General features: G+C 37.1%; 2 protein-coding genes and 1 pseudogene across 3 annotated transcripts in view; 1 reads left to right on the top strand and 2 right to left on the bottom strand.

The window, feature by feature from the left end:
- Positions 1-9,952, top strand: part of KLRG1 (killer cell lectin like receptor G1) — a 20,493-nt gene extending 10,541 nt beyond the window's left edge. For both annotated transcript variants that reach the window (XM_054590956.1, XM_054590957.1), the window contains exons 4-5: positions 9,445-9,548; positions 9,841-9,952. In XM_054590956.1, coding sequence (XP_054446931.1) covers positions 9,445-9,548; positions 9,841-9,952 — 216 coding nt within the window. The remainder of the gene's footprint in view (positions 1-9,444; positions 9,549-9,840) is intronic.
- An 18,813-nt stretch (positions 9,953-28,765) lies between these two features.
- On the bottom strand, positions 28,766-70,562 carry LOC129085027 (alpha-2-macroglobulin-like). The gene is made up of 36 exons (XM_054591441.1): positions 70,388-70,562; positions 68,045-68,228; positions 67,034-67,193; positions 66,816-66,868; positions 64,771-64,791; positions 64,329-64,497; positions 63,801-63,885; positions 62,384-62,504; positions 61,538-61,652; positions 61,275-61,384; positions 59,197-59,358; positions 56,560-56,787; positions 56,266-56,329; positions 54,995-55,137; positions 54,232-54,381; positions 52,325-52,489; positions 51,757-51,865; positions 46,622-46,736; positions 45,711-45,939; positions 44,563-44,689; positions 44,078-44,199; positions 43,623-43,674; positions 41,176-41,259; positions 40,749-40,925; positions 40,333-40,420; positions 39,368-39,524; positions 39,012-39,086; positions 38,203-38,383; positions 35,976-36,199; positions 34,151-34,369; positions 33,625-33,752; positions 31,610-31,700; positions 30,861-30,929; positions 29,875-29,977; positions 29,351-29,392; positions 28,766-29,007 (listed from the first exon to the last, which is right to left on the bottom strand). Exons 1-36 carry the CDS (start codon positions 70,468-70,470, stop codon positions 28,991-28,993), a joined length of 4,422 nt encoding a protein of 1,473 aa, XP_054447416.1. The 5' UTR covers positions 70,471-70,562; the 3' UTR covers positions 28,766-28,990.
- Positions 31,952-32,508, bottom strand: LOC129085029 (40S ribosomal protein S15a-like; annotated as a pseudogene).
- Positions 70,563-72,089: the final 1,527 nt, after the last annotated feature.

Genomic DNA, 72,089 nt, shown 5'->3' with positions numbered 1-72,089 from the left:
CTCCTCTCCTCTATGAGTCTGGTCCCATTTTCCTTGTTAGTTCCATTTGTTCATTAGATTCCACATATGAGTGAAATCACATGGCATTTGCCTTTCTCTGACTGGCTTACTTCACTTACCATACTGTTCTGCATATTTTGATATGATAGTAATCAATGTTTATTTACTAAGGATATCTAAAGTCTAGAAACAGAAAAAACTAATATGTTAGTTACATGTACAAGTAATATGCTTAATGTGTTTTTATTTAACCTCTGGACACATTTTCAGCTGAAACAACTCTAAATTTAAAGCAATAGATTAAATTGATTTTAGATTATATGGGTGCTCTGTATTCTACTATTTTCAAATTCCTAACTACATTCCTTGCTTTAACTACTTTACCTGAAAAGGGTCTGGAGATTGAAGAGAAATATATTAATGCTATTATTTAAAAATATAACAGACATACTGTTTAAAAATATGTTTATCCTATGTTTCTAGGCTTTTTGGACACCCTGTAATTATGTTCTGCTTTTTAAAAAATCATGTAGCATTATTTCATTCTTGTTTTTTTCAAACAATAAATTATTCTAGGTATTTAGTTTTTAAAAAACTCTGTATTAGTTTGGTTTTATCTATTTTCAGATTTTAAGGCAAAATTTTTACTTCCAATTTTTATGCAGCTATAAGCATATTTATATAAATTATTTTTCTTGAGGTCATTTCTTTTAGGTATAGTTCCTGAAATTAAGTTAGCCAGTCAAAGATATGGCCAATTTAGTAGCTTTGACATATTGGTAGTTTACCTCTTCATGGGTTGAAATAAGTTAGATATACTCCATAGATCATATTAATTTTGGATGTTTAAGGAATATATTCTGCACATTAAAATACTTTAATTACAATTAAAAAATATTACCTGTAAAAGTATTAAAAGTATGTGTGTGTGTGTGTGTGTGTGTGTGTAAGGCATAAATATTGACCTAAAAAAAAGAAAGAAAAAGGAAAGAAAAGTGTACCTAATTTTATGTTTGGGTTTTGTCTTCATCTTGCACTTGAGTTTTGCATTTTTTTTTCCTACAATATAACCAAACAAGCCACATAACACCTAAGTTCTTTAGTTCACACATTCTCTACAGGCGAAGAGTTCTGAGGTAATGTCCTTGCTTATATTTTTAGGTCGCTTCTGCACACACACATGCACACACGCACACACATTATCCATGAATACATAGAATGTAAGAATTGCACTCTGGTTTTAAAAGCTTCTTCCAGTGGGAAGGTGTTCAAGTGAAAGTGATACAGTAAAATTATACTGTCTACTCTCAACAGTGAGAAGTAGTGACTTAGAATTTTGTCTAGCACTTAAGAGCACTCATTGTAGGGTTGGAATTTTTAAGCAGCATTACCTAAGCCGAGCTCTTCAGGCCCTAAATGAAGTTTGTGGGTAAGTATTCACTTCTGTGCTTTATTATTACAGTTGTTATTCCTTTTATTGAGAGGAGAAGAAGAAAGAATTGCACTGTTGCTTTTATAATTCTATTGGAGAAATGAGGAAAAACTCATTTCCCCCTAATTTCAATAATCCTTTTTAGCAATCTGGTTAAGAAATGCATAAAAAGTTTCAAGCTATTCTGAAAATTAAGATATTATTTCATCTCTCTTATCCTTCCTTTATTCTTCAGTTTACTCCCACACCCCCAACATATGCAATTAAGTACTCAATGGGGTAAAATAAAAAATGCAGAGAGCTTGCTTTCAAAAGGTTTTAATCTCCTGCAGTGTAAGACTAGACACTATATTTTTGAATTCTCTAAATATTATTGGACATAATTTTACATATTTTTCTAGGTGCCATGGATATAGTAATAAGCAAGAGTTGTTGCTATTGTGATGCTTCATTTTAGTCAGAGGAAAGACAGACCACAAACCAGTAAACAAATAAATATGTTGCTATACGCTTTCAAGAAAATGAAACAGTATGTTATAATACTGAATGTAGGTACTGTTCTAGGTTGGTCAGTTAAGGAAGGCGTTTTTACGGAGGTAACTTTTGAGCTGACACCTAGATCTGAATGGAAAGCCCTATAACAATGTAGGGGAAGGGTATTCCAGGCATAGAGGAAAGCTAGGTAAAGATCCTAAAGTAAAAATGACCTTGACGCGTTAAGAGAACAGGAAGAAGGCTCATGTGATTGGAAACTAGTAAGTGAATAAATTATTGGAAGGGGCTAGGTCAGGTAAGATCTTGTAATACATAGTCAGGATTTTAGGTTTTATTCTGTGTGAAAAAAGAAATTATTGGACAGCATTAATCAGAGGCACAATGTGATTTTATTTATTAGTAGAAAGGGAGAGCCTTATATAATGCAAACATTTAACACTGGGAGAGAAAACTTGATACTTATTTAATAAGGAGCCTTGGGCAGTACGTTATTTCACTCATGAAAACCAGTTTCCTCATCTATAAGGATGAGGATGATACTATTTGTCTACCTTCCACAGAATTTTATAATTGGAAAAAATTTTAGGAAATCTCTAAGCTAAATAAATCCTCATAAGAAAACTGAGGCTCAGCCAGGTTAAGCAATTTGTTCATCTTCAGACAACAGGGACAGAGATAGTGGTAAGCACTAGTATATTGTTTTTGTTTTGTTTTCCTAAATGCCATAGTGCATATCTAGCATGTTAAGTGAAATTGGCAATAGAATGAAAAGGGATTTTGTAAACGTTCATGTACCATACATAATAATATGACATAATTGTTTTCAGGATACTTTACCCTGAGAAAACAAAGCTATCACAAGAGATCGATTATTTGGGAAGGAGGTGCTAGTAAATAAGTTGCGCTGATTTTTCTAATGCTTCAACCATGTGTTTTCAGTGGAAACTAGGATTTAAATCCAGTGAAGAGAAAATAGAAGTTATTGTGAAAATGGCAAATAGCACAAAAAATTTTGTTCTATTTGTGCTATGGACTGCATATTTGTAACCCTCCAAAATTCATATATTGAAAACAGACTTCTGGCCAACATGGAGGTGTAGACAGAGACACTTTTCCAACTCACACAACCAAAAGAAGGTCAACAACAAATTTAAAAACAAAAAGTAACCAAAACTGCCAGAAAATTGAACTATATGGAAGTCTGACAACCAAGGAGCTAAAGGAGAAACATTCATCAAGATCAGTGGAAGGGGCAGAGATGGGCAGCCAGGGCAGAGAGGATGCATGGGAAGGTGGCAGCTGGCAGACAAGACAGTCCCACATTTTCAGGCAGATAAACTGGGAGGAACAGCTGGGGAGTGAGACAAACCACACAATCCAGGGTTCCAGTGTAGGAAAAGAAAGACTCAAAACCTCTGGAGGTAAAAACTTTGTGGGGGTTGCGGCAGCAGGAGAAACTCCCAGCCTCACAGGAGAATCCATTGGAGAGGCCCATGGGGTCTTAGAACATACACAACCCCTCACCCCCACCCAGAAGGGCCCAATCTGCTTGTGGCTTGTGGATAGCAGGGGAAGTGACTAAAAGCCTGGTTCGAGAGCCAAGCAAGTGACACTGTTTCCTCTCAGACCCCTCCCCCTCATACAACATCACAATGCAGTGATCTGGGTTGCCCTGCCCTGGCAAATACCTAAGGCTCTACCACTCCCAATGTAACAGGTGTGCTGAGACAAAGAAAAATGGCCCAAATGAAAGAACAGATCAAAACTCCAAATATAAAACTAAGCGATGAAGAGATATCCAACCTATCAGATGCAGAGTTCAAAACACTGGTAGGATGCTCAAGGAAATGATTGAGTATGGACACAAAATAAAGGAAAAAGTGAAGGCTATAAAAAGTGAAATAAAGAAAAATATACAGGGAACCAATAGTGAAGGGAAGAAAACCGGGTTTCAAATCAATGATTTGGAACAAAAGGAAGAGATAAACATTCAACCAGAACAGATGGAAGAAACAAGAATTCAAAAAAATGAGAAGTTTAGGAACCTCTTGGACAATTTTAAACATTCCAACATCAGAATCACAGGGGTGCCAGAAGAACAAGAGCAAGAAATTGAAAACTTATCTGAAAAAACAATGAAGGAGAATTTCCTCAATCTGGCCAAGGAAATAGAGTTCCAGCGATCCAGGAAGCTCAGAGAGTCCCAAAGAAGTTGGTCCCAAGGAAGCATACACCAAGGCACATCATAATTAAATCACCCAAGATTAAAGGTAAGGAGAGAATCTTAAAAGCAGCAAGAGAAAAGGAGACAGTTACATGCAAAGGAGTTCCCATAAGAATATCAGCTGATTTCTCAAAAGAAACCTTCCAGGCAAGAAGGGGCTGGCAAGAAGTATTCAAAGTCAGGAAAGACAAGGGCCTCCATCCAAGATTACTCTATCCAGCAAAGCTACCATTTACAATGGAAGGGCAGATAAATTGCTTCCCAGATAAGGTCAAGTTAAAAGAGTTCATCATCACCAAGCCCTTGTTATATTAAATGTTAAAGGGACTTATCTAAGAAAAAGAAGATCAAAAACTATGAACAGTAAACTGACAACAAACTCACAACTGTCAACAACTGAACCTAAAAAAACAAAAACAAAACAAACTAAGCAATTAGAACAGGAACAGAATCATAGAAATGGAGATCAGAAGGGAAGGGGAGGGGGAAGAATGGGAGAAAAGGTACAAGGAATAAGCAACATAAATAGTAGGTACAAAATAGGCAAGGGGAGGTGAAGAATAGTATAGGAAATGGAGAAGCCAAAGAACTTACATGTACGACCCATGGACATGAACTAAGAGAGGGGAATGCTGGGGAGAGGGGTGGTGCAGGGTGGAAGGGAATAAGAGGGTGAAAAAAAATGGCACAACTGTAATAGCATAATCAATAAAATATATATTAAAAAATAAAATAAAATAAAAAACCAAAAACACCCCCAAAACCCCCCAAAATTCATATATTGAATCCCTAATTCACAATGTGTTGGTATTTGGAGATGGGCCTTTGGGAGGTAATTAGATCATGAGGGTGGGGCACTCATGATGGAATTAGTGCTCTTATAGGAGGAGAAATTAGAGAGTTTGCCTTTGTCTCTGTTCTCTACCATGTGAGGATACAGTGAGAAGACAGTTATCTGCAAACCAGAAAGCAGGTTCTCATCAGACATCAGATCTACCAGCACCTTGATCTTGGACTTCCCAGTCTCCAGACTGTGAGAAATAAATGTCCATTGTTTCAATCATCCAGTCTATGGTAATTTGTCATAGCAGCCCAAGCTAAGACATTCATTCTTCTTTAGTGTTTTTACTGGGAATGCAAAGAGGCTTTAATGCCTTTCTTGACATTAGAAGAGAAACTCTTTAATCATTTAATTATATTAGCAGAAGTCTCCAAGTAGCTAAAAGAAGCTATAGTCTAGAGATGCTGTTAAGAGCATTGTCCTAGAATTCTTGCTTTTTAGTAACCATCTGCATGGAGTGGAATAAAAATGACATCACAGTGGGACATCTAGTGGTATTGAAATAATCGTAGAGGGCTGAAATCTCATGGCTTTCTTAGTAGCTTCTGGATAAAAAGAAGTTTTTTGTTTTTTGTTTTTTTGCTTTAAGAAATTCTTTTCATAGCTTTAATGGGACAAATTAATTTCATTAAAATATCAATATGGTATTTGGAAAACACAAAAACAATTAAAATATATAAGTACCAAAGTAATTTTTAAAATTCTTTAAGATAGGTCATAATCCTAACAGAAAATAATTCTAAGTTGTTCTGGTCTTTCCTTCTATAAAAAAACCCAAAAAACAAAAAACCCTGACATTTGATTGAACTTCCTGACAAGCAAATTTACAAAACCAACATTCAGTCTAAAAATAGTCAAAATCCTGATTCTCTCCAGTTGAAATTCCTTTTGAGATATTCTATTAGTTCCTAGTCTAACTTCACTGCAAATATCTGAAGAAATCAATTGACACATTGGTATTTTTGGAATTATCTGGATTCAAATATTTTTCAAAACATGTAATGTCACAGTATTAATCAGTTAAGTTTGCGGCTCTTAATGATAAAATGTGTATTTTAAACACTGATGCTTCTGTTATTTTCAGCAAAGTATCATTCAATATAAGCTTTACTGAAAAGTAGTTTTATTGGTGTTTCTCCTCTCATTACATTATTATCCCAACTGTTGCCAACAAAACTTTATAACCTTCAAATCAAAGTCCATTTGAAAACCTGCAACTTGTGACAGCCTAGTCTCTCAAAACCATGATTTTGAATCTAGTTTTTTAGTCTCGGCCTTGTTACTTACCCAGAATTTTTGTCTCCCCACTTCCCTAAGTGATTTGAAACATGGGGATTGGCTGATGATTCTTCTATTATTATTAAGTATTACAAAAGGAAAATTGATGTTGGTACACATATTCCAAGTAAGTTTTTAATGGCACCTGAGTGATATCTCTCTCTTATTATTTTTAATGTTTTATAGTATGAAAAATTTAAATCAACCCTTAAATAAGTACGAAAGCTGGAACACCATAATCTAATACACAATCAACCACATTCAGGACATTCTGAATGCAGGTACTTCTTTCATCCAGTTTTACAGTTTAATGGACATCATTTAATATGATAATCTCTCAGATATGACATTATCTTGTTTTATTTAAATAATTGCCTCACATTTCTATTTTATTTGAAGTTACCCTGTAGCCTACTCATAGCAACATGTATAAAATATTCTACTTTTCCTCTTAATTATTTTACAAACTGATAATTTTCATCATCAGTGGTGGATCTTTTTATTACTCATCCCCTGCTCCAAGGTATAACAACAATATAATGATCATATTAGGAAATTGAGCATCTTTTTAAAAAATGTCCTTTCTTCTCCCCATATAGGTGCCCACTATACAATTTGTGAATAATACCTCTGCTACATATTATAGCACCTATATCCCTGTCCCTGTAAGAACTCACCTTAGTCGTCCATGACCCTGCCTTGAAAAGTTAACAAAGTTAATAGCCAGAGTTTAAAGAAAAGAAGTTCATGCTTTTGAATGAACAGTTAAATGAACAAAAATGCATATATTTGGAGCAAAATGAGGGAGTTTAAAAATACTTTTTCCTGAAACTTCAAGAAGAAAAGAGTTTTCTTTGATTTTTTAAAAGCTTCTAGAGGAGAGCTCTCAGATGGCCTGAGGGAAATCCAGGAATACTCTGCCATCTTGGGTCTCCCTCTTGTAGCATAGGTTTTAGATACCTGACCTCGGGAATAATGAGAAACAAAATGTATTAGCTTTAATAAACATTTTTATTCATTCACCATCCTGTAGCAACATCAAAACCCCAGGGAAGTAACTAATATTGGAATTTAATGTTATAATAAAAGCTTAAATTGTCATCTTGTCTTGTTTTATCAGAGAGAATGTATAGTGTCTTAGCTGGCTGAATGTGTGTGATTCTTGGCACATCCTAGGAGCCTCACAATTTTTTCAGGTCTAGTGAAAGTGCAGTTTAAAGAGAGAGATGAGTTACAGAGAGATGGACTGTATCTGTAGAGGACATGCCGAGGCCTTGGCTTCTAGTCCAAGTCCTACCACTAAATTACTGTGAAACAACATATCTCACTGCCATTTCTGCATGCCTGTTCCTCCAAAGGAGAGAAGGTTACAGAGGGAGGAGAGGAATCAAATCAAGTTCACTGAGTCTGAGAACATGATGTTCTCTGTAATGGCTATGGCTGGATGACATGGCCGATTATCTCAAAGCATTGGTACAGGAAAGAGGCTTGAAGCAAATGATCAGTCAGGAAATGCTCATGGGAACAAGTTATGGTCTTTTTCTTTAACATCCCTCAGATCAAATTAACTCAGTGGAAACTAAACCAACTAAGTAACTAAACAAAAACGCTGAAAAACAAGCTTGCTGGGAAATAGGAGGAACATAGGAAACAATTTAAATGCTTTTGTATTAGTTTTCCATTTTCTTTCACAAGGGATTTGCAGTGACTTTAGGGAATTAGAATAAGAAGTAAAGAGAGGATCTGGACAATTATTAATTATACATACAATATTTGCTAGAACACAGAGACATCAGTTATTGATGTCCATGAATGCTACTGCATACATTTATACTTGCCCACGACATGTAACCAGGTTATTTTTGCTATCTGTTAAGACACATATGAATGCCTTTAAATTTCCATTCATATTCTAAAAACATATACAAACACCAAGTTGCTTATTTTACAAGTCATGGTTTTCCATTAATTTTTTGGTCTTCAGACTTACAGCGTTAGCTTTTTGCTCATGAACAAACACAATACTTGTCACATTAACATCACCTTGAAAATTAAATATCACAACAAAACTCTGTAACAAAGTCCAAGGTGATCATTTCTTGCAAAATAAACTCATTACACTAACACCAAATCCTACAACAAAATTGATCTTCTGGGATTTATCCTTTATCTTATTTCATTTATAGAGGCAATTCCCTTGTGATATAAACTCCATTTCAGTGTCAGACTCTACAGAGGAAAGAATCTTTTCTCTGTTCTAGTGAGCAGTCTCAGCTACATAAAGGTTGTAACCAATTCAACTTTACCTTAAGCTTTTTCCTTAAGATCCGTTTTCTCTTGTCTTATGTAAGTTGGATAAGAACTTAGAAAATGGGAGTTTGGTAGAAAAAGAAAAAAAATTCCCATAAGCTTAATAATAATTTATGTATTAAATGATAATGAAAAAGGTGACTGCATCCCCAGCAGTATTTAGTTGTTTTTTTTTTTTTTTCAAAGTTATCTGAATACCTATCAGGTGCTCCATCCAATCAAGGAGGAAGCTGCAACAGAGGGTAGAAATATAATATTTATCTTATCTGCTATAAGAATGCGATTACAGACAAATAGGTCAAGTCTAGGAAGTGCTCCACTCTGCAAACAAATCTGTAGAATTAGAATTTAGAAGAGAGAATAGTTTATCTGCAGTATGTGGTTGTTTTAGTCAGCTTGGACTATTAAAGTACCATAGACTGGGTTGCTTAAACAACAGACATTTATGTCTTACAGTCCTAGAGGCTGAGAAGTTCAAGATGAAGGTTCCAGAAGATTCAGTTCCTGGTGAGAGAACCTTATTAATGGCTTGTAGACAGCTACCGCCTCATTTTGTCCCCACATGGTAGAGGGAGATTGAGCTCTGGTCATGTTTTATAAAGACACCAATTCCTTCCTTAGCGAGGGCCCCACCCTAAAGACTTCATCTAGACTTAATTATCTCCCAAAGACCTCATCTCCAAATACCATCACATTGGAGTTTGGAGTTTAAACATATAAAATTTGGGAGGAGACACAAACATTCAGTCCATAATAATGATGACAGAGAGGCTGTTAAGGAATAAATGTTTGACAATGACACTGGTCTCTTCTTTGTTTTTTTGCATCTTTCTTACTTTTTTTCATCTTCAATCTCTCTCTTAGGACACGGTCAAAATTTTCTTAGATAACGACACTTTTTACTGGATTGGTTTGAGGAAGAATTCTGTCTGGAGGTGGGAAAATGGATCAGTCCTAAACTCTTTAAGGTAAGGGGCTTCAACAGAAAGAAAGAGAGAATATGTGAACGAGATCAAAAATAGTAGGTGGAGAAGAGAGGAAAGGCTATAGGGAACAGGGAAGGAAATCAACAGCGGATAAGGACACAAAAAAGACATTTTAAACAGAGGCTAATGAGCATTTTTTATTCTGCTGTGTTTTGGTTGCTAAGAGAAATGGGGCTTGAATAGGAAGAAAGAATTTGCTTATTTTTTAATTCTTTTTGCCTTATACTCCTTTACTTTGTATGTCACCTTGATTGATTTTTCTGATTTCTTACAGGGTTGTTTCAAACAGCTTGGCACAGACGTGTGGCGTCATTGGCAAAGGTGGTCTCCAGGCCGCTAGCTGTCAAGCCCATTTAAAATGGGCCTGTAAGAAGGCCAGACTTTGATCGGATTGTCACATGGTTCCCTAAAAAGGGGGAGCCGCCTCTGGGATACTCATGGATAGCCATGAGTATAAATTTAGTGGATGCGGAACCTCCTAGGATACACCAGTAAATGTAAAGTTAATGCAGCTTCCAGGGGTTTATTGCTGTATGCTCTTTGAGAGTATTTAGATATTATCTTAATATACATAGTTTGTTTTTAATATTTCTCATTCAAGTGACTAATGCTGCCTCCTTCATCTCCACCTCCACCATTTTGCCAAATTTATCCTTTTTGTGTTATATTCTGAGCTGATCTGATGAAGTCTGTGCAAATATGTACTATTGCTAATGTTCGAGAGAGTTTTTATGTGTGCTAATGGGTTGATATGTCACTTCTCCCTGGTAATGTATTTTTATGCCAAGAGTGGCCTTTTACAGATAAAGCTTTACTCTAAAGAATAATGCTAAGGAGAACGGCAGCAGGGGTGGTGGTGGGGTGGGGCTTTCTTCACATACACTTAAAGACCTGGCCTTGACTAAATTTAGTTTTGTTGGGTAAGCATAAAACAATGTGTGATGTTATTTTCCATGTTGTAAATGTATGATTTGTTTGGTAATTTACCACAGTGGTCAATCTGATAAATCATTTTTGTAGAAGAAATTTACAGAAGCAGTTTAGGTGGTTGATCCTCAAATTATTTTAGGCACAAATGCCTCAAAATTGAGAAAAAAAGTTTTTATTTTTTTCTTAGTAGGATTTAGACATAGATAAGGAGAGAATGTGCTATTTAAAGACATAGAAGTGAGTCAGGAGGGAGGCCACAACCCTGTACTGCTGTTGGCGCTGTATTGTAATTCGTTCATTTGTCTTTCTCTTTATAGTTCTTTTTAGGACATGGACCCTATCTTATCCGCCATTGTATCCCAAACACCTATGATAGTGCTTGTATCAGTGAATATTAAATAAACAAAGGAATTAATTGTAAAATAAAGAAGAATTTAAAGATTCTTATTCGCTCTGACTGGTGTCTCAGTTGGTTGGAACATTAGCCTGTACACCAAAAGTTGCATGTGCGATCCCTAGTAGGGTACGCATGGGAGGAAACCAATTGTTTATCTGTCTCTCTCTCCCTTCCTCTCTCTAAAATCAATAAAAAACATATCCCTGGTTAAGAATTTAAAACATTAAAAAAAAATTCTAATTCTAGCCCTGGCTTGCATGGCTCAGTGGATTGAGTGCCAGCCTGAGATCCAAAGGCTCACCGGTGTTATTCCAAGTCCGGGTACATGCTTGGGTTGCAGGCCAGGTCCCCAGTAGGGGGCACATGAGAGGCAACCACGCATTAATGTTTTTCTCCCTCTCCCTCTCCCTTTCTCTCTCTCTAAAAATAAATAAATAAAACCACACACAAAAAGATCTTTCCCTTGTTAGTTAGCAACACTCTTCTATCAAAACCTCCAATGATGATAGTCTATATTCCCATATAAATACTGAGATGGTGACGGAAATAAAGGGGGTAAGAAAATAATGTGATGAAAGCTAAGGAAGGAGTAATTTTCAAGGTGAAGGGAGCATTCATCAACATAAAATGCTAAAGAGATGTAAAGTAACATAATGAGAGAAGAATATTCAGTGAGGTTGGTTATATAGAGGTCACTGTTCATCTTTCATTGATCTGCTGGTGACATGTGAAATCAATAGGACGTAAAGAGGTGGAAAAAATGAGTTTAAAAGTCTATTTTAAGATTTTTGTTATAGCAGGACGGAAAGAGATAATATCTAAATGTAAGGTTATCTGCAGGTCAATATATTTTTTACATATATATGAGAAAGTAGCTCATGTTTATAATGAAGTAAAAGATTCAGTTGAAAGGGAGAGATTAAAAATCATGCAAGACCCAGATCCTTGAGGCAGTGGATGAATATGAGACCCAAAACACACATGGAATAAATAACCTGGGGTAGAAAGAGTGTGCTTTTCCCTTGGAGGAAGGGGGGAGGGGTAAAGATTCTGATATATTTGAAAGTAACAGGGAAGAAAATGTAGATTGTTCTTGCCTGGTGAACTTTTTTTTCTCAGTGAAATAAAAGGGCCACATGCTGAGAATGAAGGAGGAACCAATAGGTTTGGGATATATGAAGGTCAGAATTTTGGAATTTTTAGAAAGGAAAAAGAGAGACATTTGCTTAGAGACATAATATATATATTATATTTATTTATATATATTTAATGAGGAAGGCACTTCTTTTTTTAAAAACATATTTTATTTATTTTTAGAGAGAGGGGAAGGGAGGGAGAAAGAGAGGGAGAAAAACATCAATGTGTGGTTGGCTCTCATGTGCCCCCAACAGGGGACCTGGCCCACAACCAAGGCATGTGCCCTGACTGGGAATTGAACCCTTGACCCTTTTGTTTTCAGGCTGGCACTCAACCCACTGAGCACATCAGCCAGGGCAAGGGAGGGTATTTTACAGGGTGGTGTCAAGGGGGAAAAAAGTGACAGGAACTAGAAGTAGCCAGAAGTAGACAAGAAACTCAAAGAGAAGGGTACCCTGAAAGAGGAACATGCTGGATAGAAAAAGATTTGGGAGTAATAGTATAGGAGATGATGTAAATACTACAGTGAACATTTTTGTTTATATAACCTATTTCTCTATAGTAGACTCCTAAAAGTGAGAGTCATGATCTGAAATGTATGCCAAATTAAAAATGCTACCACAAGGGACATAAAGGAAAGAATAAACAAATGGGACTTCATCAGAATAAAAAGCTTCTGCATGGCTAAAGAAAACAGCAAAATGAAAAGGGAACCAACTGTTTGGGAAAATATATTTGCCAATGATACCTCAGACTATGATTTGATCTTCAAGACATACAAAGAACTCACACAACACCACTCCAGAAAGACATACAACCCAGTTAAAAAATGGGCAAAGGACCTGAACAGACACTTCTCCAAGGAGGACATACGCAGGGCCCAGAGACATGAAAGCATGCTCGGCATCACTAGCCATCAGAGAAATGCAAACTAAAACCACAGTGGGATACCCCGTCACATCAATCAGAATGGCCGTCATAAACAAATCAACAAACAACGAGTGCTGGTGAGGTTGTGGAGAAAAGGGAGCCCTAGTTCACTGCTGGTGGGAATGCAGGCTTGGTGCTGCCACTGTGGAAAACAGTATGGAATTTCCTCAAAGAACTAAAAATGCAACTGCCTTTTGATCTGGCAGTTCCACTAATGGGATTATACCCTAGAGATCATGAAACACCAGCTCAAAAGAATTTATGCACCCCAATATTCATATCAGCACATTTTATAATAGCCAAGTGCTAGAAGCAACCTAAATGTCTATCAGTAAATGAATGAATCAAAAAGCTATGGTACATTTACACAATGGCGTACTATGCAGCGGAAAGAAAGAAACTCCTACCCTTCCCAACAGCATGGATGGAACTGGAGAGCATTATGCTAAGTGAATAAGCCAGGTGGTGAAAGACAAATACCGTATGATGTCACGTATAAGTGGAACCTAATCAACAAAACAAACAAGTGAGCAAAATAGAACCAGAGACAATGAAATAAAGAACAAACTGACAGTAACCAGAGGGGAAGGGAGAGGGGGATAAATGGGGGAAAGAAGGGGAAGGTCATCAAGAAATGTGTATGAAGGACCCATGGACAAAGCCAAAGTGGGGAAGGATTGAGGGTGGGACATGGGGGTGGGTGGGGCGGGGGAGAGTGGTGGGGGAAAATGAAGTCAACTGTACTTGAATAAAAACAACCAAAAAAATGTTACCAGATACTACGTGAGTACGTTACAAAAATACTGCAGCAATTTTACCGCCACTCGCAATGGATGAGAATATCGGTCCTCCTCTGCTCCTCTTCTCAGTTCCACATGTTGTCAATGTTTTAAATTTTGGCTTATTATTATTACACAAAGGAGGGGAGAAATGGTGTATCCCAGTTATAGTTTGTGTTTCCCTAACTTCTAGTGTGTTTGAGCATCTTCTCAACTTACCTGTATTTTCCTCTGAAATACCTGTTGTCACAAGTATTTTCCTCCTATCATTTGCTTTTAGACATTACGGAGATTTTTTCTTTCTAGTCATACATTTTAAGTTATAATAAAGTCAAATCTCTTATCCTGCCCCCACCGCCCCAATTACAGATTCTGGTTTTCCCAGTAGAATCTCCTACCTGGGCTCATACATACATCTTCCAGATATTTTTAAAGAAATGTATATCATTATTATGTTGTTTCAGATTTTGCATGCAAATTCATTTTTTTGCTGTTTTGAGTGTAGGTCTGACTTGGAATTGAGAAGATAAAAGAGCGCTGCACCGGCGTCCTAGATCATTGTGAGGGAAGGAACAGGCGTGAGGATGACAGTGAGGAGAAGGAGCAGAGTCTCGGGTGGGCAGATGGCATAGGCCTCAACGGAGCCTAAAATGCATGACATAAAATTTGTCATTGAACCATTTTTAGGCGTACAATTCAATCACACTGATTTTATTCAAAATGTTTTGCAACCCTCACAACTATTTATTTAAGGGGCCATTTTTATATGCTGAAGAAATAATGGTCTGATGTCAGCAAAGGGAACAACAAGAATGCAGGAGCAAAAATGCAGACTTTCCTCTTCTCACCATTTCCACTTTTCTTCCAACTTTGTGGGCAATGTAGCAGCTGCATTTTGAGAGGACATCATTTTTAAAAAATAGTTGGGTTAGGTGAATGTGATAACTATTACATTGAGGGGGAAAAAAAAGTTGGGTTGCAGTTAATGCAAAGAAGTATGAGAATATTCTACACAAAGACTAATAATATAGGGTAACCTGTTTTCAGTGTAACAGGGATTCCATGAGCGCACCAGATAAACTTTCCTGATGGGGCAGTGAGAGATTTGGTCAAACTGTGGACGCCCAGATCAGGCTCCGGTCACGAGTGTGGACAGGCACCAAGGCCAGGCATGAGCATTTCATGCTGACTCAGGTTAGGTACTGCTTTTGGCCTGGTTGGTGTATACACCTGTTACTGCCAGCAATCGATTCTAAAGAAACATTTGTGCAAGAGCACAAAGATTTATGCACAAAGAACTTTGGTATACTTCCACAATAGAAAAAATTAAGAACAATTCAAATTTTTATCAATATTGAAATAATTGAAGAAATTAATTCACCTTTTGCTTTCTTCCTTTCTTAACTTTTAAACTCTAAAAGTTTAAACTTTTTAAAACAAGAATGTTTTGCCCTGGCTGGTATGGCTCAGTGGATTGAATGCTACCATGCGAACTGAAAGGTCGACCGTTTGATTCCCAGTCAGGGCACATGCCTGGGTTGCAGGCCGGGTCCCAGGTTGGGGGCATGGGAGGGGTTACCAACTGACAACCAAAGGATGTATCTCTCACACATTCATGTTTCTTTCCCTCTCTTTCTCCCTCCCTTCCCCTCTCTCTAAATAAATAAATAAATAAATAAATAAAATCTTTAAAATGAGAATGTTCTTATCCTTTACCTGTGGAAATGGAAAACAATAATGACAAAAAAAAACAAAACAAAAAACCAATATGCACTCTCCAACCAAATTGTCAAGCAAGAACATCAGCAAGGAGTTCTTTGGGGCTGGCTGTGCAGTGAGAACCTGCACTTGGACTTCGGGCTCCTTCAGAGCTCATTCCCAGGTGGAGGATTAGTCTGGTTTGGCCACCATGGGTATGGGAGTTAGACTGTATTTGTAACATTTTATTTGTGTTTTGGTTACTTGGTATACCCTCTTCTCCTTTCTCCCCTCACGCCCCATTGTTAAAATTTACTCTCAAAAGACGCATTTTTGTTTTTTGCCCCTTAAAAACAACTTCTGTGTTCCAAAAGGTCACCTCTTTGGTCACATGGCTATAGGGTCAGTGACCTCACTGTATGCATTTCAAATTCTGTATTGGATGCCAAGAATGCTATAAGGTTTTGGCCTATTTTAGCTAATACAATGGCTATTGTGGCCTGGGGCTGCCCTCACCAATTTGGTCTCAAACTGTTACACACGCGACATCCCTCCACGGATTGGCTAGAATGTGCTCTGTAGATCTCTCTCTAAGTAAGAGCCAGCGTGAGGTACTTTTTTTCTTAGTTCTTTCTGATTTTTGTGTAAGTAATTTCTCCTGACTGCAAGATCCTGCATGACTTGTAACCAACTATTTGCGTCTAAATGCTGCTTGCTGTGACAGGAATAGAATGCTCACTCTCCTGAAACTCATTAGTTATACTGGTCCCTTGGATGGCGGTATGTTACCTGTATTTTTCCTTACAAAATGTTTTGCCCCGACTTGGGAGCAGTGGAGATACAGTGGCAGGACCAGTGCTGGAATCAATAAGACAAGTCTTTGTTCAAATCCTTTTTCTAAATTTTGCTGTGTGACTTGAGGCAAAATGCTTAACTTCTCTGAGCCTAAGTTTAGCCCTGTTATGTGATCATTCTCTGTAATAGAGCCAGTCTCCTTACTCTCCGCGACATCTACTTGTGTAGTTGCTTGGAAACTCTTGTCACAGGCTGTGATTCTCTTCTTCATGTGACGCTTCCTTAAAAATTATTATTTGCTATGTTTTTAAGATGTGCATTCTCACAGGATAACATTCAAAAGTTACAAAAGGATATATCAGTGAAAACAGAGTTTCTGTTCTCTCCTCTGATTGCCAGCTCACCCAGTCATCACATTCCCTGGGAAAAATGCTGTTGACTTTCTGTGTTCTTTTTCAGGTATAATCTATTTATACACAGTTGGGTACCCAAGTGCACACACACACACATGCACACACGCTTAATTCAAGTTTCCACTGTCTTGAACTTTACTTTTTCCTCTCAATTAACAATGCATCTTGAATCTTTCTGTTTATACTCCTTAGAACTACCATGTCCTTTTTAGTGGATGAACAGAATCTTAGTTTGGGGATTTAGGAATTATTTAGCCAGTGTTCTGTTAATGGAAGTTTAGATTACTTCCTCTCTTTTGTGTTTACAAACAATGCTGCAATATTATATTTCAACAGGCATAATTTTGTGCTTTTTGAGTGTTTGTAGACATGCCAATTTGCTCCCCATTAATCTACAGATTCACAGTCCCATCAGCAATGTCTGAGAGTCATTTTCTCTACATCTTCACTGGTGCAGTTCTTCATCAAATGTTTTGATCTCTGCTATTTTTAGAAAGGTAAAAATTGTTTTCTCATTGTGACTTTAATTCGTATTTTTCTTATTAAGAATTATAACAAGCATCTTTTCACATGCTTAAGAGCAATTTGTATTTCCTTTCCCGTGAACTGACAATTCATAGCCTTTATGGTTTTCTTTTAAGTGGGTGAGTGATCTTTTCCTAAATAATTCATAAGAAAAAAGTTCTTTATGTGTTAAATAAATTAGCCATGTGAGTGTGATACAAGCTGAAATTACATTGTCTTAATTGTTTGTCATTTTTCTCTTAACCGTGTTTGTGTATGATGATGTTTTTCCTAGTTAAAAATTTTGGATTTTTCATATAAAATTCATTATATTTTATGAATTCTAGGTTTTATATCACCTGAAATTCTTCATTCTCCATTCTAAAATTAAATTAGCTAAGGGGGTGTATAAGACAATTGGCCTTAGTGAAAGGCATATCATAGAGGCATCATTATTAACTGGAATTAACTGGAATGACCATTGTTGTGGGAAGAAAGATGAAAAATTGGTGCATCTTCTAGTGAAACATTGAAATGAGCGTAGTGATTACCTTTACGAAGGCTCATCCAGGAGGCTTTAGGAGCCGTGTACATCCCTGCAGATGCTCAGTGACAGACTTGTGACTCATCCAGTGTCACTAGACTCAGAAACAGAGCCACAAGTGGAAAACATCGCTGGGAGACTCAAACAGCTGGAGGATACTCTTTAAAGATACAAAATTCTGGAGAGAAGCTTTCATGCGAATAACCAACTTCGTGAGAGTGCAAACACTTAACCAGTGATGACAGCAAGAGAGTATGAGACAGACTTTATTTCTGCGTTCTCAAAATTTTGGCTGAAACCTGAAGTTGAAAATAGTAGGTGATGAGAAGTCTCACATTCCAAAGACAGTCCTTATACATACTCCACAGGCCTTCCCAAGCAGATTTAGGGACACTCACCAACAGCCCATATAAGGACTAAATAAAGACTGATTACAGAGACAAATTCTGTGAAGGAATTTGTGGAGGAAGAGCTGGCTGGGGTATTCCACCCTCCTACGCACTGACAAGCCAAAGGGGTGAAGCCAAAGAGCACCTGAGAGGCTTTGGACACTGCTGGCTGGAGGCGGACGCAGAGTCTTACTCCCTGGCTCTCTATTGCTCAGCTATGGAAACTTGTAGATTTGACACTGCTTGGAGAACAAGAGAATGCTTAGAAGAACTTGATCTAAGCCCCCTATTGTGGAGGGAATAAATGTTTTTTTCTGAACGCTGCTTAGGGAGGTCTAATCGTGGGAAGCTAGTAGAAATTGCCCCTAATGATGGAGTAAGGAAGGGTAGCAGCAATGAATGTTGGCTGCGTTTTCACTGTTGTTGAAGAGATATATGAGCTCCCCTGATCCCAGGAGAAGCAAAAGGTAATGGGGTTCGAATTATCTACAAAGGGCTTTATCCAACACCTCTTCCTGCCAGGCAAGGCGACCCCAGAAGAAAGTAGTGTGAAATGTTTCACTGTAAATTGAGAGTTAAGGTACAGTTACGAGGCTGTAAGGTAAGCGGAGGCAGTCTGGCTTCCTCGCCCAGGCGTCTGGGTAACTAAGGGAAGCAGTGTCTCACAGCCTTGAAGGGGCCTGATCAAGTGGTGTTCTCACAGCCTCGAGGCTGGGTCCGATAAACGGTTCCCATAACGTGAAGTGGGCCTGCATGTGTAGAATCATGCTATGCCACCTAATAATTTGGCCTGTAGTCGGCTTCGTTTTTTCTAGTACTTAAGAACGCAGGGGCTTCTTAGTGTGTGCACAGACACAGGCATGGGCTTGTGGCCTGTGTGGCTCAGCCACCCTTGAAGAAAGGCATGTCAAACATCCCCACGGCTCCGCGCATTTTCTTCTGTCTTTGAGTCTTGAGTGGACCTGCCCGGCCTAGACAGGCTGCAACACAGAGGCTTTGCAGAGAGTGTGTCAACCGTATCAGGAAATGATGCAGTGCTCAAATTTCTCAGGGCTGTATCTGCTCCTGCGTGGGATTTCCTGAAACCCACAGAAGTGCCCCATGAGATATAATTTGTGTTGTGTATTGTATCAGTCAGGGTTCAGCAAGAGAAGCAGACTCAGTAGGAGATACATATTAAGAAATTGATTGCAAGGAGTTGGCTTATGCAGTTGTGGAGGTCGCTGGGAAAATCCAAAATCCAGAGGGCAGGCTGTCAGGAGGGGCCGGTTGGAACTCTCCCGCAGGGGCTGGAGCTGCTCTCCACAACTGGGAGTGTTTTCATCAGGGAAGCATCTACTTTGCTTTTAAAACCTTTCAACGAATAGAATCAAGCGCACCCACATTTTCTATGGTAATCTCCTTTACTTAAAGTCAACTTGTTATAGATTTTATTCACATCTACAAAATACCTTGAAAGCAGCACATAGATTAGTGTTTGAATAACAGGACTGTGGCCTAGTCAAGTTGACACACAAAATGGTGGCCAGATAACAACCCTTGAGATAGACTTGGCCCTTTTCTTCTAACTCCCCTATGTCCTGAGGGTGGAGATCTGCCTCGCTGTCCTCCTCCTGGTCTGTGGAAACGAGACTCAGAATTAAGGGAACTGTAGGAAGAAATTTTGAATTGGTTATAAGGTTGACTTTTCTTTTTGGAGTTTGCAGGTTTTATTTTATTTTTCTATTTTTTTAAATTTTTCATTGTTGTTCAATTAAAGTTGTCCCCATTCTTCACCCATTCCTCTCCCCTGCCCTACCCACCCCCACCTCCAACATTCAATCCCTCCCACCCCCAGCTCCATTGTCTTTGTCCAAGGGTCCTTTGTACCTGTTCCTTGACTTGGCCCTTCCCCTTCTTACCCTGTTATCCCCGCCCCCCCCGCCACCCCCCCCCTTCCTGTCTGTTTGTTCTTTATTTCCTTGTCTCTAGTTCTATTCTGCTGACTTGTTTGTTTTGTTAATTAGGTTCCACTTATAGCTGAGATCACATGGTATTTATCTTTCACTGCCTGGCTTATTTCACTTAGCATAATGCTCTCCAGTTCCATCTATGATGTCCTGAAGGGTAGGAGTTCCTTCTTTCTTTCTTCTGCATGGTAGTTCACTGGGTCAAAGTACCATAGTTTTTTGATCCACTCATTTACTGACGTGCACTTAGGCTGTTTCCAACATTTGGCTATTGTAAATCGTGCTGCTTTTGAATTGGTGTTTCAGGATTCCTAGGGTATATCCCAGCAGTAGAATTGCTTGGTCAAAAGGCAGTTGCATTTTTAGTTTTTTGAGGAAATTCCATTTTGTTTTCCACAGTGGCTGCACCAGCCTGCATTCCCACCAGGAGTGTACTAGGGTCCCCTCTTCTCCACAAGCTCGCCAGCACTTGTTTTTTGTTGGTTTATTTATGATCGCCATTCTGATTGGTGTGAAGTGGTATCTCATTGAAAGAGGAGAGAGTACAACTGATACCACAGAAATACAAAGGACTGTATGAAATTACTACGAACAACTATATGCAAAGAAATTTGAAAACCTGGTGAAATGGACAAATTGCTAGAAAGATATAATCTCCCAGAACTGAATCAAGAAGAAGCAGAAAGCTTCAACAAACCAATAACAGGCAGTGAAATTGAAGCAGTAATCAAAAAACTCCTGGTACATAAAAGCCCTGGACTGGATAGTTTCACAGAATTTTACAAAACATTTAAGGAAGGGTTAACCCCTATCCTTCTCAAACTATTTCAAAAAATCCAAGAAGAGGGAAGGCTCCCAAACTCTTTTTGAGGCCAGGATCACCCTAATCCCAAAACCAGATAAAGACACAACAAAGAAAGATTGATGTGTCGATTAAGATTGGATGAAGTTTTTCTGGTATGACTTTGTATCCACAGAAATTGAGAATTAACCAAATGGTCTTATTTGGTTTCTGCGCATGTATAATTTTATGGTTTCTTTTTTAAACATTAAACATTTTTCCCCTATCACACTAACTTTTCTTCTGTTTTTTTCTCTTTTCCTGAGTCATCACTTTAAGAACTGGTGTGTAACAATCTCATTACTGGATTTTATTGCCCTCTTGTGGTCTAAGTCAATGATTGCAGCGATAATAACATGCTGAACACTCAGCCCATGGCAGTTTCAGAGGGTACTGAGTTAAAGATATTCTTTAGTCCTTTTTCAAATAGCCAACCAAGGGCAGAATATCCTCTATTCAATCACCAAAGGAAAGCACATTTTTTTTTAATTATCTTCACTCTAGAAAAATTCACGAATTGTTTTTACCTTAGATATGAATAGTTCATTTGTGGCTTATCATTCCTTTTGTTACTATACCTTTTCAAGATAGAGATCCATGATCATTTGATTAGCAAGATTGCCTAGACACTGTATTCAAGGTCACTGCCAGTTATGAACACTAGTCCTAGAATGATAGTGAGTGGGGAAGAAAGAAAAAAACATTATAACCTTCAGTAGTAAGGAAAGTGGAAGTATCAGTAGTGTGAACTTCATTAGTGAAGAAAGGAGCAAAAGGAGATAAAACAGAAACAAATCATATTCTTAATAAAATGGTGACATTTGATACAGGAAACAAACTTTCTGAAGAGTGGGAGAGAAAGATGAAAAATTAGGGTAGAATCAAGTGATAATCCTGTTTTGGAATGGTTCATGATCACAGATACATAATTTTAGTGTATGGCACAGAGTCACAAATAGAGCGCTAGGTCCCCGGGCTATTTGTGTCCTTAAAGAATAACATATGATTGAATTTCTCCCATCCTATTTGACATACAAATGCCATGCTATCGGTTTTTCTGTTTGTTTAAACGCCTCCCACTTTAGGGCAACCAAGTCAGGAAATCTTTCCTTGGTGTTCTGTAGGAAACATTAGACTGAAAATCAGGAGATTTTTAACTATTTGTTTCGGATCTACAAACAGATATTTTTATATGGTTCAACCTAAATATTTACTGTCCTGTCATTAAATAGCTGTGATATATTTAGAATGTCAGCGAGCTTTTCTGTTCTGCGCCTGCCTCCCATGCTTGCCTCTGGTATTCAGTATTCCTAAGACTTATTTTCACATAGAGCGCAATTCTTCTGAATCACTTTCAGTCGGCATGTTCTAACACACAGGATTGTTGTCTGTGACATCACGTGACTGTTGGTGATGTAACATGTCCTAAGAGTGCCTCCCTGTTATCTCTAGGATTGTTTGCCAACTGACAGCCACTGTGCAGGTCTTCATGCTAACACTTTTTTGACCTTACCAGAAATTGTCAGTTGAGGTTTTCAAATGACAATGAAAATTTCAATTCCAATTTCAAATGGTTATTAAATGATTCAATGACTGAAACATTGAGAGATTAAAGTTGTTCAATGGCATGTATCAGGATATTCAGAACATTTGTCATAACAGTTGAACATTTCCCAGACTGAAAGTCAAAGAAAGAAGTAATAATGACCAAGAATTTTCCATGTATTAATAGACACTGAAACATAGATTCAGAAAGTTCAGAGAACACCAAGCAGGGTAAATACCAAAAATGCAGAAAAAGCATTTGAATAAAACCCAACATCATGATCAAAACTCTCACCCAACTAGAAATACAGCAGAACTTCCTCAACTTGATAAAGAACATCTACAAAAAAACTCCTACAGATAACGTTATATTACTGGCGAGAGACTAGATGCTTTCTTGTAAAATATGGAACAGGACAAAGATATCCTCTCTAACCATTCCTAGTCAACATCATCTTCAAAGTCCTAGCTAATGCAATAAGACGAGAAAAGAAAATAAAAGGCATACAGTTTAGTAAAGAAGAAATAAAATTGTCTTTTTTCACAGATTACATGGTTGTCTATGTAGAAAATCCAAAAGAATTGAACCTCAAGGGAGGTTTGAGGCTTGATTTAAAAAAAAAAATAAAGTTAGGGGAATAACAGAATTTGAGAAGAAAAAAAGCCACATAAGAGACTAAGGTTTATGACTGAACTGACTGAAAGATTCAAACATTTACTCAGATTAAAACAATTTGTCCAGGCTGGGCAGAAGGAGATCAGTGGATTCTTTGGGGACTTTAGAGGGAAGGCGGGCATGGAGCACCCAGAAGGCTAGATGCCAGGCCCAACCACTTGTGTTTGTTCAGAGATTCCTGTCACCAAGAATGACGAGGAGGCTACCGAGTGGCAGATCTAAAAGAGTCGTGTGGACTCCAGACAGATGATGTTAATGGGGTGGGATGCAGCACCTGGATCCTATATTAGATCACCAGGTAGGAAAAACCCCAGAATATCTGAGATAGATTTTCTGGAGTCCAATGGTCCCTCTTCACTTGTAGAAAGCAAAGAATGGATTATTTCTTATCGAATACACCGATTCTAAAACAAAACATCTTCCTTCTCTCCCTGTTCCCCCCCTCAAAAAAAAAATAACTATTCCCAAGATTGTGAGTACAATTCCGCCCACAGGTAAGGACAATTTGTACTAGACACCTTATTTTGTTATCTTCTTTTAAATTCCCATGGTTATTTTAGTCCTCTCATTCTCTCTTTGCCTTACCTTTTTAACCCCCCCTTTTTTTTTTTTTACTTTTTACAAGGTTTTAAAAGTAATAAAGCAGCTGTACTCATATTTTTAACTTTTGCTACCATCCTATGGCTATCTTTCATTATCGCATGTGAAAAGGGGGCATCTCAGAACTCCTGCTAAGTCATCAAAATAGGGACAAGCGTAGGGAAAGCACATTAAAAAAAAATGCATAACAACCAAGATGGTATTGCACCGGAATTCTTAAGATCTTAAACATGAATGTAGTATATGCTACCTGTGTCTCTTATGTATCAGTATTTATCCTTTAAAAGCTACTACTCTGTGTCTAACCTTATTTTAGTAGTTTCTCATTTCTCATCCTAGTTCAAACTAAGATGCACAGTTACTCTGGGAGCACATTAGTGTTGATCCTGATTTGCCAGTTAGTGTCGATTCGGGCTTCTCATGGACTCCAGAATAAAAATTGCTTAGGAAGCTGAACCTATCTTCAATAGACTCATATCTTAAATTTCATTGTAGAATTTCAATTTGCTCTAAAACTTTTCATATTGGTGCAAAGCATTTTGGCTTTCCCTTACTGGTAAGAAAGAATACAGTTTTAAGAGATGTAATATACTCACAGCCCATTTTCAGGGAATTTTTTGTGTGTGTGAGAAATATGAGCTATTGTAATAATCTCCTTACTACCTGTCTCTACTATTCTAACCCTTTACTGTCACTTGTTACCACCCTGAATCAAATCGGATCATTCCGTTATTCTTTTTTTAAAATGATTTCATTGATCACTTGTTGCTTTCCGTTGTGAAACTGTATGGTTCTAAAATTTTTCTGTCCACCTTATTTCACTTTGCATGATAGTCCAAGATCCATCCATGTTGTGCAAATAGCAGTATTTCGTCTTTTCTTATGGCTGAGCAGTGTGCCATTGTATATATGTACCACATTTTCTTTATCTAGTCCTCTGTCAAAGGACACTGTGGTTGTTTCCATGTCTTGGCCACAGTGAATAATGCTGCAATGAACATAAGAGTGCACGTATACTTGTAAATAAATGTTCTCAAATTTTCCTGGTAGATACACAAGAAAAACAAACACACAAAAACTCATAGACACAGACAGGGGTATGGTGGTTACCAGAAAAAAAGGGGCGTGCGGGTAGTAAAGAATCAAAGGGGTCAAATATATGGCGATGGAAGATCTGACTTTGGATGGTGGGCCCACAGTGTGAGATACAGGTGAGGTGTCACAGAGTTGCACATTCGAAACCTATACAATTTTATTAACCAATGTCACTCCAATGAATTTAAATGAAAAAATCAGGTAAACAAACTTAAAAAATATTTTAAAACATTGAAAATAAAACATTGGATTCCTATTACGTATCGGGTGACATGCAGATTTCTTTGAAGACCCTTGGTGAACCAGTCCCAACCAATCTGTCTGTACATTAGAATCAATGTCAAAATAAATAGTGCTGCTTAGACCCCATATGAGGCCAATTAAACCAGTTAAATAAGAATATATGGACATGGAACCATGGGATTAGTAAAATAAAACAAATCAAAAATCTCCTCAGGTGATTCTGATACTGTCAGCCCTGTGACACTTGTGCCCGAAGTAAAGCTCATTGATTCTCCTCAGGTGCATGCAGAGCACGTGAAGGGCTAATTGAATCAGATTACTCAGCTCTACCAATGGAGTTCCTGATTCACTAAGTCTGGGATGGGGTCCTAAGAATAGCATTTTTGTCCAGTTCCCAGGTGATGCCGATGCTGCTTGTCCGGAGACCACGCTTTGAGAACTGGTTTAAAGCAGTGGTTGAAACTTCACTGCGCATTAAAATTACCTGAGGAGATTTTTAAAATTCTAATACCCAGGACGCATTCCAGAACACTAGTTCCTATTAATTAAACATACCGAATAATATCACACTGTCTATACTGAATTATTTAAAATAAATGACAGACATCAAAGCAAGACTGTGAGATCTTAGGAAAACTTTTAAACCTATATCTCAGTATGTTGACTTAATACTGTTAGTGTTATTTACTTAATAGGTAAAGAAGTGAATTATGAAAGTCTGCCATCATCTCTTGGATGTCAGATTTTCTTTGTAGAAATATTTGATGGATCAGAGTAAACATGTGTTATTTGATTTTAAAGATCTTACTGGGCAACAGCTGAGGAAGAAGAGATTTTTGGGAAAAGGTGGAGAGTCAAAGAAGATTCAAAGGAGAATCAGAGAGGGAAAAAGAGAAGCAAGAGCAGAAAAATACTTTTCACAAAACAAAATATGAAGAGTATTTGGGATTAAAGACCAAATGATGATTATGAGGTCAGATTATCTTAATCGTACTTTATAGAGTAAGTATTCTTTCTCCTTATACAAATAGGCAGGTACTGAATTCAATATTTCTTCTTAGTCTACAGCTTTTTATTAATTGGATTTTAGTTTCATTTTTGGAATAGTAAATATGTTCACAGGGTTCAGTAGTTAAGTAATTTAAGATGATATTTAAGAAGTAGTATCCTTTTCATCATAGAAAACTTCCACTTACTTATTCCTGTTCCTAGAAGTAAACAGACACTTTTTAACTTTTTTTCTTGGTGTGTATCCTTCCAGTGTTACATTATGTAAAAGTAAAAAATACGGACATGTTATTTTTGCATCCACAACTTTATTGCATAAAAGGGTCAATAATTTGTACCCTGTTATGTGTTCTACCTTTTTTCTCATAACGTGATCTTGGATATATTTCTGTACTAATATATAGAATGCTTCCTCATTCTGTTTCAACTACATATTGTGGTATCATTTAGATGTTTCCTAGTATCATTTCCTGAATTCCTGCTACCCCTTTCATTAACTAAATTGTTATACTCTAATCTGCGCCTTAACTTCTGATTTATTAGTTGGATCAAAATAAATTTAAAACTCATTTATTTTTACAAGATTATTCAAGTATTCTATTTCTTTCTCTTGCATTTCTCTCATAACCACTCAACTTCCCTGGGGCAAATGGTGCCTCTGACCAACTGTCCCAAAGTGGGGAAAGTTGAGTTTGATGACAAAGCACATACAAGCAAATGCAAGAGATTATTATATTTCAAAATAAAATATAAAACTTTTGATAAACTGACCCTCAACATCTCTATCTCATTCCTTGTCTTGTCTCCATTGCTTTTTAGAAAGAATAAACATAAATTAAAAAAATTTAGATTTTGTCAAGACATATCACTCTTTAAAATCATGCCTAATTTTAATTACAAAATTCCCATGCCACCAGGTAGGAGGCAAATCCATTTTTAATTATAATTAGGCTCCTTCCCCAGGGTCATATCAGAAGTTGAATGAGGTACCTCAAAACTTGAGGTCATTTTATCTCTGGCTCATCATGGTAATAAATAGTTGTAGTACTTATTACATAATATTATAATGATCTATGTAGGGCTTTTTTTTTTTTTTTAACTCTGCAGTGAGTGTCTCTAAAGGAGGAATCCTGTTTTATTCAATTTTGTATCATAGCATGAAACATATATGTTTTGAAGGTAAATCTTGGTTCAGGGGACTCAATTAATGGTATGCAACAACTATACCCTTTGCAGTCATGATTTCCATACAAACAAAGAAAAAAAGGTAACAGAATTTGTTATAATCCTTTAGCTTGTTTCCTTCAGCCTTACCCTTAATTTCTTTATTTCATGCTCTGGATTGATGCTTAATTGACACTAACTATGTTTATTCAGCTCTGAACCATGTTTTCTCCTGGCCTTCCTGTATGAAGTGGGTTGGAGAGGCAGCAGGTTTGAGGTTATGAGTGTGGACTTGGAAGGCAGACTTATTGGTATTGAATTCTAGTTCTGCTGTTTACTAGCTGAGTTACTTTGTGCAAGTAACAGCACTCTGTGCCTCAGTTTCCTCCTTCGTTGTAATGGTACTTGATTCATAGTGTTGATATATTAATATCTGTGAGGTTCTTAGAGTAGAACCTGGCACAAAAGTGACAGCTTTTATCTTTTCTCTTTCCTTGGCCTGGAGAGAGAGCTAAGATGCTTAAACTTCAAAGTCCTTTAGAGTTCTTAGCTTATACCATTCAGGATCCTTCTATACTAAATCAAATGGAGACAAAGACTTCCCCAGAGATCTTCCCTCTGCAGACTCCTGAAGCCTCTGCCCTGGCAGAGAACCTGACTAGACACTTCTCCAAAGAGGACATATAGAGGGCCAATAGACATAGGAAAAGATGCTCAACATCACTATTCATCAGAGAAATGCAAATTAAAACCACAACGAGATACCACCTCACACCTGTCAGAATGGTTATCATCAATAAGCCAACAAGTGTTGGTGAGGATGTGGAGAAAAGGGAACCCTTTTGTACTGTTGGTGGGAATGCAGATTTGTGCAGCCACAGTGGAAAGTAGTGGAGAGTTACCTCAAAAAATTAAAAATGGAACCATCTTATGACCCAGCAAGTCTGCTTCTGGGAATATATCTGAAGAAACCCAAAACACTAATTCAAAAGAATATAATAGATGACTCTAATACTTACCGTATCTGAACACCTCCCTGAGTTATCTAATCTTTGATCCTGGCTCAAATTTCCAGAAAAAAAGATCCAGTGTAACACTCCTATTGGGGCTTTGAGTGCAACATATTTCTTCTAAGAAAACTTTCTTCTACATGTACCATCCCTTCAACATTTTCAATCTATCATACTTTATTGAATCTGAAACCCAAGGTTAACTGACTGATTATGCATATTAGTCAATGGTAGCTTTGGTTTTAACTGAGGACACATAATTCTCAATTCAGGTAATGTGCCAGTTAATTAAGCTCTCTCCTGATGTAACCTACTCAATTTCATATTTCACTAATTCCCTTTAGTGTGGAAAGTCTTTTCTAGTTAAGTCAGTCTTTTATTTTCTTATAAAAGCCACTCTTTGACTTTTTCCTAGGGTATTCCCATAACCAAACATATTTTACAATCTTTTAGTAATAATTTAATATTTTCTTCTTTTCCCTACAACTCCTATATGAAGCTTACTCAGAGCAACATCACTGCAACATTTTCATTTTCTGAAGTTTCTCAGCCTTTGATTGCTACAAAATTCTATTTCAGGATTTTATTTCATGAATTTTATTTCACATGGAGATCTAATAAATGCTTATTGAGTGACTGTGGATACAGTGATAGAGATTGACTAGAAAAAAAGGTTTATTCGTTAAGGCTTCGTAGATACAAAAACTATTTTCTTCCATGGAGACCTGAGTTTGTGGAACAGGGACTCCAGCAAATCAGTTTTCATTGATGTAGTCTTCAAGCATTTCCCTCATCTGTGATAGAGGAAAGAATAGAATATTAAGATGAACTTGGGTTTCCAGAGCAGCGACGATTCCTTCTCCTAGATCTGGGTAGTACAGTGCCTAAGGAAGCCAATTAGTATAGTGGGAAATAAGATCCATTACTTATGATTACCAAATAAGCAATCCTACGAACTCTCTGAGGTTTGACTAGCAGTGGCCCTCTCCAAATAAACCCATTTTTCTATATACAGTAAGTTGCACTATGAGCAATATCATGTCTATGAAGAATATTGAGCCAGGATTTTATGGAGGAGGTTTGAGGGACAAGAAAAAGGGGTTCTGACTGCATTTGGAGGGAGTGTCAATTGCTTACCTTTGCTGCAGGGAGCACTGTACTCAGCAACTGCAAACTCATCTGAATAAAAAGAAAATGATTAGGTGAAGTGAGAGGGATAGCAAACATTTATGGGATACAGGCTGGTGAAAGGATACTGTGGGAAAAACTGTACTGAGTCAGAAACATCAGCGTCATTCATTTGATGGTTGCCTTATATTGTTAACTTTTTAAATATAGTTATGTTATATTTCCCTTTACCCTATACTTATAAAGAAGAGGTCAGTGTTGTACTTATTTAAATCCAATATTGTTGTATCGTTGATTTACCTCAAGAAGAGGGTACTAAATTTCCCAGAAGTGTTTTGTATTAGTTGGTATATTTCTACTATAGGCAGTTTCTACAATGTATGTATAGAAGACAAAGAGAGGTGAATCAGACATAATAGAAACAAAACAAAGTGATGAGAGCCGTTAATGTAATAAATTGCCCCTACGCAGTTCTGAAATCTAAATTTCTGTGATCTGGATTTAATTTCTGTGTGAAAGTTGCTCACACTCACCTGTCTCATAGTAATCATAGACTTTCACTATGGCTGGTTGTAGATCTCTTACTGGGAAATCTTGTAGAACCATGAAGGACAAGCTCAGTGTCTGATTCGTCACCTAGAAAGCAAAAGGGGATCAAATGAGCTTTCTTCTCCTTTGAATGAGTTTAAGTATTCATTTGTTTTTCAGGAAAAAAACACTTTTTAAACATCAACTAGCTGGGCCCTTAAATTGTTCAGAAAACTCCCAGAGTAAAAGAAACCCCCCTCCCAATTGTTTCTTAAATAACTAAAACAATTCATATATTCTCATCAATGCTAGAACATGGCTTTGTTCATAGGGGATGAATAGTATATGATTTGTATTGGTTGAATAGTTATGTTCATTTTTGAATTTCCAGAGATTTGGCATAGTTTCATTTCTTTATCTAGTAGAAATACTTGTGTTGATTCAAAAAGGAATGTAAATGTCAAACATGGTAGCCTTAAGTTTCATGAAGTTGTAAACTATAATATATTCATCAATCTATAAATGAATAAACTATGCTACAATGCATAACTGTAAAATTAGATTTCTTTAACGGTGGACTGGTCTTCTTATTTTATGGCCTAAGTTCTTGTTGAGGTTGACAGTATTTCCCCCTTTTATATTGTTGATGCATTGTTAATATAATAATTGACTAATCCCATGTTACTTTCTTACATTACTCATTGTCTTCAAGATAACTTGAAGACATAATAAGCACATTTTGTGGAGAATTTCTTGCTCGTGGGATCTTAGAAATATTCATATCTCAATATTATAATAAGCCACTTCTTTACATAGTCCTAGGTGAAAAGTAAATAAAGGAGAGGAAAACATTTACTGGAGTTAATGTTAGAATTCTCAAATATTTAGCATGGAAGTAGTGTCTCCAAAATGCCTCTGTTCATGTCTCCGATACCTCCCTTAGAGGGAATATTATCTATGATTTTTGCAACTAGAGTGATAGGGCTCTCACCTTATCCAAGTAAATCAAAACATGGTTGCTGCTGACTTCTGTTCGGCTCACATCATTCGAATTTTCAAGCTGAAGAAAATCAAGCCATTACAAATGGTAATAAACAAAAGAAAGCCTTGGAGGAAACCCAGAAAAAGAAGTTTTATACCAAATTAAACTTGAGGGTAACATTTCTTCCAAAATTGTTTGTAACTAAAGACAATAATGTGGTAAAATTAAAAATAAAAGATAATTGGGATGCAGGGTTTAATATTAGTAAGAAACATGGCCATGTTTAAAGTTGATTTATTTGAAGAAAAAGGAACTAAATATTCTAAACTTGGGAATTACCTATACCTCAAGGTTTAATTCACACTCTATTCCTTAATAAAGGAGATTTTTTTTTTTTTACTTTTGCTTGCTCTAACTTAAAGCAATCTCATTTTGTCTGAATTTCTGTAATACTTACAGTTTATATCAATCTGTCATTTTCATATTTTTTCACTGGTTCATATGTAGATGTTGTATTTTCAAGACTATGAAAGTAGGAACCTACTGACTTTTTTTCTAGTAGGTATGCCTTCTAGCAGTGTGTTGTGCACATGGTGGGCACCGATAAAAACATGATAAATTGTATTTCTGCACTTGAAGAAAGTACCAGTCTTTCACAGAGGTCGATTGAATAGGATTCTAATATTTATATTGTCTTAGTCTGGAGATATATAAAACATTGAATAAATTAGAGAATCCTGGGCTCATAATAAACCTACCATTTTCACTGTTGGTTTCATGGGGATGAAGCCAGACACCATCTTCACATCTACAATTGCCATGTTGGAGGCAGGACGGTTCCCAATGTAACTGAAGATCCAGGAGTAAAAAGGAAGAATTAGGGTTTTGCTGTTAAATAGTCTTTAAAAAGAAATTCCTACAGTAAGTACTCAACAGCCCTAAAAGTTACATGGGAGTCTTCCTAAGTATCCTACCCAAGTGGTTCAGAGAACTGGCTCTGCATTAGAATCTTCAGGGATCCTGTGACAGCCACAGAGACCAGGCCTACTCTAGACATGATGAATTAGACTTTCACGTGTGTGGACTCCGAAGATGTGTATTTGGAGAAAGCTCTACAAGTGATGTATACCTGTGCTTGAGACCTCTACTCTATGTCTGTTTTTTGTTGCATATAATTTATTTTAACTTTTTTCCAACCAGGTTATAATATTCTTGGGTACAGATACTTTTTTTTGGCCATTGAGGCATTTTATTTCCATGTATGTATTACATCCCTAGAAAAAGAATCCCAGGGTTTTCCTGTCTGTGTGTTTTTGTCTTGCTTCTTCATGGTCTGTGATGCCCACTGAAGTTATTGGTACAATGAAACCAAACTGATGGGAGAGAAACAGGTTGTTCTGCCATTTTTCTAGATCTTTGAGTTGCACATCAAATCTGGGGCTGATTACCCCCCACTTGTTTAATCTGCCTGTGAGTTTCACAACAATTTTCCCAGCCTTGTGGTCATCAGTAAGTTCAAAGTTGCCAGTGTAAGCATGCTTCGTCATCACAGTTAGAAACCAGATGATGACTTTGCAGCACGGCCTTTGGCATTTGCCTCTCTTTTCAGCGTTGTTGATACTCAAACAGCATCAGCCAGGACATTCATGCATACCATTATGGTGGCATGAAAAGATGGCGGAAGGAGCTATAGATACATTCTTTTTGTAAACCCTGTGGCTATTTGAATATTGTTGTGCATATATATGTATTTTTTTCATAAGCTGATTTTTTTTAGTATATAATCTGATATTTAATTATTGCCAGTAGAAATTCTAACTGAAGAGTCAGGACTGCTTTCTATTCATGGGTTTAAAGAATTCCTTGCTTTTCCTCCTTGGCTGCTTGAAGATTGGCTGCCATCGTGAGAGGCACAATAACTATCCAGACCAACACACTACTTCAGCAGAAACAAATGGTTATTGACGTCCTTCATTCTGGAAAGGCAATAGTACCTAAGACAAAAATTCAGGAGAAACTAGTCAAAATGTGTAAGACCACACCAGAGGGCATCTCTGTGTTTGGACTCAGAACCTATTTTGGTGGTGGCTAGGCAACTGGCTTTGGCATGATTGATAATTTTTTGGATTGAACAAAGGAAAATGAACCCAAACATGGACTTGCAAGACATGGACTGTATGAGAAGAAGATCTCAAGAAAACAAAGAAGAGAATACAAAAACAGAATGAAGAAAGCCAGGGGACTGCCAAGGTCAATGTTGGTGCTGGCAAAAGTGAGCTGGAGATTGTTCAACAGAAAGAGTGAAGAGTCTTTAGTGACTTTTATCTGTGATGATGATTGTGCAGAGTTTTCATGAGAGGATTCATAAACTAAGAACCTTAAAAAGAAAGAAAAATAATTCCTCACCTCTGTTCTGGATAGGGCAAGAATAATATAGGATTTCATTATATTAGAACAAAATTATGATGAATCATTTCATTATAATGAAATCAGAAATTCAGGTCAAAGGCAAGGGGTATATTCTTCCTTTAATTATTATTGAGGGAAATTAATAACCTTTAAATAGTGAGGTATGACAGTAATAGATTCTGAAGGTAGGGGATGCAGAATGTAAACCTCATTGCAGAAATTCTCTATCAGCATGAGAACACATCACTCTTTCGATAAATGTAGTGCAAATATTTGCTGTCTCAGTGCTCTGCTTAATGAGGAGGTCCAGAAGGAAGACAGGTTGTTATATTCAGAATTAAGTGATTCAATCAGCAGGTTTTACCTGACATTCAGTGAGATCTGGAAGCTGGTATGAGCTTTGCGTCCATCACAAGTTTGGGGAAGAGTCTGCACCTCCAAAGCAAATGGGAATTCTTCTTTTTTTGGGAGAATATTGTATTTCAAGGATGTCTGTGGAAGATCAAAAACAAAAATCTGTTTCTCCCTTCCCTAGTATTTCTCCCAGCTTACTCACCTCTTTTTGATTTTTTCATCATTCCCTGAATTAGGACTTTTCAGTGAGAAAGGTTACTTTTTTTTAAAGGATTTTATTTATTTATTTTTAGAGAGAGAGGAAGGGCAGGAGAAAGAGATGGGAGGAAACACTGATGTGTGAGAGAAACATCAATGGATCGCCTCTCACATGCTCCCTACTGGGAACCTAGCCCACAACCCAGGCATGTGCCCTGACCAGGAATTGAACCAGTGACTTTTCGTTTGCAAGTGGGCACTGAATCCACTGAGCCACACCAGCTAGGGGAGAATGGTTACTGTTGACTCTCTGCCCTGATCTGCCCCAAGAGCCTCACCTGGAGGTAGACACACCCTTCTCCTGTTGCTGTCATGCTGTATTCTCCAGGTACTTTTGGCAATGAAATCTGCTGTAGTAGCAAGCGGTTGTTGTTGTCTACTTGGAAATTTGTGGAAAATGTTCCTGAAGATTGGATGGTTACCTGTACAGCCTTCCCAGTCCTGGTAAAAGTAGCTGCTCCATATTTGGACAAAGCATGGAGAGCCACCACTGTGTCCTGAGAGAGACAAATGAGAGAACCATTTAGATATGATAAACATTTGAGGGCTCAGAGGCCCATGTTAGCTGCCACAAAGAGGCTTTGATTTCCTATTTTCTATTTTCCTCACTTCTTGAATATTGCAGTTCTAGTTTCAACATTGGTTATAATCCTTAAATAGATGACAGCACCATAACATTTACATGTTTGCCTGTAGGACTGTATGCCCTAAAGTTTATTTTATTTCTCAGAAAATTGATCCTTTTCTATCTATAAATATACATGGGGTATAAAATGTAGAAGATACATGTGAATGGTAATCATTTATTGGCATTAGCTATTTGCCTAAGATATCTTTTTTTGTGTGAATAATGTTTTTTCTTTATCAGACAAAGAGTGTTTTGGGTCCTAAATATTATAAAGCTTAGTCATGACTATGTATTTTTCTTTTGGATGATTCCTAAGTATTAATTACCTTACATATTAAAAATCTAGATTGTATAATATAATTTTCTTTTCACTTTCAATATACATATTGAGAAAAAAATGAAAACAAGTTCAGTTGTCACTCTCAAAGCATTTGAAAATGTGATAACTGTGGTCATATCTACTACCACCCAACCAAAGTTCAGCTGGGCTCTCACCCCCAAACGAAATTCTGTTCTGCTGCTGAAGTCAGGGTCCTGAAAGAGCCCAATGATTTTTGTAGCCATGATCCAGGTCATGTTTGAGTTTCCCCAAAGAAAATAATGATTAATAATAATTATTATTATCTTCTTGGTATACTGACATTTTTATTTGGCTCTTCCTTTTTTACTGGAAATTTGAATTCTCCTATTCATACTCCTATTTTAAATTCTCATCAACACTGAATGTGGATGATATCCTTTAAATAATATATTTGTGAGAAACGAACACTAACCATTCTAACAACATTATTCATTTTTTCCCATTCATATGGAGAAATAAAACATCAAGTACAATGGAGAAAGGATGGAATAGCATTTTTTTCATAGGTATATAGCCTAACACCCAAATTCTCTGGAGATAAATTCTACTGTGTACATATTGATGAATGTTTTAGGTATAAAATCATATAGTTAAGCTCAGGAGGTTGGATCAATAAAGATAGTTCTTTATGCTTCTGTGAATAAGTGGAGAGAGGAAGCCTGAAATGTGTCTGTTATAGAAAAAACCGGTTAAAGGAGATCTAAGAATGAAGGAATTTTCATGGAGAGATTATTGAGTTTTCAGTAGTGTTCCTGGGAATATTTTGAAAGAAACTCTTATAACTTCCAAAAGATCGATAGATCTTTAAATTCATTCTTCTATGGCCATTGATAGTGGTGCCCCATTATTGCTTTAGGGAGGTAGAGTTATTATTGGAAAGAAGACACTGTGATAATAACACAGGAATGTGTACCAGAATTCTAGGCATTTTCTTTGTGGCTCTCTTTGGCTTATATGTTCCTTTATTTCTCATTATCCCTGAATTCTAATAATACTTTCCTCATTTCAAGTTATTCTCACTTTTATGTTTTATTCTTGGGTATGTTTTTATCTTGTTCAAACCTTTAGATACCTAAAGGTGAAGGAAAAGCTTCCGGAAAAGGGTTGTGCAAACCTGGGTGGAGGAGAAGCCCCCTTGAGAATTCTGTTGCTTTGTGATCCACTTCACAATGCGCGATGCAGAAGTCAGGTCCTCCGAGGTCAGGGCAGGGTTGGCTGTGAGGTGAGCGAGGAGCACGTAGGACGTCATCTCTACCTCAGCAGAGGGAGCCTGGGGTTGGTATAAATACTCCACTGGTTCTCTAGGTTTCTGAGGTCGTGTCCAGTGAACAGAATTATCTGGGGGTGAGAAAAATACATTTATAAGTGACTCCATATTCACATTTAATTTAAGGTGAAAGCACCGATGCCAGAGCTGAAGTGAGGGCTCCATTCCTGTAATAACCTCTTCAACCTTATCTAGATGATTTCCTTCCCTGTAAACCTGAACGGGCTTGTTTCACCAGGTTAAGGAAGAAAATGCTGCTGGGGTCAGAAGCCCGTAGCCATCTGAGTTTTCAGGCAGCTGCTATAGTTGGGTTGGTGACAGAGCAAAAGAGCAGAGCAAGTTCTCTCACTGGTGGTCATAATTTCTTATTTCTGATATTTTCCAGACCCTATCTGAGGTTTGTTAAATTTTCTATAAAGCCTGCAGCCGGCGGGCCGCATGCGGCCCAGGATGACCATGAATGTGGCCCATGACAAAATCATAAAGTTACTTAAAAGCTTTTTTTTTTTCTCATCAGTTTTCATTAGTGTTTATGTATTTACTGTGAGACTCAAGACAACTCTTCTTCCAGTGCGGCCCAGAGATGCCAAACGGTTGGACACACCTGCAAGAGGTTTCTTGTGAAGATTATAGATCACTTGAGATAATGGAGTTCACACTCATTAGGCTGGAAAATAAATACACTAATCCTTAAAATACTAAATACTGACAAGGATGTGAAATAATGGGAACATACTTACACTACCATGGGAAATAAACTGCACTTTCGAAAACAATATGGCAATATCCAACAAAGGGGAAGATGTGCTTAGCCTACTATTCAGCAATTACACTTTGCAAAGCATGACTCAGAGAAACACACACGTGCACAAAGAGACATGTATGTATGCATTGCAGCATGTCTTATTATTGCAGCAAATAAGAAACAATATCCATGAGGAGAGACTCTTCATATAAATTATGACCTTTTATGTATTGTAAATATTATGCACCAGAGGAAATTAATTAACTAGAGTTACAGGAACCCATGTAAGGGACTTCTGGTAGCATAATATTGAACTTAAGAAAAACAAAAGACAAGAAAACAAGATGCAGAAACACTCAAAAGTATGATACTGCTTTATCTAAAGATAAAAATTGTAAAAATTTTGAATATTATTTGGGGATACATATGTATACATTAAAATATAAAGAAATCAACAGAAATTGTAATGAAAAATTCAGGATAATGATTCCCTTTGGGAGTGGGAGTGGTACACAGGGAATTTTTCCTGTAATGGTAATATTTTATTTCTTAATCTGGAAGGGAGGTATAAAGATATTTGATAATTATACTTTATACATTATTATATATTTGAAATATTTTCTAATACAATTTTAAGAATTAACAATTAGTGGCATTGTCAAGGGAGAGAGGTAGAATGTTTTATTGGATATCTTATTATTGTTTGCAGTTTCTTTTTCTTTGACCCCTGTCCTTCACATAGACTATTGTTTACAGAGAAGTATTGTGGGAATATAAAAAAGATTTGTCAACATCATCTAACAACATCATCATTGTAAAATGAGCATAAAATACCAGAATTTTTTCATGGGGTTACTTCTTTCACTTGTTTCTTATGTTTAAGATGATATGATGTATCAGGCAGGGTTCTGTATATATTAAGAACTGATATCTTAATCATAGTAGCTCATACTTTCATAGCACTTACTGTGTGCCATATATTCTACTCACTGCTTTCCATGTTTTCACTCATTTAACTCTGACAACAACCTTATGGGGTATTATCCCCATTTTACTGATGAAGGAACTGGAACACAGCTAAGTTAAGTGATTTGCTCAAGGTCACATAAGCAATATGTTTTGGAGCTGGTCTCCAGAGGACAAGTTTCTCACTACTACAGTACACTGCCTCTTTAAATGTGTGACTTGACTAAGAAACACTAAAATTTATAGTGATATAGACACAAGAGGGGAGAAGAAAGGGATCCAGGAGGTAGACATAGGGGGTTTTTGTAATGTAGCAGTGCTTGATACAGAGAATGTGGGATGTGGATTTCAGTGTGCTCTCACCTTCCTCCACTGCTTCCTCCTTAAGTGACGCGAGAACTTCGCTCTTTTTTTCCTGGTTTCCTGCCAGGGCAAAAGCATAGGCCAGCAGTGCCTTGGTATAGACATGGCTTCCATGGGGTCCTTGCTTTGCTGAATTCCAGGCTGACTCCAGGCAGAACAGGGCATTGCGGACAACAGGGTGCTGTGGAAGGCAAACAAGAAGGGAACCGAGTTACGTGAACAGGGAGGCTAGTGTTCCCAGAGAAACACACAGATCATAGCACAAGAGATAAAAAAGGATTTCAAATGTATTTGTTCCTTTATTCTCATTCTTATGGAGAAAATAGTATTTTTAAAAATCTGTTATTCTCACATTTATGAGGCAGGAATATAGGCAATATCTTTAGAATGCACTGTGTGTGTATGTTTGTGGGGGATGCTGTTAAGGAATAAACATCCTAGAGCATCCCTGGAAAATTCTAAGGGGTGTCCAACCTGCAGCCCATGGCGGCCCGAGGTGGCTATGAATGCAGCCCAACACAAAACGTAAATTTACTTAAAACAGTATGTGGGTTTTTTGTGTGATTATGTGTCACAATGTATTTAATGTGTGGCCCAAGACAAGCGTTCTTCCAGTGTGGCCCAGAGACACCAAAAGGTTGGACACCTCCTGGTCATGGATTGACCAAATTTTCTTTTGATCTGGGAAGTATTGTAATGCATAGAAGGAAAGTTGACACTTGGGTTTAGCAGGGTGACATTGCAGACAGAGGTCAGTAGTTTCTTTGCAGCCAGAATTATGCTTCGGCAGGGAAAGAGGTGGTACCTACAGTGATGGGAAGAGGAATCTCCAGAAGAGCAATGGTGATATAGGCAGAGAGGGTCTCTTCATCTTCTACTCCACCCTGTAGATATGAGTGTGAGAGTGATTTGAGTAATTTAACTTCTGAGAAGGCTCCTAATCAGCTCTTTGTTTTCTGCTCTGTTATGGAATTTATCTTTACCCACATTCATCCCCGGGGGAAAATTATCACAATCAACCTAAATGCCATCCCCTCTTTCTTGGTGCTATCCAGGTTTTATTTTTTTCCTGTTACCCTCCTTAAAGAATTTCTACATTGTTATCTCCTCCCTTCATCCTTGTACACGTCATGATGGACAAATCAAATTTCTGAGAACACTTCACCTTAATGGCATTGTTGAGCAGTGACCCAGAACTTCCGAAACAGCCGTTGTCCTTCTGCTTGTGGGACAGCCAGGTGAGGGCTTGGGTAATGTGTGCTTCATCAATGAAGATGTAAGTTCGAGCCTGGGCAAAAGTCTTCAGTACGAAGGCAGTAAGCCTGAGGGGAGAAGAAGGGATGATGGCATTTATGTTGTCACATAAATTGCTTTACAACCACTTTGCAGCAATAGGCTCCATAGTACCCATCTTACATTGATATAAATCATCTAATAGGAATTTCTTGGGTACATGGAGCTCCCTTCTCCTTTGGACTATTTGATTAACTTGCTAGATCTAAAATTTGCTTACTGACTCACTTCCTCTTTGCAACAAAGAGTCTGAGTACCTCTAATGCTACTTAAAAAAATTATTTGTGTAAGTTTTTAAAGCTTTCTTTTCTTTACAGATTTCCTCCTGTAGATGGCAGAATCTTCTCATATAGCTCTTACATGTAATAACAACGTCTAATATTGTTTTGCCTTAGAGATTTTAAAACTGTTTCATATTACTGGTCCTTCTCATTTCTTTCCTCCCATTGGTGAATTTATTTTCGGTTGACTATGATCTAAAAAACATAATATAATCTGAAGTGAACATGGTTTATCTAGAAGTTATATGATATGTTCATTGGCCATATCATTAAAATGCTCACGGTTATGGGAGCTGTTTTAGAAAAAGAATAGCCATTTTAGAAAGAAGACCTTGATGTATTATTAACAGGATGAATGTGGGGAAGAAGTGTAACAGAATGTATATGAACCTCAGCTTTTCTGATTGTTACCTTGACAATATTGATGTATTTATCTAGTATAATCAACTATAAGTTTAATAATACATACTGATAGGGTTAGGGTAAATATAATTATGCTAATATATGGAAATAAGCTTGTACAAAAGAAAAAGGAGCTCAAAACTCTCTCTCTTACCAGGTATTGCCTGGAGTGCCGCCATATTTTTCCCCAAAGGTGCTATAGGAGCCATCATAGTGCTTGTAGTTCAGCTGTCTCTGGTAACCTGGAATGGATGGTTCATGAAACAGCATGAAAGATTGTATATGCTGTGTCCAGAGAAATATCAAAATGCTTTGGTTTCTCTTGTGATATTTCCTAAACTTTGCTGTCATACGTTAGAAGGTTCTGAGTCCTAAACATTTTATTGGAGGATGGACCCTGGATAGTTACCATAACATTAACTGTCATAGCATTCTTATCATACGAACTATCATAGTATGACAGGTTAATGTACCATAGTATTGATAAGTGACTCGAGCCTATTGTTAAAGGCTCCAGTCTATTGTTAAAGTAACACTGTGAAGTTTTCACTCTGTCATTCAATCACTCACCAGTATTGAGGTAACCAATGGCTTTGGACTTCAGTTCTGGAGTAAGCTGCTGTGTTTCATTTAGGTAATTCAGAACATAGATGTTAGGGGCAAAGAGGACCATATTCTGTTCTCCACATCCATAGGGCATTTGGAGGAGGTTTTGTGTGTTTCTCATGGCAGAAGCTAATATGTCCCCTAGGGAATGGGAGAGATTATAACGTATCAGAATCATTAAGAAGAAATAAATTATTAGCTGAGGTAAAGAAATGAGGATTTTTAAGAAACGTAAGTCTTCCAGGGACAGAAGTATGACTGGAATCAATATATAAGCCTTAAAAAGGAGGAAAAAAGTTTAAATTACAGTTGTTATTTTGAGAAAGAAATCATGGGAAAAAATTAGTAGAAACTATCAATATAGAGTAATCTAGTAGGGCTGTAGACTTACCTAAAACTGAGAAGGAGGCTCGGGCAGATCCTTCTACCACATTTGGTGGCAGCATTAGAGATACTTGATTAGGCACCTTGGCACCTAGAGAAAAAAACAGATCAGCCATAATTAAAATTATTTTTGCTGTATAACCTCCTGAAGAGCTCTAAGACCAAGAAGTCAGAACTATGCTTTATACTTGAACTTCTGAAATATTCTTAATATTCCAGATTGTTATATCTTAACTGTGTATGAACACGATTCTGAGATTTCCAGAAGTTTTCCTTCCCCAGCCCTGTTGTTCTCCCTGTGTACAGGGTTACATTCCAAAAGAAGTCTACACATTTACAAGTGCCCTGGATTCCATCCTATGGCTAACACAGTATGGTTATCATAAGATGATGTATTTAATATTCATCCCCAACCTCCTTACTCAACAGTTGTATGAAAAAAGCCCTTATGCATACATGAGCAAAATAAAAATATCAAAAAATTTCCTGAATTCTACAATGATGGTGTCTTAATTTCTGTCAGACTTCACCAGATACGAAGATAGTATTTTTATGGAAGCCCTTTATATGGGGGTGAAGATGACCAGTATTTGTCTCCTTGAAAATTAATAAAATAATTGCTGTTGATAAGCATACATTTACTGCTATTTTATGTTGGTGAATTACATGAAGATAAAAAAGAGAGAAATGTTATATTTATCTTCATACTACATCTCTTCCTCAAAAAATTAAGAAAACTTTTGTCAAAGGGTATGAAGTTTCAGTTATACAAGATGAGTAAGTTCTAGAGAAGCACTGTACAGCATAATGCTTACACCTAACAATATTGCATTTGTACTTAAACATTTCCTAATAGGATAGATCTTATATTAAATGTTCTTATCATACAAAATAATAAATAGAGAGTGGGAGAAAAGTTTTAGAGATGATGATTAGGTTTATGGTATAGATTATGGTATATGCTTAGGTATATGGTATATGGTCTCCAAATTCATCAAGTTACATACATTAATTTTGGATTTTTAAAATTATATTAATCACATATGGTTATGTAACTAAATTTAAATTCAATCATGTAATTAAATATATAATATAATTTGTATAAATGCTTTATTTTGCCATGTATAATACACACTTTTTTGCCCAAATTTTTGAAGGAAAAATAAGGATGCACATTATACATGGATAGGTACGTACACAAAGGATTGGCTAAAAAACCAAGCTGAACTGTGATATTGATAGTATGGAATTAAAGGGAACTAAGAGGAATTATCTAGATTTATAATTTAACATGGGAAACATTTCAAGACAAGTTGCTGAGTAAAAAAGGAAGTTATAGAATGAAACTTATGCCATATATATAAATCATAATACAAAAATTCATATACACATTGTTATTCCTAAACATATAGGTATGATCATTAAAGTATTGAAAAAAACTGTAAGGGAGAGATATTGGTCTGTAATATGAAGTTCTGTTTTATTTTGTTTTTAAAGGAGAATGCATTTCCATATTACATAGGTAATTAAAATTAATTCTAATAAAACTGCCTGATGATTAGCTCTGATATATAAGATAAATCAAAACAAAGAACTCACAATTGGAGGAGGAACCATGATAAAAGGCTTTGGTGATAACACTAAATTCGCTTAAATATAGAAAGAAGGCTAAACAACCAGGCAATTATGCACTTAGAACACATTTTATGTATTTGAAGTTTTGACCATATAAAAACCATATTGGACAGAAATTGGTAGATAGAGAAAGATAAAGAATGCACATGTGATGTTGCTTTTACATTAGTTTGAGGTAAGGACACATTGTGCTGATAAATTTCTTAGTGTACTAAATTTCTATAAATGTTTTTGTTTAGATACAAAATTCTTCACCAAGATAAAGTTATATTTTTTACTGTAAGCTTCTTCAGTCCCTGTCAAATGACTGACAGAGCATTAGCTACAGGATCAGCATCAAACAGATACTGACATGACAGTAATGATACAGGCTACAACAATTTTGGGGGGGAGGAATAGCAAGATCATTTTATCAAATGCTATTGGTTCTGAAAATCTCAGTGGTGAGATAACCTGAATTTAGCGACCTATATATTGTATAACTAAGTATTCAAGGAAATCTCCCCTTGGCAATGTTCTGTTTTTTACTCACTTTCTACCTATAACCACATCATTCATATTGGCAGAAAGACATTTTGGTGGTTGCACAGGTGCTGTAAGAGAAAAAGATTCAGAATGCATGAGCTAAGGATATTCTCCTGATTAAATTACTTGGCCTCTCTAAGACCAGCTTTCTCATTTGCCAAATGAGTCGATGGTTCTTTGGGTCTTACTTGTCTGATAAGGCTAAGTGTAGAAATAATATATAAAATTCTTTGATCTTCACATGTTATACAAACTTGAATCAATGTTATTTTAATTATTTAGGCTGAGTCTTACCTGACGGGCAAAGCAGGGAGTTGAATGTTACTTCTTTCTCTAGTCCTTCAGGCTTTGTGTGGAAAGAAAGAAAAGTTAGAGGTCAGAATGGACTGACTTTCAGGACCATTGTAGTGATAGGATAACCACAAATTTCTTGATAGTAAACAGGAGGACTGGAACTGATTTTTCAAATGTATTATATAAATAAATTCTGTAAGTAAAACAATATGAAAGAGACAGGTTGATAGATGAAAAAGTAGGGAAAAAATGTGAAAGTAAATTAAGAAAAAAAAAGAGATGGAAAGGCAGAGACAGAGACAGATACAGATAAATTTATTTATAAAATAAGATTATGAAAGATTTCATGACCATATATTACTTAGCCCTTCTTACCTAAAAGTCATAACCTTAACTGGATTCACCATTGTTTTTATTGATTCATTGTGACCTATCACATGGGTAGGCTTACTCACTTCAACCAAAAGGTGCCGGGTGATTGTGTCTTTCATTCCATATGCAGGGACCACAGCCACCTCAGACCCACACAGTTCTTGAGACTCCAGTGCCTCCGCACTCACAGTGAAATTCACACTCCCTGAAAAAAAGGGCCAGTAGAGATGTGCAGTATGTCCCCTTTCCTCCATACCTTTAAACTCCAAGATTTAGAAATGTTCTGTAGCCTTTTTTTTTTTTTTTTGGTTATATAAAAACACAAGAGCAGGAATGGAAGTGACATAAACTAGAAAATAATGATACTGGGCATCCAAGGTGGTAAGGAGGTGAGGGAAGTAGGAATATCCTCCTAGATAGATACCCTAGAATACAAAACAAAGAAAAAAGTTCTACCATCTGAGGGGAAAAGCATCTTTGCCTGAGAGAAGGGGAACTGGGTATAAGAATGCCAGTGATATACTGTCTTTGAGTCGGATTGAGTAGTTTCTAGGAATCTGCCTCTTACCTAGTGACTTTGGCGTTACTGCCCAGGATATGGTTTGTCGTCCAGTCTCACAGATGCAGTAAGAATTTTGTTCCTTCTCCACTGGGACAGCCTGGAATGCAGGAGAGCCTTCCAGGTGCACCCTGACCTGAAACCACGCATGAGACAGAGATAAGAGATCCGAGGAAGAAGGGGACCGAAGAGAGAATGGCTTGAAATAAAGCATTTTGGAGAAGTGGTTATTTCAGGTTGCCTAATTCTGAAGACCTTATAGGTAGATCTGAACCCTAAATTTTAGAATTTTGGTGTAGTCTGCTCTTTTGTGTGGTGGGACCAGAGTTGAGGAAATGTCACAATGTCAGGATTCTTTTGGTTGGGAATCTTGACCATTCTCCAAGCTTTCCCAACAGGGTATGTAAGATTTATAAATCGTATGGTTTCAGCAGAAATAAAATGCTCACAAATAATTTTTAATGATACAGGAAAAGTTAACTATATGAGAATATAGGGGTTGAAACCTTGAAGAATTTCAGGCATGTAAAGGGAGCCTAATAATTTTGATGTCCATATCAGAAATCTTCATGAGACACAAACCTCTTAACCTTAGAAGAGTGAGAAACTTACAACAACATGGTTGGACCTGGAAAATTATATGTTAAGTGAAATAAGTCAGTCAGCAGAAGCTAAGAACTACATGATTTCACTCATTTGTGGGATATAAAACTGGAAGTCACGGACACAGACAACAGCATGCTGGTCACCAGAAGGAAGGGGGAGCGGGGTGGCAGCGAAGGGTAAAGGGGGCTGAATATATGGTGAAGGAAGATGATTTGAGTTTGGGCGGGGGGCACGCAATGCAATGTACAGGTCATGTATCATAGAAATCTACACTTGAAACCTATGTAGTCTTATTAACCAATGTCACTCCAATAAATTCAATTTAAAAAAATCTTAGAAAGAAAAACAGAGTCAGGAACTTACTTTAAGTTGCAATCTGGTATTTGGAGATAACAGCAACTATAGCAATGACTATGCGTATATTATAAATATCTGATAGTATTCTTTCTCTGGTGAGCACATTTTGCACACAAGAGTTTGTTAATATTCCTAGGAATGAAATTTACAATTTAAGTGACCCTGTGTTTAGTTTAGGAGAGTGAGGCTCTTACCCGGATGCATTTGGAAAGGTACTTTAGGACAGTAGCCTTGAGTGTGAAGGCCTCTCCACGGATCACAGAGTAGGGCATCGTGAGCTGCACAAAGAAGGGCTGGAAGGCTCGGAGGGAGGCGGGAAGAGAGAGACCAAGTCCAGTGTCATTGGACAGGCAGAGGGCGCCTGCCTTCCACTCAGTGATTGTATCAGGGACTGTGACTACTACTTCAGCTACACCCGATGAGCTGGGGAGGATGGCAATGTGAAGAACAGAAAGTAAGCAGTTAGGTAACTCCTTTTGAGGAAGAGGCCCCATAAATGATTCTGTCTCCATAATCTGGAGGCACTCAGAAGAAATGCCAATAACGATGAGTATAAACAAAGCTTAAAATAGGAACACATAACTCCTTTTCTTCCAACTCCTGTTTTCAATTGTAATCTATATCTGAGTTTCCTACAGACGTATAGCTATAGTGTTAGCTATTATAGACAATATAGTTATAATCTAAATATGTAATTTGAGATGGTTCTTAAATTTTCCTCTCTAAAATATTGTTGCACTGAGGGCAGGCTTGTAATTTTCAATTCTATTACTACTGTGTACAGTTGGTCTGACTGATTCTGTGCTTAAGTCAAGATTGCTGTCCAATGAAAGCTCTCTTATAGGTGTTAATCTATGCAGTGCTTGGTTATATTTAGTCCTTATGCCTATTTTCTGGAAATCTTTGAATTACATTTATGCAAAATTTCTTAGCTGTGATGTAATTATATTAGTGAGATGTCATAGCAGAAACAGTTGTATTCAACTTCTCCTAAAGACAACAATGTGTCTAAAAGAAAATGCTTGGACATTGAAAAATTAGCTAAAAATGGAAAATTTCGAGGAATCTCTATTGTTCCATCTTGTATATAAAGACAGTTACTTACTCTACCACCACCAAGTCCCAGATCCATGTCTCAGGGAAATACTTCCGCACAGTCTCTGCGACAGTCTCTGAAGCATGGGCTATAAAATCATCAGCACTTTCCAATGCGCTTATATCTATGGTGGGTGAGGGAGGAGACAGAAACAATAAATGTAAAGATCAAGCTCATAAGAGATTGTAATAATTGCTACAAAAGAAACAGGGTGATGAAATAGGAACCAGGAGAGGACACTTGGGTGTTAAGGAAAAGCTTCTTTGAGGAGGTAATGTTTTAGCTGAATTCTTAAGTATTAGAATAAGCTTGGAGTGAGGTGGGGAAAGAGGGTCACAGAGAACATAGAAACCTAGAGGCAGAAAGAGGCTTGGATTGTCTGCAGAGCAGAAAGGAGGCGTCTGCGGCTGCTGCATATTGTCTAAGTGGAGATTTCTAAGATATGGGGGTGGGAGTAGGGCAGGAGTTAAAGGTTTTCATTTGGTATGTTTCTCTGTGGGACGAAAAAATAAAATCATATCCAGACATCATGATGGTGACTTTGAAAAACACTTTATAGAAGTGAAAAGATAAAAGATTTAAAAAAATCTCTTTACTCCCTTATATGTCAAAAGATCAGAGTTAGAATCTCTCATTTTATTTACCTTCTGTTAATGGTGTGCTGGTAAATATTTAACAACCAGCTCTCTGGAAAAATATTTGTGCATATATATATTTGTACATACATAAGTTAACTATAAATCTGATAAGATTATTACTTATAAGTAATAATAAATATATACAATAATTTTTATTTGCATTCCAGGCAGCCAATTTATTCTCACTGAATGTTTCCCTTGATTTTTGACAAACTCTTTAGTTTGTACTATGTATTTAACCATGGTTTGACAATCTCAGACAATAAGCAAATGCCTGATTATTATCTGACTTACTCATCAAAGAGGTAGCCCATATCATTGATACATGATTTTAACATGTATCATGTGGGATTTCAACATGAATATTAGCTAATGTTTTGGAGACATTAAGGAGCTTCTTCACTTGATTGGTGAGAATGTAGTCTTTTTTAAAAATATATTTTATTGATTATGTTATTACAGTTGTCCCAATTTTTTCCATTTTGACCTCCTCCACCTGGTATCTGCCTTCCCTCCAGCAATCCCCCTCTTAGTTCCATCCATGGGTCGTGCATATAAGTTCTTTGGCTTCTTCATTTTCTATATTATCCTTAACATCTTGCTGTCTATATTTTACCTATCAATTATGCTTCTTAATCCCTGTACTAATTCCCCCATTCTCTCCCTTTCCTCTCTCAGCTGATAACCCTCCAAATTATCTCCATAACTATGATTCTGTTCCTGTTCTGGTTGCTTAGTTTGTTTTTTAAGATTCAGTTGTTGATAGTTGTGAATTTATTGCCATTTTAATGTTCATAGTTTTGATTTTCTTCTTCTTCTTAAGTAAGTCCCTTTAAAATTTCATGTAATAATGGCTTGGTAATGATGAACTTCTTTACCTTTACCTTGTCTGGGAATTACTTTATCTGCTGTTCTACTCTAAATGATAGCCTTGCTGGATAGAGTAATCTAGGTTGTAGGTCCTTGCTTTTCATCACATTTTCATCACAAGAATACTTCTTGCCAGTGGTTTTTTTTTTTTTTTTTTTTTTTTTGCCTGAAAAGGTTCTTTTGAGATATCAGCTGATAGTCTTATGGGAACTCTTTCGTAGGTAACGCTTTGCCTTTCTCTTGCTCCTTTTAAGATTCTCCCTTTATCTTTAACCTTAGGCATTTTAATTATAATGTGTCTTGGTGTGGTCCTCTTTGGGTCCACTTTGTTTGGGATTTTCTGTACTTCCTGGACTTGTATTTTTTTTTCACTTGGTAGCTCTATTTTTAATTTTTTGACAAGCCTCTATATTGTTTTCTGTAGTTGCTGCACCAATGTACTAGACTTGTGTGTTTTTCCAAAAAAGATTTTATTTATTTATTTTTAGAGATGGGAAGGGAGGGAGAGAGAGAGGGAGAGAAGCATTAATGTGTGGTTGCGTCTTATGCGCCCCGCACTGGGGACCTGGCCTGCAACCCAGGCACGTGCCCTGACTGGGAATCGAACCAGTGACCCTGTGGTTTGCAGGCTGGCACTCAATCCACTGAGTCACACCAGCTAGGGCTGGACTTGTATGTTTATATCTTTTGCCAAATTAGGGGAGTTTTCTTTCTTTATTTTTTCAAATAAGTTTTCAGTTTCTTGTTCCTCTACTTTTCCTTCTGGCATCCCTATGATTTGGATGTTGGCACTTTTGGAGATGTCTCAGATGGCCCATGTACTATCCTCATTTTAAAAAAATCGTTGTTCAAGAACAGCTGTCTCCCTCTTCCTCCCACTACTCCCCTCTTCCAACCTCCTACCCTTGATCCTACCCCACTTTGGCTTTGTCCATGTGTCCTTTATACATGTTCCCTGATGACCTCTCTCCTTCTTTACCACATTCTCTCTCCCCCCTCTCCTTTGATTACTGTCTGTTTTTTCTTTATTTCATTGACTCTGGTTCTATTTTGCTTTCTTGTTTGTTTTGCTGACTAAGTTCCACTTATAGGTGAGCTCATATGGTATTTGTCTTTCACCACTTGGTTTATTGCCCCTAGCATAATGCTCTCCAGTTCCATCCATGCTGTCGGGAAGGGTAGGAACTCCTTCTTTCTTTCAACTGCATAGTATTCCATTGTGTAAATGTACCACAGTTTTTTAAATTCTTTTTTCTTCTTGCTCTTCTGGTTGAATGCTATGTTTTTCTTATGTTCCAAAATCATTGATTTGATTCTCGGCTTCCTCCTCTCCTCTGATGATTCCTTGTAGATTTTTTTTTATTTCACTTAGATTAAACTTTCCATCCTCCTTTATGTTGTTGCCATACCCAGTGAGTTCTCTGAGCATCCCAATCACCAGTGTTTTGAATTCTGCATCTGAAAGGTTGGTCATCTCCTTTTCGATTAGTTCTTTTTCGGGGTTTTTGTTCTGTTCCTTCATTTGGGCCATATTTCATTGTCTTTTCAATTTGGCAGCTTCCCTGTGTTTGTTTCTGTGTGTTAGGTAGAGCTGCTTTGATTCCCTGTCTTAGTAGCATGGCCTATTATAGAAAAGGCACCTGTAAATTGTGTGGTAATTAGGCAATTGCAAGGGCAGGGCAACCCACTTCATTGCTTTGTGGCTCTGTGTGGCCGGAAAGCTCAGAGAGGGGACAGTGCTGCTGCCTGCCTTCTGGAGGTTTGCCTGGCACTCACCCTGTTTCCAGTCACTTCAGCCATTTCCTGTGTGTGACTGGTGCCCTTCCAGCTGTTGGCCTGGTGCTGAATCTCAGAGTGGGTGGATTTGCCTATGTTCTAAGTCCATGTGGGCTCTTTAAATGGAGTTTCTTGAAAACCCAGCATTTCCTCCGCTGCCTCCCCACCACTTTTTTTTTTTTTTTTTTTTTTTTTTTTTACAGCCAGAAGCTATGGGGATTCATCTCCCCAGCACTGGATCCCCAGGGCTGTGAGTTCTGGCCTGGAGCTAGGGTCGTTCGCTCCCAAGGCCAGACTGCACAGTCCAGGGATCCAATGCTTTCTAATTTTTATCCACCATACATGAATGAGGAACCGTCCATTCTGCTGTTGCCGCTGCTTCTCCAAACCACACCACACCGCATCTCTGCACCTCTCTGCCTGTCTCTGCAACTCCTTCCCTCCTACCCTTCTGGATGAATGTCATTTCTTTAAATCCTTGGTTGTCATATTTCCGTATGGCTCGATTTTCTGACAGTTCTGAGTGTCGTTTGTTTTGAGATCTAGTTGTCATTCTCTCTAGGATTGCATGAGGAGGCAAAGTGTGTCTACCTACACCTCCATCTTGACTGGAAGTAGAATATAGTCTTGACTTAGGAACTTATGTTTCTTTATGAACTTATGAACTTTATGTGGACTTATGTTTCTGCTTACACCGATCACATGCCTAAAACTTTCTCTTTCTTTTTCAACTCCAGATATCTTTATTTACTAGATACAGGTTCTTTATGACTGGCTTTCCTGATTCCTCTATCTCAGAATTTGGGGGTTTGTATTGCTATGTGACCTTGAGCAAGAACCTTAATATATTTAAACACAAGATTTTTTTAAAAAATCAATTTTATCACATTTTCTCTTAAAAATTGTTTTATTTGTTTCTGTTGGGAAATGCCCTGCCTGGTTTCAGGGACTGTAGCCCCACTGACAGGCAAGAGGGCCCCGAGGCTGGAGCTAATCAAGGGGGCCTTGGGAAAACAGGCCACTGAGGAGACAAAACCTGTGTCCCTGGCAGAGGCGCAGCCCCTGCCTCCCTCAGATCACCTTGCTTGGCCCTGGAGGATGGCTGGTTAGTAAATGGTGGGAAAGGCCTCTCAATGGAAGGGGCAACCTAAGACAGGCATAGTCACATGGGCCTAAGGGAAAAACTTGGGGGACATGAAAAAAGGGCAAAAGACCCTCACCCTCCAGCTTTGATATGGCCAGAGTCCTCTTTCTATCTGAAGGAAGTCTCCCTATCTCTTGGCAGCTCTGCCTGGCCCACGGGTCTCAGACTTGAAACAATACTAAAGCCAGGTACAGCCATAAACTGGATCAGGAACCTCCCCGGGGGGAAATTAGGACTAGAAATAAGTTCCTTGAAGCATGCTTTGTTCATCCCTCAAAATCTATGATAACTGGCTCATACTGGGAAGGAAATTTACATTATTCATAGACCCTGATCTGAGGCAAATCTCTTGTGTTCCTTCAGTTGTTATCTATGATCTCTGTCTGTTTTCTGTAAACAAAGCCTTTTGACATTGATTGCTGAGCTTCGTTGTATACCCCTGCGCATATGGTTCTCAATAAAAGCTTTTAGACTTGGGGGCTTGGGGCCTTCTCCACTAGAGGGAAGTGCCACTCCTCTCCTCGCAGACTGAGAGAAAAATGTCTGTAATGACTCATTTTGTTCGCCCCCGTCCGTGACAACCCCAGGATGGGCTCTGTGGGATCAGAGCCCCGCCCCCACCTCAGCTGGCCCCAGACAGTGACCCTCAGATCCAGGAGCCCCGCGCTCCCTGCAACATGTTTCTATATATTAGACAATTAATTATTATTATTTACCTGAATAAGCTAATAGTCTTGGAGGACTCTCCATTAGATAGTTTTGATGGTGTAAACATACTTTGGGTTTATGAATCTTTGAGTTGGTAAATACCTTTAAGCCCATATCCTGTGAAGAAAATTATCACCTACTCAGTACATATTTTAAAAAACATATAGGCACATACTTTTTAAAATTGAAATTAATAAACAGCCCAATTAGTTTCATATTAAACTTTTAATGTTTACATCTGTAGAAGGGACATTGGTATACTTATAGAGGTAATTTCATTCTTTTTTTAAAACACTTTCAACAGTAATTATTTTATATATGTGATATATATAAGTACAACAAGGCAATGAATTTCAGTATGTAGAAGAAAAGTTGATTAATAGTCCAAAAAGTTACAGTATTGGCTCTTTGCTCTTAGTAGATCTGCTATTCTTAGTGACCTTGGACAAGTCACTTGACCTCTCTATGTCCCATTACTCTCAACTATGATATGAAGGCATTAAAATAAATAGTTTAAAAAATATATAATATTCTGTAAACCTTAAAGACCCACCATTTACAATATAAGGCACTTACCTGCAGGAAGCTATACATATCTTTTTCGTTCGTATTTGATACTGGGGAATAGATGATTCCATTGACATAGACTTGGTGGCTGACACAGTCACCACTGTCTTCCTCCTGTGGATTCACACTCACAGGGAAACCAGTGAGGTCCTTTACTGGTAACAGGTTATAAACCTGTACAGATGCAAAGGACAAAAGGACACACTTATTTGTGGTTTATTTTTCTTAAGTGCAAGGATGAAAAAAAGAATAACCACCATCAGTCTTTGAGAATCTCCATCGCTTACATATTTTATAGAGAAGATGATCTTGAAAATGTTTAACAATTTTAGGGAAAAAACACTAAAACATTCCCACCTGAGCCAGGATCACAATACTTTGCTACATAGTTCAGAGGTAAACCTTAGGCTCCATACTAGAGTGAAATGTAACTTTATTAAGAGACATTGTACAAAGCTTTAAGATGATAGAATGAAATGATGGTTTTGTCTTTACATTGTGGTTAGCAACTGACTCGGTGTATATATAACAAAGTTAATGGGCATGTTCTAAATAGGTACATGAATAAGTATATATCCTCTATATAGAACAGGATAGTATTTTCTTAGGTGTTATTCATGGGAACAAAATACTCCAGATCTTTACAAATACATAAAACTTTAACTGTAAAACACTGGAAATGATGTTTTCAAGTTAATTGGGAAAGGAAGAATAAGACGGGCATACAAGTGCTGACAGGAACTGTATTATATTCACAGGAGTATGAAACTGATTGATAAGAACAGATTAGCAAAGTGAGAACTGTAGTGAAATTAGACACTTTCTCAAAGACATCTGTCTCTTACTATTCTAGATCTCCCTTCACTGCTAATTTTTTCCAGAGCATATTATATATTATTGTCTTTCTAATTTATGAAAATGTTAGTTCCATGTAAGCATGGATTTTTATCTTTCCAGTAGTTTACTGCTAGATCCCCAGAACTTCAATACACAGTAGGCATACCTAAAACACAGTAGGCGCTAAATAAATATGTGTTGAATGAATGGCTTATGCTATTTGGAGCAAAGTGTTTCATTAGTAAAACACTATCAAAGATTGAGAGGAACTAGTTGGTAATCCAGGTCTACTACTAAATACTTGAAAGCTTCTGCTTAATTATTAATAAGTTAATAGGATTTTATGCCTTTTTATCCACTGGGGCTGTTATAATTAAAAAAAGAAACTTTGAGGACTATAAAATTTTATTATACAAGCATAAAACATCAATGTTATTTTTCTACATATCCTCTTAAAAGGTATTCTTGATTGTGGAGGTGGGGGAGGGGGTATAAGGAGAATAAATGGTAATGGAAAAAATAATAAGAAATAACAAACACAAGTATTCTGACACTTTCAATTAAATTCAACTGGAAGGGCCAAAAAGTAATCCTTCTAATAAGTTTTTCTTTCAGGAAAGTAAAAATATAAATTTCTCTTTGTAAAATTTTGATGGTATAAAACATCAGTAAGAGGTTATTTCAATTGGCATCATATTGAACATCTGAAGATATGAGCAAGTGACTATTAGAACATATTGTTAAGTAGTTTCTTATTGTTCTACTCCAACATACCTTTTTGTTGTCTCTTGTTAACCCAATGTTAAAAGAATTCATTTATTAATGTCATTTATCATTCAATAATTCATTTTTCTTAATTTTTACCTATCAGAGACATTAGATTTTCCATCAGAAATTGTGTTTGCCTTGGGACATCCAGTATTCAACTGATATAATTCAGAGTGCACATGATAGAGCTCAAAACTATTCACTCCCAGGTAAATATAATTGTAATAGATCCTAACCTCCTCAGAAAGGCATTTCTTCTTGCTTGGAGACCCTTACCTGGCCCTTCCTGACCCGAGGCTGAGGGAACTCACCGAGGAGGGGGAGAGCTCGGCCTCAGGCCTCATGAGCAGCACACTTCGGTCCACGGCACGGAGGGCACAGAGGGACTGAGGAGAGGCTGTGACACGCAGGTGGGCGTGTGCGGCGGGCAGACTTTGCGCTGGGTTGAAGCTCAAATCCACCTGTGAAATTAAAGGGAAAGATCAGAAGAACAAATTTCCCAACGTAATCACGTATTCACCAGCATTTTCTGAGTGCTGAGGACATTCGATGAATAATTACTGACTTCACAGTTGTCGGCACCGTGTGAGACCTGAGGCTTTTTGTCCCTTATACTTCATTTTAATTTCCGAGAATTAGTGGAGCCATTATAATGACATCTAATTATCTTGAAAACTTATTAAATTTGACATGCCATGTTTACTTTGGATACATGGTGAAGTGTTTATTAACTGCAAGGTAGAATGCAAATGGTTCTAGTCTAGACGCTCTTGTATTTTTCTTTTGGCTCGTTAGCAGTCTTAAAAACGTGCTTACATATTTCCCAACATTTCATCACAGAAGAAGGGAACAAGGTACTCTGAATCATAGCACATGGTAAGAGATGGTGCGTGAGAATTTTGCACTTGGAGTCAAGTGACATGGTTTCTTAGAGCGACTCTTCCCCTACCTTGCTGAAATCCCCTGGGGAGTTCATTGAACTCCTGTAGTCCCAACACTTACATGAAGAAAATAATTAATAATGACAGTAACTTCTGGTTTAATGTTGAAAAATTTATGGTATGGAGCACCCACCTTGTTGGCCAGACAATTTTCAACCTCATACTTCGCAGAATCCCCAACCACTTCTCCATCGGGTAAAATGGTGTAGATGAGCAATCGAGCAACGGGAGCAATGTCTGATTCCACAGGGAATGACACAGGAAAGTGGCCGTTCACTGGAGCACAGAGACAGTGAGGAAGTGATTAGGGGTTAGACATCTCCCCAGGGCTAAAATGAAAGTTTCTATTGCGCAAAGCCATTTTAGGAGCCTCATCTGGTTAATGATTGTTTGTATTGGTAGGTGTAATAGGTATAATAAACAATATGTAACCAATGAATTGAGCCCCTAAGAACTCTTTATCTTTAAGGACTCTAGCTTTGGGGGAAAGATACCTTACTGAAGCCCCTTTTCCTCTCTTAAATTATGATTTCTCACCCAATTTTAAGTTTTTGCTCATTTACATAAAGTTCTGATGCTATCTAAGGGTACGGACATATCTTCTTGGCTGCCGTTTGATCCAGAACTCACATTAGAAAAGGGAAATAGACCCTGAAGTTGTGAGTTATAATATTAAGAGGTTAACACATTGTATTTATCCTTATATCCTCTCCAATTCCCTAGGAACAAAATATTTTTCTTAAGAGAAACACTTAAGGCGCTTCTTTGGAAGTTATTTTTTGAGTCTACATAGATTCTTTAGAGGCTACATTAACCTCGGTAAATCTACTTATGCTGCTTCTGTGTTGCTATGAAAAAGCAACAGAAGAGTAGTTAACTGATAGTTTTCTTGTAAGTGATACTTTAGACTTTCTTAGAATATAAGAAACCATCAGAAATTTATATTGTTTCATATTTGTTCATGAGGAGAGTCCAACTCAATCAAAGTCTTCATAAATCATAACTATCTTTGAAAAGGAAAAAATGATATACAAATATAAATCAATCAGCACAAAACCTAGGATGTAGAAGGCACTACAAAATTTTACCTTCTCTTCATTGATTAAAATAATTTTGAAATGTCATTTTGTGAAGATGGTCCAAGAATATTTGCAGTTTGAAGATTTGGAATAAGCATGGATTATAAAAACACTACACCTACATTTTAAATAATCTGAACAGAATACACTGAAGGAAGAAATACTGGGTGAAAAAAAGAAACATTGTTTTCTCCTCTCAACTTCTTCCTTCCTGGGGTTAGATGGAAATTGCCTCTCTTTATTCTAAACTACTCCTGGTATTTCCGCAGTGTAAGGCTGAATGTGTCAGAGCGGGGCAGGAATGTGGAATTATGAAAATACTCACTGGCTCCCTGCTCCACAGGCAGCACATGAGTCCCAGTTCGGACAATGCCTCCTTTTGCCATTATCTGCAAAAAAGAAAAAAAAAAAGAAAAACGAAGGCAATGAAAAGGATCTCACCTCAAGTCTTGCCCTCCAAGTGATATGCTTGCTTTCTTGCACCCCTGCGGGCATTAAGTAGGCCTAAAAGAAGTCAAACTTCGAAAAGACAAAGAGACTTTCTAAAGAACTTCATGAATCCTTGCTCCACAGAGAACGTTTGTCTGTGGATGAGTCAATGCAGTGGCCTTCTTCTCACCAGGTAATAGAATGTGAGCTCCTTTAGCTCCTGCAGAACTTGTCCATTCAGAACATAATGTGCTTGGACCGTCTGAGTTTGGCCGCAGGGCATTTCACGAGATAGAGGCTCAAGGTGCACAAAGCTCTTGCTTGGAGAGAATACAAGATCAGCAGTGTGATGAGCTTCTTCGTATTCTCCTGACAGCCAGTGGTAACTGTAACAGGGGCTCTGACCCTTGTGTTTGACCTAATGAATTAGAAAAACAATATTATTTTATAGGTTACATCTCATAGGGAATCAGTGTTCTTACAAAACTGCATTAGTTGGCTGTACTACCTAAACTGGTACCTAGGAATCATTCGCTCACAGTAAAAAGGGACAGAGAAAGCCCCTTCCCCTTTGTTTGTTTATCTTGTATTTCAGGCACGATTTATGCCTTTACCCTGAGGAGGCTCCTTGGGTTGGTATTCATACTTTTGAAGAGGATAAAGGGAGACAACCTTTGCTCTGATTAGCTTGCTCAAAGTTTCTCTGGCCACTTTACTAAAGACACTGGAGCTATGAAACCTCTTTGAGGAGACTAAATAATCTCCAGAAACTGAAGAACTGCATTTCAGAAAATTAGTGCCTCATTTGTGATGAGTTTCTCATAATAGGTATGATGAGGAAATGTAATATTGCAACCTTAGGGGTCAGAGAATACCTTCTGTAAATAGTACTGGCTCAAAAGTTGAGTTGGTCAATTGGTTGAAGTCCACTTCTCCTGAGCTGGCTTAGGCTGATCTTTTTAATGCTTCCTGTGATTCTGGATTTTTGAGTTTCATTAAGCACTGTTTGGGTTGTATTTCAATTTTTCTCCATGGAAAATTGTTTGTTAGTTTTTTTTCAGGCTTCCTCTACCTTCATCTTCACTTTCCCGAGTGGCATGAACAAATTATTGTGTCAGCAAACTACAGCGTTCATATATCAATGTATGTTCTAGTGATAACATGTAAATGCTCATCAAAAAGAGTGAGCATTTAAAAATAATATTTTCATTTCTCAGGACTAGCATAGTGCCTAGCACATAAAAAGTATTCAAGATACTTCTTGATGGAATAAGTGAGTATATATTCAATTTTCAGTTATTAGAAGTATAGGCCCTTATGTCAACTAGTTAAAGGTTAATCAATAAAATATATTATTTATCCTTTTTTATATTTATATGTAGAATTATAAGAGGCAGGGTTTTCATCACTATTATTATGTAATGTCTATGGTGCAGCCATATATCTATAAATGTATATCTATACCTCCATTGATGAATAGAGGAATAGGCACTAAACAAATTCATTTTATTAGAAATATTTGAGTGCATCCTATATGTTGAACATAGTTCCAAGCATTGAGACTATAGCAGTAAACAAAGCAAATTATATGGGTATGGACAGAGTCTGGAGAATATTAGACTAGTAGGGCAAAAATAAAGTAAGAACAATAATTTATGGAGTGTCTATATTTAAAACTAAATGCTAATGATGTTAAAAATGGGCTTTTACTGTAATAATACTTAGCAGTTCAAGGGGGCTTACTAGGTGCTCTAATATGTACTGTCTTTTATCGGTACTAATATTGCACCCATTTTACAGATAAGAAACTGAATTATAGAGGTTTTTAGTTATTTGCTCTTGAAAAGAGTTGAGCCAAGATTTTAATGTAATTTATTTGATTGTGGAACCTATACCTTTAAAACAGTTGTGAAAAACACACAACATAATAGTGCCACTTTAACCGTTTTAAGTCTACAGTTTGGCAGTGTTAAGTTGTGTGCAACGGATTTTCAGAATTTTTTCATCTTGCAAAATTAAAACTCTCTAGCCATTAAACAACAATCCTCATTTTTCCTTCTTTCCATCCCCAGGTAGCCACCATTCTACTTTCTATTTCTATAACTTCAACTACTTTAGATACTTCATGTAACTGGAATCATAGAGTATTTGTTTTTTTGTGACTACATACTTCATGTAGCACAATGCTGTCAGGGTTCATCCACGTTATAGCATGTGACAGGATTTCCTTCTTTTTTAAGGCTGAATACTCTTCCATTATATGTATATACCACAATTTGTTTATCCATTCATTTGTTCACAGATACTTGGGTTGCTTTCACTTCACGGCTATTATGAATAGTGCTGCCATGAACATGGGTGTGCAAATTTGTCCTTGAGGTCCTCCTTTCAATTCTTTTGGCTATATTCCCAGAATTGGGATTACTGGATCATACGGTAGTTCTGTTTTCAATTTTTTTAAGAACTGGCATACTGTTTTCCATAGCATTTGAACTATTTTATATTTCCAGCAACAGTATGCAAGAACTCACACTTTTATCCACAAAGCTATACTGCCTCCTTTTTAATAAACTTTTTTTTTCACTCTGCTCTCCTGGTTTGCCTCTTGAGCTCTTCATTTTCTGCCTTCCTTTTAAGTGAAGGTGCTCTGCAGGGTTCTGTCCTTGTAATAAACTTTTTAAAGTTGACCTTGAATTGGTTTCTAGTTTCTAGGGTTTTTTTTCTCCTTTCCAGAGAGCTAAACACAACTTGGGAATTTCATCACTTTTAGTTTGCAAACATTTCCCAAGGCTACCTCATGTTTTTGGTACCTTCTTTGCAAGCTTACCCTGACAGAGAGGGAGGAATCTTTAATGTTGGTGGTGTTGATGGAGAACTGCACCAGGCCATGCTCATCAGTGGTAGCATTGGAGTAATAGTTAGCAGCATTTGCTGAGATGAAGATGAGTTCATTTGGCATGGGGACACCCTTCCCATCCACTAGGCGCACCTGAAGGTTAAAAACTGTGGATCAGTTATATGGCTAATCCTCAATAGGCACTAAACAAATTCACTTTATTAGAAATATTTATTGAGTGCATACTGTATGTTGAACATGGTTCCAAGCATTGAGACTACAGCAGTAAACAAAGTTCCTTCCACCATAGAACTCACAGTTAGTAAGAGACAGATGTTAAATAAATGCATAAATAATATACACTTATTTAGTAGCAATCAGTCCTAAGAAGAAAAATAAAGCAGTGTTGTATGGGGCCAGGTGGATACTTGAAATATTGGGGGGGGGGCACTCTGTAAAGCTATGCTGTATATCTGAAACTAATACAAAGTAATATTGAATGTAAACTGAAATTAAAAAAAATAAAACAGTGTAAAAAGGTAGAGAGTGATGGAGATCATAATAGGGTGAACTGAAAAATGTGTTCTGTGGATATTTTGGAAATGCTGTGTATCATATAGCTCTTGGAGAGTCACAGAGCACAGGAGTCATAAAGTAATGAAAAATTTTAACTCACTACCAAATTTAATTGCGCCCCTCTTGTTGTGTGGCAGACAACTAACTCTCTATGGATTAGTGTCCTGAAGTATAAAAAGTGCACAAGTGAGCAATCAGGACATTTTCTGGTGTGCTTTTCTAGTTGTTTTAGGTACAGTATCTGCTTCTCAACCTAGATTTTCAATCTTTTGGAAGTAAGGCAGATTTTATAAGGCTCTTCATGTGAAAAATGTAAAACTGAGAAGCACACAGTATTAATAAAAACTTAAAACCACATTACTGCTGGTATTAAACTCAGCAGATGAGTAGTCTAGTTCGGACCATGAAGATGGTGATTCTTTTTCAGGTTAAGCTACTTATTACACTAGAAAGAAGCACAGTGGCCGACTGGGATCAGTGTTTGTAACTGATTAACAGAATCTAAGTTTGTCACTGAGCTATTAGCGGCCTGTACAAAGATAAGGATAAGCACAAAGTTCTGACTTTTTCTCTTTTGATGAGTCTTAGGATGAATGGTATAGTTACTTAGCAGGAATAAAATATCAAAAAGGTACAATGTACCTCTGAGGAATTTAAAAACATGGGCTACACTTTCACTTTAGGATGTGACCAAAGTTTCTGAATGTGTTTGCTGTCATACCATAATCAAGACATTCTAAAATGTATTTCACCACTCCTTTGTTGAGTCTAGTCCCTCTGTCTTTTACACCTTCCACAAATGAAATCTCATGGCATTTCCATTAAGAATATAATGCAGAGTAATTGTACACTGAGATACCTACAGCTGTTGTCTCAGACTTCTAGAGTCAGAAAGTTCCATTTGCACATCTGTTTATAATAGAAAAATAACAATAAAAGATTTTTTGTAGATCTGTGAGAAAATTTATATTTTTAAAAGCCAGGTACCTTAAATAACAGTATTTTACCCTTGTGTACTGTTTGTTTTTTTTTAAATACTTGCTATAATAAAAAAGTATTATAAATATAATATCTATGAAAGAAATACTAGGTATGGTAGAATCTTGTATACTTCAAAATAAAACAAAATCAACTCACTCATTTCCATATGAAGTTAGTGTTGGAAGATAATGTATGTGGCCACCATGAATTTTGAGATTTTTGTGAGAAAATACCATAAAAATATATGATTGCCTGGTAAATTGTGGAAAGGAGATGCAATAACATCACACAATGATGTTCAAAAAGTGAAAAAAATTTTTTCTAAGTTGATAGTGCTCTAGAATGGATATCATATACAAATTTACACAGAAACAGATTTATTTTTATGTGGTTTTATACCTTTGCTTGTATTAATAAACAGGCAACAATAACCAGGTATAGTTTTAGCAGAATATGTTGTGCTTATTAAGTGATGATACACATATTGATTTGTGAATGGAAAAATACTCCACCTGTCCAAAGAAGGGGATCCCTTGTCTAAAGCATGAGTCCACTTTCACAAATGAGAGTTTGGTTATGGTTCTTGTTATTTCACTAGATGCTTTTCCAGTTAACTCCACCTCTGGAAAAAAAGGAGAAAAAAATAAGTTTTTTAGAAGGATGATCATCCCTGAACTTCTTATACTACCTCTCCCCATTCAATTCATACTTTGGCAAAGGGGATGATGAATTAGTGTCCATTGTCTTTTCTCGCACACACACGTGGGACACAAACCTGTTCCTTCTTCTTTGATCTTGGCTTCCACTTCAAGTTCCATGTTATACCCTTCTCTCTTCAACTGGAAGGCATTGGTTTTTACTTTCTGAGAGAAGCAGCCCTCACTGTTTAGCTAGGAGCAGGTAAAATAGAACAAAAGAACATAATACTAGACATATCAGTGTTCAGTTAATCTGGTGGTATTTTGGTGGGTGGCGGTAACAACATAACCTACGTGTTTCCTATAAGAACACAGTACCTATTCTCTAGGGATTGGGAATTATTACATTTCACAACAGTGTCTGGTCTATAATTGACAGGTATATTCCTTAGTACTTCAGTGAACAGGCTAGAAATGTCCTAAAATTTTGGGGGTAATCTTACTATAACAGGCAGATAACCCTTCATCGAAGTCTGACTGCTTCCACAGTGTACAACTATGGCTGGAAAGTGGCCACCCATCTGGGGACTGTGTTTGCTACCTTTCTGACACCTACATGATGCCAGATGGCAAGTTTTTGCTCACAGAATGAAACCGACACTCTTCCCAGTCAAGGTGGTTAAGAGGTATATGTTTTTTTCTCCTCTCATACAAGTGGATGCCAGAGATGGCTTGGATGCCAGGTATTGGAGTTGGCTTAGCTTCCACCATTCTGTGTGGTTGGTGCACCAAAAACATCCATAATGGACAATTATAAGCAATAAATAATTCCTATTGTGGTAATTCACTTATTTTTTTTAACTATTACACATAGCATAGGATTCTTTTATGAATTTCTCTCTTCCTGAGTTAGCCCCATGTTGTAACTCACTGCTTACTAACAATACCTGAGTTGTTAGTTCCTAGAAGCGTTTTCCACCTACCTTCTGACTGAATTTCTCACAGAGAGCCTGTGACTCTCCACCATAGCAGCTAGACGGATTACTATACTTTCTGCACACGCTCACAGTCACATGTCCTGGGACTGGCTTCCCATATAGGTATCTGTCATAAGAACATTGCCAAATGAATCAAAGCAGACATTGAACATCCACATTTTCTATGTATTTATATTTCCTCTTTTAGCTGCAATATATTTACTCCCTGAACTTCCCTCTCATTTGCACTTCCCTCCAGTTTGTACTTCCCATCTTCCCATCAAACAGTGCTGAGCACAGTTAAGTCATGACCCTTCTCTTCTAGAATTCTCCGGTCTTTTTTTAACAAGTTTTTTTTTCTTAATTTTTAATTTTCAGTTTCATCTTTAAAAACTACCTTTTATATTACCAAAGTGCCACCTGTTCTTACAGGAAAAACCAACATCAATAAAACAAAACAGAAGAAACAAACACACTCAAATCTATTTAGGACTACAAACTATTAATATGATCACTTCTCTTCTTCCATCGTACTCTCTCCACGTGTAGCTATTTTTGTTCATATAGATATTTACTTGCTTATATTTTACCAGAAAAATGAGATTGTGCCCTAAATATATCATTGATAATTGCTGTGTTTTCCAAAGTATTTTTTGCCCTTATTTAAAATTTCCTCTATATCTCTATTTGCAAGAGTATCGGCTCACTGGGTATGTGGGACCAGGAACTTGGTGGCCATTACTCTGAGACAGTGCTAAGGCAGGATCCCAGTTGAATAGTGAGTGCATTACGTAAGCAGGACTGGTTACATCACTGTCTGTTCCTTCTGCTAGTGCTGCTGCTGGGCTACTGGAAATGGGAACATAAGCTCCTGGGAACATAAATTTTCAAAGTTGGAAAGGATCATCCTGAGAGAGGTATGTAACATGCATGCCTTAGGCAGTCTGATGAGTTAGATGAGATTTCTGTATGTCTACATCAACAAATTCTGAATCTAAGTTATTTTTACACCATGTGTGCAGGGTCAGATAAGTAATCTGTAGGTGATAGAATTTCCTCCGTAATCTAATGAAAGGAAAGCCAGTACCCTTGGATATTATCCTATTTGTGTGTGCATGCACGTGTGCGCGTACGTGCAGCTTTGTTACTTTCAGAATCCTAGGAGCATAGTCTCTCTAGGAACTACTGCCTATGCCATGAGTTGTAATAATGCTGATAAGACTATGAAAGAAAATAAGAAGGAAAAAATAGGAGAACAATAGTAGAGGAAAGTTCTCAAGATGGGAAAGTCCTCAAAGCTCACATGTATTTCAAAGATTTGTGCTTCCACTGCTCCTAGAACAACTAACTAGCAAAAATATCCCAAATGCTGAGTCTTTTAAAAATAATTCCCCTCCAAAGATTAAAAAAAGTATAAACTCACAGGCCACACACCGACACATTCACCACTTCTTCTAAGATCGTGATTATCTTTGGCATTGTTACTTGCACTTCAAACTTAGGAAGCACTGTTGATTGGAGATACGGAAGTTTGTGATTAGTTTTCAAATTTGGGGTAATTAGTATTTTCACATTATCTGTAATAATTTGCTAATAATATTTTAGATGACTGAACAGGCAGCTCTTTTCTCTAATATTTCTGTCTTTTTCTCCAATGGAGGCTGCTTGAAGGACTACGACAGATCACTGTAACTTTAATGAACTAGCAAAAATTCCACTAAAAAAGGATGGTATACATTTTTTTGAGGTTAAAAATTGCTATAAAAATAACTAAGTTATAGGAAGTCCTATTCACAAATCATTGTCTTCCTTGGAGTTTGGTATATAATTGGTTTAACTCCAAGCCCCGTCTCACTCAGGGGAAGTTAAAAGACTCCAAATAAACTCAAATTCTAGGCTCTGGAAATTTAAATATGAAGAAAAATGTTCCGTGACTTTCCACAGTCCATACCAAATTCCTCCACGGTGAAGAGGTGCTCTGTCGTTTTGCCTGATTCCTTCCGTACCACCACCTTGTAGGGGCCCTGAACCGGCTCTGATGAGAGGGGGAAAGCCAGCTGCGTGAGGCCGCTCTCTAGCTTGAGTTTCTGCCATTGTGCGATGTGATTTCCTTTGGGGTCCTATAGATACAATAACTGAAACTTCCAAAACAGCTTAGAACGTGAGAGACCATGAAAGATATCTATGAAAACTGTTATCCATAAAGAGGGAAATGGGGTGGTAATAGTGAGAGGAGAGGGGGAGATGAGTTAGAATCACCTGAGCTATGAGTTTGAAGGCTTCTCCCCTAATGACAAGTTTTTGGGATATTGTAAAAAGAATCTCTCAAATAAGAACATTTTCCCTAAATTTATTACTTTACACATAATTATGGAATGTTTCATTTTGCTTACCTCAATGTATACTAGTGGAATCTGAAAGACAAAAGAGAAAGGGAGGAGTTCAGAATTGTTCACAAATATTCTCATTTTTGATTTCTAAGCAAGACAGTTTTATATAAAGTAAATTTACCTGTCATAAAACACACAAAAATTACAGGTTAAGTTTTACAGAACTTTTAATTAATCATCAGAAACAGTTAATAAGCAATGATAAGAACTTTATAGGTTATATTAATTAGGAATGGGATTTACTAACATTACTTAAATGTGCCTACCATCCCAGCAAAGAACACTCTTTTGTCCTGAAGTTCTATAGACTGAGAAATAAAATACTAACAGAACTATAAGTAACCATGTTCAGACCTAAATATTAAGATGGGTAGTTCTAAGAATAATGAGGGACGGAAAAGCTCCTCTGTGATCAATGATTATTCATTACTAAAAAGTAATACTTACTAAGTGCCCACTATGTGCTGTGTGTCATTCTCAGTTCTGGGAATATAGCCATGTGCAAAAGAACAATATATCTGCTTTCAGAGAGCTTACTTTCTAATAAAGAATCAACATAAGAGACATGCACCTATATGCATAGATGTACATGTAGTTCAGATTTACATTATATATATATGTATCTGATATGTCTGTATACTTGAAATCCATACCTACATCTTTATCTTTATCTGTATTTACACCTATCAGATAGTGGTATGGATCAGGATATAAAAATAAAACAGGGTTAAGCTGATAGAGTGATGGACAAAGTTTTAATTTTAGATAGAGAAGTGAAAGTAAAAACCTAGACCAGTTTCAAGGCTTGTTGGCCAGGAAGAGGTTGTAGCATGCAGATGGAAAGAAATAGTCTGGACACATTTTAAGTTAACATGATTTTCTGATCAAGTAGGATTATGCCATGACCTTTTGTTTTAGGGACTGGAAGAAAAAAATGCAGAAGAATAGATTTGGGAAGGAAAAATTAAGACTTTGGTTTGATGTCTTCATTAAAATTAAAACAGCTATTTTTCATCATAAATAGCAAGTGTTAATCATAAGGAAAAACATTGACTTCATTCATCTTCTTTTTTAAAATAGGTTTTGGTAGGCATGTTTGGCAAAATTCTAAATCTTTGAGAACTTATTTGAGCTTTATTTATTTGAGGATTTTGGTGTGTGTTATTTAATACATCTTTCTAATTCACATAATTGAGAACTTTCTAAAGAGTAAGTTTAATTGGGTGACAATTGCCTAAGTATCAATACCAAGACAGACAGACTTCACTCTTCTCTTGACCAAGGATACTGTTTAAAATAAGGATCTTACATTCCTGAAACACCATATGAATATACATATATTCATTGCTATATGTAAAAATACTATATATATATTCATAGCAGCACTATTTATTTTAGATAAAATTTGGAAACAGCCTAAGTGTCCATCAGTGGATGAGTGGATAAAAATAGCTGTGGTACACAATGGAATTTATACAATGGAATACTATGCAGCAGTAAAGAACAGGTAACTCTTATATTTTGCAACAGCATGGATGGACTTGGAGAAAATTATCCAAAGTGAATTAAACCAGTCAGTGAAAGAAAAATACCACATGATCTCACTTATATGTGGAATCTGATGAACACAATAAACTAACAAACAAGATAGTAACAGAAACTTAGACACATAGAATGGACTGATAGCTGCTGGAAAGGAGGGGTGGGGAAGTGGGATGAAAGATGGTGAAAGGACTGACCAAAGAACATTTACGCACAACTCATGGACATGGACAACAGTGTGGGGATTGGCTGGGGTGGAAAGGGCGTGGGGTTCGGTGAGGGAAGGAAGGGGGAGGAAAGTGGGAACAACTTTACTAGCTTAAACAATAATAAAGAATAACAAAATTAAAGCAATAAAATAAAGATCTTACATTATTGTAATGCCAGAAATTACTGTTATTGACACCAGATTCTTTGTCTCCCTGCTCCTCCCCCAATACCAAAAACAGGTTCCTAGCCAGTTTACACACATAATAATGATTGTGTGTAGATATTAGGAGACTTACCAACTCATTCAAGGGGTGAAAATTTTCATCCAATGAGACAACACGAAACTTGACTGAAACAGAAATATTTTCCATCAGTCTCTGAAATCTTAAACCAGGTTTATAGGCTGATAAAAAAAAGTTATTAAGAAGCCAGAATTATAGGGTTTTAGACTGGGGAATAAGTAGGAGAGGATCTTTCCTTTTTGAGGTTGCCCTGACCGTAGGCCTCTTTGTACCTTCCTGCCCTGGTGTGTAGATGGGTTTGTCTGTCTGGACAAAGACCAGGCTCTCTTGGTTTTTAACCATCACTGTGGTTCGTCTCCTGAATTCTTGGGTTGCTCCTTTCACTTGGACGGTGAGAAACATTACCTCTTCATTGGATGAAGACCTTGGAACCTGAAATACAGAAGAGATCTTGAGAGCTCATTCAATCTTCCATGTTTCCTTCCCCATCCCTTTTCCAAGGTCTCCTCCCTAGAGATCTTGCATCTTGTACTTAACTTCACTCCCTCATTCTTATCACAGAAAATTGGTATGGACAGAGATTACTCCTGTCATTCTATAAGTAGGGAGACAGAACACAAGATGGAGGAAAACACATCAGTAAGAAATGTCATCAATGGGTGCCACATCACCTTGCATATCAGCCAATACAGTCTTCATTCAATTATACACTGAATTTTATGAAGTTTTTGTTCTGTACTTAAAGGGCATTGTAGGAGCAATTTAAGGCTATGAGAAAGAAAACTACAATATTTTATTGCTATGGGTTGTAAGCATTTTACATATGGGCAATACTGAGGAATTATTGGATATTTGCTCATGGTAATTTCTACATCTTTCACTTTTAGTAAGAGTGTGGCATAATATATTCCTGTCAGCCCGCTACTAGGGGCTTATGTTCAGTATTGGGCTAGTTTGTTTATTACTATTTTTTCCCCTAAATTTTAAGAAGAGTTCACATTTTCCCTTTGTCTAGTGCATACTGCTTTTTTCCCCTAATAGGAATTTTCTTTGATCATTAAGTTAATTTTTCATATGCTTATAAATATTTGCCTCCCACAGTTGGAAATTCCTGCATTGCTTCTTAATTTCTACTACATTAGATTTCTTTCTGAAGTCCTTGCCAGCTTCTAAAACCTTATCTTCACTGAATTCTAGATCCCTATGGCCCTGAACTGAATTGTGGATCCCTATGGCCCTAACCAATAGGACCAAGTATAATTAAGTCAAACATTCATACTCACAGTGAAAGAGACACAGTGGAATAAGTCCTTCTCTGCCACCACATCAGTGAAGAGGCTCCTGTTCTCCCTGAGAGACTCCAAGGAAGCACTTACAGTCACGGTCTCATTCAGGTGGCTCAGAATGAGACAGCTCTTCTCAGGGGTCTCAGTGTGGAGTAGAGAGGGGACCAGCACCATGTACTGCCTGGAAATAGGGAGTCCAGTTAGAAGACAGTATATGAGGAGAGGCATTGTTACCAGCAGCACTATCTTCTATAAAAATTATTCATACTATCATTAGTTCTATATCAAGAGAAAATATATCAATAACCATGAAATTAATCTTTGCTGCTGAATGTCATGTGTGAAAATTATTCCTCTGTCATCACCAGTGTCAGAAGAGTGAACATTTTGCTTGAAGTGAGACTTATATAGCTTAAAATTTGCAGGTGTACCTTACTTTAAGAAACCCCAAAATGTAAGTACCTGAATTCAAAATAAAAATATGCTAATTATATGTAGTCATGTTGTAAATCTATTTTACATTGGGGTTGCTGTAAAAAGCAAGCAAACTCTCAGGTGAGACACTGAAAATCTAATCAATTTATAGAACTTTTATTGAATATCTATATCTCTATTTAATCTATATCACACACACACACACACACACACACACACACACACTCAACAACTCTGAGAAAAATGGTATGGCAAGCACCTACTTTCCACTTTACAGATGTGGAATTTGAGACTGAAAGCAAGTAAGTCATTGGTTTAAATTATCAGTTGTGATAAACAACAAATGAAATCTTAGTGTGTTACCTAACCCTGTATGTTTGCATTTTAAATATTTGCTTTTCAACTCCTGGCTAGACAATGGCTTCATTCAAAAATGATCTTCTAGTGATTGAATTTTGGGTCTTGGTAACTCATTAGAAAAATGGAAACATTTCCAATACCCTTTTATATACTTTTACTGATGTAATTTTCAAACATTTTTATTGAGTTTATTGGGGTGCTTTTGGTTAACAAAACCATACAGGTTTCAAGTGTACAACTCAACAAGACATCTGCCATTGCATCGTACACCCATTGCCCAAAGTGAGGTCCCTTCCCATCCCCATTTATCCCCCTTTTGTCCTCTTCTACATCCCTCCAGCTCCCTTCCCTCTGGCTGGTTGGGGCATGTAAGAGGCAACTGATTGATGTTTCTGTCCCTCTCTTCCTCCCTCCCTTCCCCTCTTTCTAAAAATAAAAAAATAAAATCTTTTAAAAAATTGATGTGACCATAAAGTTGCAAATGTTGAACATTTTCTCCTGGTTTCAGTTATTTTCAAAAGTCTGATTCACATACAACTGATCAAAACAAAATAAATGCATTGCAAATTATAATACATACATATTAGATATAAAATCAAAATACTTTCAAAGCACATCTTTAATGGAATGATGCACTTTTTAATATATTAATGGATGGATATTCCCCATTAAGAGAACCAAACAAGGTCTATCATGATATTTTTGCTCTGTGTAGATGTTAAGTGTCATGAAAAATTATTCACATGAAATTAAGTGACAGATAAAACAATTATGTCCTAGTTTATGTGCCAGAAATCATCCAGTGCTCTATTGTCAAGAATTGGTTCTAATCAACTATTAGCTGTTATTTTCTTTAGATGTTTCTTCAATTTTTTTGAAACAAAAATTTATCACTACAAAATTTGCAAAAGGATTCTCTCCCCTGTCTCTAGAATCCATTGCTTTCTCAACGTCAATATCAACATCAGTATTTCGAATTGTTCCTTTCTTTGGCACCCTGATGATATTTATACTCCAGACAGTGATCCATGGTAACATTTGATCAAAGGAGAAGTTTTTCTTTCTCTTATAAAGTGGAAGACAGGCAATTAAGAAAGGGGAGGTAGGAAAGGATTAATACCATGGTCTCAAGCAGATCAATATGAATGTGAGAATCTGAAAATTGATTCCTTTAAAAGTATCCATTTTTAGTGCCCCTCAGAAAGTCTTAGTATATTCTCAGATAACTTAGAGATTCAGAGATCCAGAGAACTGAAGGAAAATGGTTAAGAATATTAAAGAATGAATAAACCAGATTTATGAAATCTCATCATTGGAAGAGGTCTTAGAGGTAAGAAGAGAATTTCCTAAGGAAGATGAACGATATAATGGAGATCTGAAATAAAAGAAAAGATTCTTTTTCTTAACTCTTAAAAGTGTATTTTAATAAACCAAGCAAGAATTTAAAACAGATATATAAGTGGCTACTCTGCAGAATATTTCATTTCAAAGCAGAAAAAAAGTAAGTAAAAAGCTCTTTAAGTTCATGCTCTATGGGAAACTTACGGTTGTCCAGAGACTGATGCATCTGTAGAGAGGAAGACCAGAAGAAGGAGAATAAGACTTGGATGGATTTTGTTCTTCTCCATGCTGCAGGGAGAAGCAGCCCGAGGAGACCAAACTGTATTACATGCGACTTCCTGCAGTTGGTCTGGTACCAAGCATTCCTCAGAGCAACCGGGCTTTATGCTGCTCTCTGAGCAAACAGGAAGTTCCACCCACACCAGGTGTCTAAACAAAGTAGAGTTCTGAACATTCTCTGGAAGGGGCATTGCTCTCAAGGGCCTAATTACGGTCAAGGTTAATTCCTGGCAGGCTAAATCTGTCAGGCTAAATAGAATTCCTGGAGGGATAAAATCCACATTCCTGTAAGTGCTCACTTTCTCTGGGTTTTACTATAAAGTAGCTAATTGGCTTTTAAACCCTTTCTCTCTCTTACTTCTGCTTCCACTTCCCTATGGCACATTTTATGGCTTTCTTTACATATTTTGCATGAATAGTTGGTAAGGGATGCTACAATTTAAACAATACTGGCCAGGTTCAAAATAGATATTTTACTGCAAGTCAGTGAGCCTGCAAGTCCTCCATAATATATGCTTACCTTAAATGTTGAAGTGGTTTCAGAATTCAATAGTCTTTTATGGAAAAGATACTGGACTAAGCTAATAAGTTTTTCCGTTCACCTTAGGGATATTACTGGATTGCAGATGAAGGGCCAGTCCCTGGAAGAATGGTAATAGAAAATATTTTCTTTTAGTGAAAAGATGGAAAGAGAAATAGTGGATCTTGATGACAAGCTTTGACCTACTGTGCCTAACAAAGATCCCAGTTACCTTTGCCATCTACTATAGAAATTTTGTTACTGACTTCTAAACATGCTGCTCCTTACCAGTCTTTAATTATATAAACTATTGCATCTATCTAATCCATCCATTTGTTTATCCAACTATTGGGCTTATTTTATTTCATTTTAAAAATATTTTATTTATTTAGTTTTAGAGAGAGGGGAAAGGAAGGAGAGAAACATGGGTCGGTAGCCTCTTGCACACCCTCCAACTGGGGACCTGGCCTGCAACCCAGGCATGTGCACTGCCTAGGAATCGAACAGGCAACCTTTTGGGCCGCAGGCCAGCACTCAACCCATTGAGCCACATCGGCCAGGTTTTTTAAATAAGTATTTCTGAGCTTAGTAGGGCTAGGTATCTTGTAAAATCATGGAGATATTATGGTGAATTGGTACAATTATATAGGTGAGAGATGAGGGTATTTTGAAGTAAGGTATTCATAGTAAATTTGAAAAGAGGTTGACAGATATATATCATATTTAAAAAGTAAAATTATAGTTACAATGCATAGATGAATGTGGTGGAAAAAGGAGAATATGCTTTTCAATTTTCCTGGCTGTTCATTGAGTGAATTGTGTTGTCTTTAGCTGATGGAGTGAAACAGAGGAAACAGAGTGGGAACAGAAGGACAGAAGGGCTGAAAGTTAGACAGATAAAACTTTCCAGTTTAGTAAGTGTTTGTAAGATATCAAATATTAATATTCATACAGAGTATATCATTTTCATCTAGAATTTAGAGCAGTGTTGTGCAATAGAAATAAATATGAGCCTCTTATGTAACTACATTTTCTAGTAGCCACATTAACAAAAGAAACAGATTAATTTTAACTTTATGTTTTACTTAACTCAGTATATCCAAAATA

The sequence above is a fragment of the Pteronotus mesoamericanus genome, unplaced genomic scaffold (genome assembly GCF_021234165.1).
Source record: "Pteronotus mesoamericanus isolate MK-2021 breed Mesoamerican mustached bat unplaced genomic scaffold, CSHL_Meso_final scaffold_21, whole genome shotgun sequence".
NCBI lineage: Eukaryota > Metazoa > Chordata > Mammalia > Chiroptera > Mormoopidae > Pteronotus > Pteronotus mesoamericanus.
Note: the sequence above shows the minus strand (reverse complement) of the source record. Positions and strands in the feature narration are given on the sequence as shown.

Coding starts and splice junctions, on each gene's coding strand:
- LOC129085027 (XM_054591441.1), bottom strand. CDS start 70,470: ATGGAGAAGAACAAAATCCATCCAAGTCTTATTCTCCTTCTTCTGGTC. Junction 68,229..70,387: donor GCATCAGTCTCTGGACAACC/GTAAGTTTCCCA, acceptor CCCTATTTCCAG/GCAGTACATGGTGCTGGTCC. Junction 43,675..44,077: donor CCCGGCACCTTTTGGTTGAA/GTGAGTAAGCCT, acceptor TTCCACACAAAG/CCTGAAGGACTAGAGAAAGA.